The sequence below is a fragment of the Rhopilema esculentum genome, chromosome 5 (assembly GCF_057945365.1).
Source record: "Rhopilema esculentum isolate cy_ngs chromosome 5, ASM5794536v1, whole genome shotgun sequence".
In the NCBI taxonomy this organism is placed as follows: domain Eukaryota; kingdom Metazoa; phylum Cnidaria; class Scyphozoa; order Rhizostomeae; family Rhizostomatidae; genus Rhopilema; species Rhopilema esculentum.
The window spans coordinates 8284926-8357014 of record NC_142819.1 but is presented as its reverse complement, the minus strand read 5'-3'; the positions used below and the strand labels follow the sequence as shown (position 1 = coordinate 8357014).

At 37.2% G+C, this 72089-nt stretch overlaps 3 protein-coding genes across 3 annotated transcripts; 1 reads left to right on the top strand and 2 right to left on the bottom strand.

Moving 5' to 3' along the window:
• Positions 1-18754: 18754 nt before the first annotated feature.
• Positions 18755-30954, top strand: LOC135689681 (uncharacterized). Its single transcript, XM_065206995.2, has 5 exons — positions 18755-18921; positions 26632-26810; positions 28536-28731; positions 30030-30238; positions 30598-30954. The coding sequence occupies exons 1-5, from the start codon at positions 18897-18899 to the stop codon at positions 30790-30792; spliced, it is 804 nt and encodes a 267-aa protein (XP_065063067.1). The 5' UTR covers positions 18755-18896; the 3' UTR covers positions 30793-30954.
• A 1699-nt stretch (positions 30955-32653) lies between these two features.
• On the bottom strand, positions 32654-43083 carry LOC135689679 (galactosylgalactosylxylosylprotein 3-beta-glucuronosyltransferase 3). The gene is made up of 5 exons (XM_065206992.2): positions 42831-43083; positions 40721-40879; positions 39188-39801; positions 37690-37983; positions 32654-34888 (listed from the first exon to the last, which is right to left on the bottom strand). The coding sequence occupies exons 2-5, from the start codon at positions 40869-40871 to the stop codon at positions 34784-34786; spliced, it is 1164 nt and encodes a 387-aa protein (XP_065063064.2). The 5' UTR covers positions 40872-40879; positions 42831-43083; the 3' UTR covers positions 32654-34783.
• A 2662-nt stretch (positions 43084-45745) lies between these two features.
• LOC135689680 (protein Wnt-4) lies at positions 45746-66939 on the bottom strand. The gene is made up of 5 exons (XM_065206994.2): positions 66674-66939; positions 53901-53961; positions 49835-50003; positions 49065-49330; positions 45746-47627 (listed from the first exon to the last, which is right to left on the bottom strand). The coding sequence occupies exons 1-5, from the start codon at positions 66784-66786 to the stop codon at positions 47151-47153; spliced, it is 1086 nt and encodes a 361-aa protein (XP_065063066.1). The 5' UTR covers positions 66787-66939; the 3' UTR covers positions 45746-47150.
• Positions 66940-72089: the final 5150 nt, after the last annotated feature.

Sequence of the window (72089 nt, the reverse complement as noted above, 5' to 3'; positions counted from 1 at the left end):
GGGTTAAGATGAATTTCAAGCTTCTGAATTCAAATGTAGATGCAGTAGAAGTACCAATGCTAGTAACTGAATTCGAACTTGAGCAGCCTATTATTGGGTACAATGTAATCGAAGAACTTATCAAAAGTCAACAACAAGTCCCAGATGAGACTAACCTTATCTCGCTGCTATCAGCAAGTTTCTTTCAGACGTCACAATCAGATTTAAATGCTTTTGTGAGTTTTGTTGACAGCAAGTCAACACCAATATTTTCCACTGTTAGAACAGGCAAGAAAAGCATTATTGTTCCAAAGGGCAGTACAGTGAAGATTTCATGTCGCAGCAAAGTTGGATTAATTAGCCGACCAACACCTATGCTGTTTGAGCCCGATAACGAGTTAAGCTTCCCCTCTGGTTTGGAAGTACACGAGTCTTTGCTCACTTTGAAAAGGGAAAATTGCGACAAGGTGGGAATTTATGTCATTAACACTAGTGCACATGACATCACTTTGAAAGGACGTACAGAAATGGGTTTTCTGCAACCTGTTAGGTCAGTTACACCAGTTGAGTTGAAGTTCAAAGATCACAATGAAATGGATAAAGAAGGAAATCCAAAAGAACTCAAGTCTACAAAGAATGAGCAATACAGGACCAGTCAAAGACAATTAGAGGCTGACGAGAAGCTAGCAACGGACGTGATACCAAAAGTTACTTTAGGAAATCATTTGAGTGAAGAGCAAAAACGGAGTGTACAGCAGATGCTTTATGAAGAACGTGATGCCTTTTGCACAAGTAGCCAAGATGTAGGTTGCGCAGAGGGCCTCAAACATAAGATCATACTAAATGATACAACACCGGTGCAGAAACATTACATTGCTGTCCCAAGACCCTTGTACCCTGAACTCAAGAGATACATCGAGGATCTCCTGAATCGCAAGTTCATCCAGAAATCAAAATCGCCATATAGTAGCTGTTGTGTGATTGTCCGAAAAAAAGATGGCTCAATGAGGCTCTGTATTGACTACAGAGAACTAAATGATAAAACAACAGCAGACCGTCATCCAATACCCAGAATTCAGGACACGTTGGACAGTTTATCCGGAAACAAATGGTTCTCCACTATAGATCAAGGGAAAGCATATCATCAAGGCTTTATGGACCCAGAAAGTCGCCATTTAACGGCTTTTGTGACACCCTGGGGTCTCTATGAATGGATAAGACTTCCCATGGGCCTCAAAAACGCTCCAGCAGAATTTCAACGTTATATGGAGAGCTGTTTAGGGGAATTTAGAGACGAATGTTGTGCACCATATCTTGATGACGTCATTGTATACTCAAAGTCATTCAACGAGCACGTGGAGCATGTAAGAAAGGTTCTACGACGATTGAAAGAAAATGGTATCAAGCTGAAAGCTGAAAAATGTGACATGTTTAAGAAAGAAGTTGTATATTTAGGTCGAATCGTGTCTGAAGATGGTTATCGCATAGATCCAGACAGCACAAAAGCAATTCTCAAGTTACGTGACTACACACCAAAGACTATTGGTGAAGTTCGTCATTTGACAGGTCTACTGGGTTACTACCGTCGATATATAGAAAACTTTTCCAGAGTAGCAAAACCAATTTATGACTTACTCAAGGTGGAACAGCCATGCACTTCCAAAGTAAAGAAAAAAGACACACGTGGGAAAGGAGGCCAAGCATCATCGCGTGCGCCAATTGTCTGGCTAGAGCCGCATCAAAAAGCTCTCAATTATCTTATAAGCTGTCTTACCAACCCACCTATCATGGCCTATCCAGATTTCAGCATCCCATTTGTACTTCATACAGACGCATCACAAGAGGGACTTGGTGCAGTCTTGTACCAAAAACAGCAGGGGAAAATGAGAGTGATAGGGTATGCCTCTCGGACGCTATCTCCAGCTGAAAGAAAGTACCATTTACATTCCGGGAAACTGGAGTTCCTAGCATTAAAGTGGGCTGTAACTGAACAGTTCCGCGACTACTTGTTTTACGCTCCAAAATTCACAATATATACTGATAACAACCCTTTAACATATGTTATGAGTACAGCAAAGTTAAATTCTACAGGGTATAGATGGATAGCTTCATTGGCAGATTTTGAATTCACCATCAAGTACCGACCGGGTAAAGCGAATGTTGATGCAGACTTCTTTTCAAGAATGCCAACAAACATTGAGAAGTTCATGGAAGAATGCACACAAGAAACATCACAGATGGATTTTGCAGCAACTCTCAGTGCAGTTACCACCAGGCATCAAGGTAATGTGTATTGGATCCATGCAGTTTCACTTAACCAAAATACTACCCAACTATTAGATGTAAACAAAATGGAAAAACACACTCCCATGCCTCTGCAGAACATCTTACAAGCGCAGAAGGAGGACCCTGATGTTGCCCGTGTCTTAGCTTATAAAGAACAGCCAGTTAGGCCTTCGTTTCAAGATCGACATGGTGAATCAGCTGAGGTAAAAACACTAATGCATGAATGGAACAAGCTGATACTGGGAAAAGACAGAGCCTTGTACCGAAAGACAGCCAACAGGTTGCAGTTGGTTTTGCCAAAAAGATACCACTCTTTGGTACTCCGCCATCTTCATGATGAGATGGGACACTTGGGTGCTGAAAGAGTGACAGAGCTAGCACGAGATCGTTTCTATTGGCCGCACATGACGAGAGACATCGAACATTACGTAACCAAAGTTTGTAGATGCTTACAACGGAAAAAGCCATCACTACCACCACGTGCCCCTGCTCAAAGCATAGTCACAAGTCAACCGTTTGAGCTTATATCAATTGACTTTGTCCACTTAGAAAGAAGTACAGGGGGGTATGAATACCTTTTAGTTGTTGTGGATCATTTTACCCGTTATGCCCAAGCTTACCCTACCACGAACAAATCTGCGAAAACTGCTGCTGACAAAATATTTAATGACTTTATACTCCGATTTGGTTTCCCTCAACGAATCCACCACGATCAAGGTCGAGAGTTCGAAAATGATCTGTTCCACCACTTGGAACAGTTGACAGGAATTGCTCGTTCAAGAACCACACCCTACCACCCAATGGGTAATGCGCAATGTGAAAGATTCAACCAAACTCTCTTAGCCATGTTGAGATCAATGAGCGAACAAAAGAAAACACGCTGGAAGGATCATGTGAATAAAATGACATTCGCATACAATTGCACACGTCACGATAGTACAGGTTTCTCACCCTTTGAGCTTTTATTTGGTAGAAAGCCACGATTACCTATTGACATTATTTTCGGAAATACTAAAGTAACAGCAGTGAAAGGATATCCAGAATACCTTAAGCAATGGAAGAATGCGATGACAGATGCTTACCGTATTGCTGCAGAGAAAACTGGACAGTGTACAGCACATGGTCGGGAGGAATATAACAGAAAAGCAAGAAGCTCTGACCTAAAGCCTGGGGACCGAGTACTTGTAAAAAACGTAATAGAACGAGGAGGCCCTGGAAAGTTGCGTTCATTTTGGGAGGAAAAGATTTATATCGTTCTAAACAGAAAAGGTCCCAATGCTGCTGTTTATGAGGTGCGTCCAGAAAATCAAGATGGAAGGACAAGGGTTCTGCACAGAAACCTTTTAATGCCTTGCCCCTTCCTTCCCCATGTAGGAACCCCACAGGACACAAGAAAAGGTCACACAAAAAGAAAAGCAAATAATGCTGCAGAGATCGAACACGTGCCATCTAAAAGCCCAGAATCGTCATTCCCCGAGGTCAACATCCAAGACGATGACGAGGAACAATTTCCAACATTTTCACCAAATCAGTTGGAACAAGCGAGCCATTATTTAGAAGAACCATTGAATAGAGAGTTGATAGGGAACAATGAAGGTGATACATCACAGCTCCAGGACGGGGATAGCCACAGGGATGTGGGACAGGGGCCCACCACCATGGCTGAAAGTAATCAGGGCAGACAAGGGAAAGTACCAGACAGTGAAGTGCGGTTACCTGATCAATCAGTTTCTGCTAGTCCACCTCCTGAGCAAGAACGCCCAAGAAGAACTAGAAATCCGCCAACAAAATTGTCGTATTATGGGTTAGGAACACCAGTGGACAATCAAGCAGGAATCTTCTCAATATATCCACTTGCATTAACACCGCAGACTAACTTTGTGCCATTTATGCATCCGTCATTTGCTGGACAGAGGCAACCGCTTGTACCACCACAAAGACAAAATATGTTTCGACCAGTCCAGTGTTTCACACCATGCGGACCTATTGTTTACTATTAGTAAGACTTATACGGTGTTGACTATCGTTTATGATATCAAATTAAAAGTAACTAACACTTAAAAAAAAAAAAAAACAACATCCAAACTACGCAAATAAGAGGGTCTATATGCCTAACATGATTTTTCATAATCGCTACTACTGTTCAATCACAGTGCAAGATAAGTTTCGCTGCGCAGCAAAGAAAAAGTTTATATCCAGTCGAACAATGAGACATTGTTGCTGATCTTGTGGATGTAATCAGGACTCAATTAGGATTCAGCTCAAAGGACATTGATTATGTAATTCAGGGCTCATCGAGACGTCGAATTGTCCTAGTAATCACTATTCTCTGTCAGAGCATAAGAGATTGAACGGTGAACGTTGTTATCAATGTGTCTCCATAAGAACTTTACATCTCGGAGACTGAAATGTCCAGAAGACATTCATTTTGTGGGGGGAGAGTGTGAGGACCTCTCCGAAGACCCCCCTTTTAACCATTATTACAAGAACTGACTTACCCCCGGGAAGAGGACTTTTTAGTTAGTTTAGTTGAGAGGGACTGTTCGAATCAAGTTGAGGAGTTGTAAAGAGTATTTGGTTTTTTATTAAAGGTTTGCGTTGGAAAACTATGTCGTGTTTTGTGTGTTTATTGCTTGAAGCTAATTGATTTGCACTCGAACCGGGCCACAAAATCATCGGCAAAAAGTTGTACTTGTGTTTTCTCTTTTTCGGCAAATCATTGATATAGGTGGAAAGAGGATCGGCCCTAGCACTGAGCCTTGGGAAACACTTGATGTGACATCTACTTCATCAGTTTTTGTACCTCCGATAACTACACTCTATTTAACCAACCTCAGAACTTTCGGATGCCAGCAATTGTTTGCTAGGTACTATATTAAACGGTTTCCGAAAGTCATCGTATGAAGTCCTAGCATTTGATGGCTGATAGTAGTGTTCAAACTCCAGTCTATATCAGGCAGAATAAGGTCCCCACCAATCCAAAATATTGCATTCTTAATTTTCGTAGTCATGGCCACAGCTGATAAACGCAGAATTTGCATGTATGATATATCTGATTATGGTGTATAGAAAACCTACTATGATTGGACTTCTCGATGCACGAGTTACTTTCACCCATATTTCCTCTCCTGCAGCATTGATAGATATCTTTCGGGAGTTTAAATCCTTCTTAAAAGCAAGCAGTTTACCACCATGGCTGTCCTGCCTGTGTTTTCTTTCTACTTCTTAATTTTTGCAGGGGATAATTCATCACTGTGCTTTACATCATTGTTGAGCCAGGTTTCTGTCCCAATTTTGATGTCAGGCTTTCCTGAAATCAACCTGTTCAAAACAGCCTCTTTCTCATTAAAGATACTTTGGAAATTGATGATGATAGCTTTAACACTATCCCTTCGCTGTTCAAAACAGCCTCTTTCTCATTAAAGATACTTTGGAAATTGATGATGATAGCTTCAACACTATCCCTTCGCTGTTCAAAACAGCCTCTTTCTCATTAAAGATACTTTGGAAATTGACGATGATAGCTTTAACACTATCCCTTCGCTGTTCAAAACAGCCTCTTTCTCATTAAAGATACTTTGGAAATTGATGATGATAGCTTCAACACTATCCCTTCGTTGTTTTAACTTATCTCTGTGTGTTTCACAGAGTTTCATATCTGTATAACCTCTTAGGAGTAGATGTTAATGCTGGAGTAGTATCATCAAATGCTACTACTTCATTTGTGCTGAATCAGCGTTTGAATTACGTGATGAAAGTTTGCTAAACCTATTTGATAATTTAGGTGGTATACAGTGGCGTCACCACGGGGTGGACCGGGGTAGACATGTTCACCCCAGTTTTCCCAGCAGTCGACTTTCTAATTTCTCGAAATCCGTTGAAAAACCTTGGGGGGGGGGGAGTTAAGCCGATCAGATCGATTTCGATTTTCACACTGGCAAAAAAGCCACCGTTACGAAAAACACTGCTTGAGAAAGGTGCTTGTTCAAAAATGTCAAGATAGATAGAAATACTTAAAGAAAATTGCTTTTTGCTTTTCCCACCCCCAGTTTTTTCGAACTGGCGACGCCACTGGTGGTATAGTTTCTTCGAAAAGGCAAGATGAAAAGTTTTGCTTGCCACGCTGACTACACATCCTTTCAAGACTAGAAAATGCCAATCAGGGGCGTCGCGACCGGGGGGTGTGAAGGGTGTCACCCCCACATAGTATCTCAATAGGAAGTGTCAGGTAAAACCGCTCGGTGGAAGAAACGTTTTAGTTATTTCAGAGACCTTCATGTCATAAAATCAATAAAGGGTCAAGCAAAGGTAGTTGCTTTGTTGGTTAAATATGATATTCCTTGATATGAATGAAGGTACACAAACTAATGATTTGAAGATTTGAAGATTTCCTGTTGGCACTAAATCCAAGAATCCAGCCCCGCTTTATGTAAAATTGTGCTTTGAGTCAATCTCACCTAAAGTTTTCGGTAGAAGCCTCAACTGCAATTCACAACGAGCTCCAGATTTTTTTAACATTAAAAAGGATTGCTGGGAAAAGGGATCTAAGTTGACAACCAGTGCTGCTTGTTAACTAACTGTAGAAGTAACTTACAACATGGTATTTTTTCAAGACCACGGAGAAATTGTACCAGTTGTTGTCATCTGCTGTCCAATTTGGACGAAAATTGTAGACCAGCCCCCCCCCGCCCCCATTGTTAAACTCTAACAGCTACATCCTTGTTGTTGTCTGTATGAACCATTCTTGTAGTCTGTAGTCTCCTTTGGGCCACTGAAATCCGCCCTAACACCATTTATATTGCATCTAAAAACTTTTTAATTCAGAACGTCATGAGGATATGGTTCCTGTACCTTTAAATGATACAGAAAAATACAAGTAAGTCTTTTAAATCACCTTCTTTAGAAGAACACATTTTAGCGTGTTGAAATGTTGCCCAAATAACACTAAAAGACAGCAGACAAAAAGTGTTTGAATTGGAAAACATGCATGATAAACTGTCCGGGGGGTTCTGTGAGCCTTGCAATCAGTAATTATATGAAGGTAATAGTCAGGAACAAGGCAAAACGACGACGAGATTCCAATGTTATGTAATTGAACTTTGAAAATAAATTAAATTTAACATTTGCTTATATTTCGTCCCCGCATACAGGGCTTTAACAGAATAGCTGACAAAAACCCTGTCTGTAACAAACAGCGTAGTCCTTCCCACCAAGCACCCAACAATTATGACTACTTGGTTAGCGAAATAATTTCTAGAGTCAAATGCTTGAAATTCCCGCCAAACACTCAAATCTGATCAAAGCAACTATGACCTTGTTGAAAATGTAGCCTTAAGCCATTGCTATGGTGCTAAACAACAAACCAGCGCAAACTTTGACCCAGAGTGAGGAGAGTCGCCGGCTCTCTGTAATTCCAGGCGTAAGAATCACGAGGTGTGGTCACATCGAGAGGAAGGACCAGGACACTGCTCGATAAGCATTGCTTCTCAGTGTCCTAAAAACTACCACCGGATGATAGGTAGAAGCCAATACAGAAAATGCAAAAAATACAAAGGCTTGAAAGTAAATTTGCAAATGCTAAAATCCTCACTGGTTTTAGGTAGTTTAAACTTACCTTTGTATTCTGAATTGGAGCCCAAATTTCATGTAGCACCAATACCTCTTAATAGACAATGCTTTGCATTAATTCCAGAAAGTACAAGCTGCTTCTAACTTCTTCAACGATGTCTCAAAACATTTCATTTCCTTGTGCATTTTCAAACTATCTACTCACTCGCAACTGCAAAATTAAAATGAAGCTAACATAACGCGACGCTTGTTTTGGCGCGAAATATAAACAATGGATTCTTAGATGCATCCACAATGCAATCTTGGCCGTGCACGCTTTCACACTTTCGCAAGGGGCTGGCTGCCTTTTGATTGACGATTGGGTAATAGCAACAAATGTTCTCTTTCAAAAAAATGATATTCGCGTGTTCCTGTCGAGAATAAAGCAGCATTAAACTGTGAAAACGAACCTTGGTAAAGAGAAACCACTTTGCTAAGGTGTTGCGAAGCCGAGCAACAGCAAAATATGGAATATCTCGAAATTTGCAATGATTTTGTAGTATTCTCAGGAACTAGCGAGTATTTTAAGGTGTGAAACCTTGGGTCTGAGTTGAAAATAACTTGTTAATTGGTCCTCATAATTCCAATTAATTTTAAAACTAAAACTTACAGACTTAGAAGGAATCATTGTAGTGTATTTGATCAGCTACAACAACTATTGGAGAGAAAAATCTGGGAAACACTCTTAAATTCTACTTATTTTCGAACTAATATGATCATTTTATTTTTGAGACTTCAAAAAAAATTGGATAATTTCAATTGAAATTAGATGAAAGATTTTCACCTGGATGGAGAGTGTTTTCGCCAATGCTGTACAGTAGAACCCCGCATAAAAGAACCTAGGTTTTTTTCTGGCAGCCTGAATAGTTTCTTATTTGACAGGCTGCTATTCTAAATTCCAGTCTAAAAGGTTCTTAACAAGGTTCTTATATACGTACAGGCCTTGCACACATAAACAATGTTTTACACCGCAAAAATTCTAACAGACAAACTTAAACCTGCCATTTTTTTCTCATGTTAAATTTCAAGCCAATCAAATGAATTTGTGTTGTTTGATTGTCCAATTAGAATGTAACATACCATAACCTAATTTACTCTAAGCTGGTTTAATTTGCCAGTGTGAATAGGGTGTAAAAATACCTTTTCAAAAATACATATAAGAACCTTTTTAAATAACAGCCTCTTGGGGGTTCTTAACTATGAGGTTTAAAAGATTAAATTTCAGCCTCAATGTTCTTATAAAAACATCTTTCTTTCATCATCTTTCTCTAAGAAGCCTAACGGATCAAATGGATCTTAGCTGAAACAGTCTGTCTTTACATTTTTCCAAGATGAATTTGCATCCTACTGCAAAATATAAAGGTCCCTTTCTGTGCGAGTAATATCTTTATAAAGACAGACAATATCTCAAGCAAAATAAATATCATCTTTTACTGGCGGAGACTGACACTGGTGGCCAGGGGTGTAACTAGGTAAATAAGTTTTTTGCGAGGGAGGGGGTGGGTGAAGAGGGTTTGTGCCCTGCAAAACTGTGTGGTGCCCTGTCGACCTCGAATCGAAGGTTCGTAGGTAGGTTGCTAATGAAAGCTTTATAAATTTACATTTGACTTTTCCATGGATATATTTATATGCAGTAGAAACAAATTTGAAACTTATTCAGCCCCCCCTCCCTTTTAAGCACTCTTTCTGATTAGTCCCTTGGTATCAAGCAAAAATTCCAAATACACTCCCTCTCTCTCTGTTAAGTCCATCCTCTTTAGCCCCGATGTCAAACACAGAAAGCATACACATTGAGTGGGTCGCTCGATGGGTGTGATGACGATAAGATCGTGTGCATTAAATACGGCCCATGTAAGGATTTACTTGTGCGCCTTAGAAGTCAGTCGAAATTTGTTTAGAAGATGTCCCAGGGCTTATCCATTGATCCTAGTGACCCGAAGAAAATCGAGGACATTATAATTGATTGATTTTAAGAAACTTTTAAAGCTGCTAGCAAAGTTTCTTGAGAACATATTTTGAGAACTACCAACTACCCGAAACATTTTAAGGTTTTTTTCTCAACAGCTCTGTCTAAAATTGCATGTTCATGATAGACACGAGGAAAAAAAATTAAGGCTCAAAATTTCGTCTCATAGTTGTAGACATCTTCACTCAAGAAAACAGTAGTAGACAGTTAAAGACAAGAGACATCTGCACTTAGAAATACAAAAAGATTAAATAGCTTTAAATTTTCACAATTTTTATCTCTTAACATTTTAAACATCTTAACATTTCATATACTAAACTTAAATTGTTATTATGTATTTCTTTCTTTCTTTTGGACAGGACTTGCATTTTCCATTTATATGATTGCAATAGACTTTCCTAATAGCTTTGTCAAATTTGTATATCGGGATGGGCAAAGGATGTAATTACTACCCGAGGCGGCACCATGGTTGCCGCCGAGGGACCAAGAAATTTGCGAATTTTGACTCTCCCTGCAGGGCCTTCGAAACATATTTAAAGGTGGAGGGGTCAAAATATCAAAGTCTTACAAGGGCTTAGGAAAGGCCGCCACCATTGTTAGCGGCAAGAAAAATTTTAGAATTATGGTGTCTTAGGGATACCCTGGGTACCAGACTCTATTTTATTTTATACATAGTGAGTCTGGTACCCAGGGTATCTTAAGGGTGGCCAGAAACTGTATCTAAAATGAAATTCGTCTGACGGTTTCGCATAGCCGCGTCTATTGTGATGTTGACTTGAAATAGAGAAGTTTTGCAAAGTTTTAGAATCATAAAACTCGTAATGAAACCTTTTTTAAATTTTGAAAGTACCCGAAATAAGATGGGGGAGAAAATAAATGAAACACAGATTAATAAAAAACATTAACGTTTAAATATCAACAGGAGAACTATCAACTAAAAATAAAAAGTTAAGCAATTTTGTACAGTTAAAATATAACTTTGTAACATCTGATCTGGACTTTTTGGGAAATTAAGTGCTTTAACAAAAATTTAAAAAGCCTTCAAACTAGTCTTGTCAAAATGAGTTTAAATAGAATTTATAATTGTGTCGATATTTTCTCTTTCTTAGTAGGAATGGAATATCCAAACGATCAATCTCTGAAGTTTTCTTGATGATGCTTTTTAAAAACAAATCTGCCCTTACTTCATTTCTCATATTCTCAAAAAAGTTCTTTCCAGCTGTTTCTTTTCCTTCAACAGCTGATTTCTCTTCTCTTGTAATGTTTCTGAGAAAGTTTTCGTTAACAAATAGACCTTGTGTGCCAAGTTTAGGTAATGGAAAAAACGAAACTCCGTCAATTTGTGCTGGCACCAAGTTATTCTTGACTAGGTTTCTCGATCTATTTGGTAAGTGAAGCTGTTACTCGTTGTAAAACTTAGACAATGACCAATTTTTTCGATCTAATTCCCATATTCAATTTTATGTATGTCTTCTATGGTAAAGACATAATAACCAAGGTAAAGCTAAGGACACATTTAAAAGGATACTAGGCAAAGTTACTTACAGAATCATACTACACTTATTTCCACTTTTGCCTTAAATTTTTCTTTAGCTCTGCAGAAAAGTGACAACTGATTGACTACACCCAGCAATCACATGCTAAGAAATCATAGGGTGTCCATAACAATTTTCTACATGTGTGAACATAAACGAATGATCAAAATGAGCAAGTGTCTACCCGGAAATGCATGTGAATAGTGGTGATCTAATATGTTCAAATACGGCGAGCCTGTGTTTCTTCACAGAAGTAGTTTTGACCAGGCACTGGGACAGTGAGGTTTTTTACCTCAAAGCAAATAGTTACTTTCATTTCATTAAAGGGGATCGCCTGTCAGGCCCCGAAGAGAGGGCAAGGGGGGCAATTGTGCCAGGTTCCTTAAGGAAATTGTCATTGTGGCTTAGTAAAATGCTCTTTTGTGAGCCTGGTTTAACTTAACTTATAGTGTGTTCCGTTATGTAGTGCGTAGCAAGGTGTATTGGAAGTCTTCTACATGTTCAGTTATTTTTGTGTGTTTAAAGGTAAAACTATATCTGGAAAAGTTTACTTACCTTGCATTGCGTTTTCTTCTTCCATGCTTTTCCTCTGTCAATGCCCTACTACGATATCCTCCTTGTGGTAAGGATCCTTTTCAATAAAATACTTACTTATAAAGAATAAAGCACGGATAATTTCTAAGGTTTGATGCTTTCAATTTAAAGAAACACTACTGCCCCAGTGCTTCGTTGAAAACTACTTCTTTGAAATAACACCAGCTTATCATATTTGAAATCATTGTTTGATTTACCTGTGGTTTATCCGTGTCTATCATTTTCCATTGTGTCGATACAAATGTAAAGCATTTTTAGCCTATCTCCTTTTAAGTGCCATCTATTAATCTTAAATTTACCAAGCTATTAAATAATATGTTCTAAATAGATACATTTTAATTACCAGCAGACGCCTTTTTGCTTAAAAAAAATGGTCCTGTGTGAGGTGGCCAGTTTGAGAGAATTTAGTCACTCGTGGTAAAACGTTCGAATATCAAACATGATTCACTCATGTTCTCTCATGCAGGGGCGCCTGCACAAGATTAAGGCAGGAGGGGCAGTGCTGGTACTGAGGGCAAAAATATAATTTGTTCCATTACCATAATTGATTATTTGTAAGGGGTGGAGGGGGGGGGGGGTTGATGCAATATAATGTATTGGCATGGTTCTGTTACACCCATAATTCTGGTACTTTTGCAATCAAAGGCTCTAAATATAGGTGCAATGTTGACAAAATACCCATGCACATGGGTGTTAAATGACCTTGTCATTATTCGAAATTTTTGGTTCAACGAAAATCCTGGCAATTATAAACGGGCTGGCTGTAAGACTTTGATTGTCCGCTTTGTCTCAATACTCCATGGTTGCAGAATCATTGAGAGTGTGAAAAGGAAAATAATAAACACAAGAATCAAAAGTAAATCATATAATTCTTTACTTCAGAGGGTTTTTTATATCAAGGCAGGAACAAGCGCAACACCCTCATTCTAGTGATGGGCAAAATAGTCAGCATCTTATATGACGCCGTTGGCTTTTTGAGTTTATTATCGTCTTTTAAAAAAAATTGTCTTATCAAAGACTGACACAAGAGGGATTTTTCTATTTTTTTGAATTTCTAATGGAAATTAACACAATGAGAGTGGCTAAACTAGACATCATTTATCTACGAAATTCGGTAATATTTTCTGAGGAGTGAATATTATAGGGCACTGCTTGCCCCCTCTGCCCCTCCTTGAAGAAGGCAGGAGGGGCAGCTGCCCCTGCTCTCATGGCACTTAGCTTCTTGTGTTCGGCGAACGAAAACATTTTGCTTGGCATCTGTGGGCACTGTAAAGGAGGGACGTGGTCGCAAATGTTTTACCAGGGAGCTCTATAATTTATCTAAGTTGTTATTTGTCATGTGATCTTGTAATCAGAGCATGACGTGGGTTGATGTTGTTTTCCAATTATTGGTTGAGCGACAAATAGCCTCGTTAAGAGAATGGTATTGCTATTGGCTCTACCTGGACTGAAATTTTGCAACTTTTTATATCTTTAGCATGACAAACATCAAAGTCAAATATCAATGGAAATTTAAAAGCTGCTTATATATCATTACAATATTTTCTTTGACAGGATCTTTACTTTTCCTAAAATCTTTCCTTTGCTAAAATTGACAGGATTTACATTTCTTTGCTAAAGCGAAGGGACTTTAAGGTGCTCCTTCTATCTTGTAAGGAATATTACAACAAGCAGCCATCATTTCACTGTGGTATTTTATGTATCCTTTTTTCCGAACATTCAACTTTCTGTCTATTTGCTTTACTTTGACCAAACATTTTGTCGCTTTCATTCTAGCTTCTCTCCTTGGCACAAACCAACACACAACTAAGACGCCCATGAAATTACAAAAAATTCTTTTTAAGTTATGCATGTCAAATATGACAGTTTCTGTTTCCACTAAATAATGATTTCCAAAATTTGTATCTTCACGACCCAACCCCATCACAAAACACCCTTTTACATTTACTGTTTGACAATAATGTCGGAAACACTCATTTTTTTTATAAGACACTGGCTCTAAGAAACGAGTACTGGACATTTAGAAAAAATTAAGAAACTTCAGTACTCAAAGTAAAAAAATTAAGAAACTATTAAATCGTGATAAAACTGAGAACAACAAAATTTTGTAAAATCCAAGAACAAGATTGCCCTATTGGCCTAGAACTTAAGACACAAGGGATAAAAATATACTTCCAACATCTAAATACAGCATCGGAACGGAAGCGAATCTCTTGAAGCGGAATAAAGGTCACGAACATTTCATAACATCATTCATGACATCATAATTAAGAAACTCTTAAGAAACAATGAGTATGGAAATTTCCAGAACATTAAGAAACTTGAGTACTCAACATCGACCTTTGTTTCTTATAAAAAATGAGAGCAAGCAAGCAACATTGTTCAATTTCGGGTATTCAAGACGAGTATCACACAAAGGCTGTTCCCGTATTACAACAATTTAAGCACACTGTATGTACTGGGTGTCTCGATAAAAAGTACCCCTGTTTCTATAAGGATAATGAACAAGAGATTCGATATCAAATCCTACTGTTGTGTTATAAACTTTAGTACAATTAATATGCGAGGGAAAGCGCAAAATTTGATGTTAAATGCTCACCTAAAAATAAGAAACTTTTAAGAAACTTTTAGTGCTAGAAACTGGTGAAAAATTAAGAAACTTTAAGTATTAGGACCCAAGCTAGGTTTCTTATAAAAAACGTGTAGTTCGAATTAAAATAAGATTACAAACACACATAACTGCGTTGTCTCGCTGTCTGCAGGTTTTCAAATCCTTTAGCGCCCTACACACATCATTTGGTTTTGCAAATAGACACGACTGCCCCTGCTAATTTAGGGCCCATAATCCAACCCCTTCCCCCGGTTATCGAGGCCCCCCATCTAATCAGGATCGAAAAAGACACTGTTTACACGAGACCGGTTCCAAAAAGATCCGTATCCATTTGAGTTCACTTAGGCGTTCTGTTTACCAGGGCATTTTTTAACATACTCAGTGGTGAGGGAATCACCCCACCAGGCCCTACAACTTCCCCCACCACTGAGGAGCAAAATGCTACTTTTACCCCAAATGTCTGGGCCACTGTGGGGCCTTTTCGAAAGAATAAACATAATGCAAATGTGCTGGCGAAAACAGCATGATATCATATTTTCTATCATCATGATGTTTTGGTTAAATGGCTCCACTACTGTAACTGCAAGAAGTCGAACAAGCTATGCCTTCAGTAGGGAGGACTTTCAGATTTTTTCATCGAAAACGATTTAATCAAAGACGTAAGAAGCATTAGGAGCTGATAATAGAGTTCATTGCCCTTCAAAAGACGTAGGGTCCCTTTCAAACGCAATTATTTAACCAAATCATAATCTTGCCAAAAATCATTTGGAGAAGCTGTAGCCAGAGGGGGCAAGTTGTGGTGAAAATTTTCATTTTGAGAGGTAAAGCATCCCCCCCCCCCCTTCGTGCAGCTACGTGGTTGTTTTAGGCCCTTTTACAGTACATCGTTTACAGCCATTTATTGCTCGCTAGGACAGTATGATCTTGTTTTTTGGATATCTTCTTTTAAAAAGCTCGAGGGCAACGTCAAGGTCAATCACTTCGACCCGCTTCGACAGTGAAAATGGCTACGCATTTAATAGTTAACTCCCTGAGAGCGAAGCGAGCGGGAAACTTTTGTGACCACGCCCTTTGGTTAAGCTTAAAAACAGTCCAGAATATTTCTTGGAGCCTTTTTCTACCAATCGTTACAAATGTTTTACTTTTCTTGAGCATACTTTTGTCATGTGATTATTCCCATTCTTGAAAATTGAATTCATTACTTTATAAGGGCACATGGCGCCTTAAAGCTCGTGGGAAACTTGCCCCTTTCCCCCCTCTCTTGGGCCCTTGTTATTTGACACCTCTCAGATTCCTTATAAATCATGAAGTTGGGTGACAGTTTTTAACAAAACAAATTTTTTTATAAGAACAATTCTATAAGAACACGACCCTCCAAATTGATTACTTTTAATTGATTTGAATTGGTCAAGAAATAAAAACAAATTAAGAACAAACTGAGGCTGAGGTACTTTAAACTGTAACTCTGAACAACAGTGTGAAACTTCCTAAAACCATTTCCTTTCAAGCGAGAAGTTTGAGCGTGTCTTGCAAGTTTAGTGCAATTACTTCTTTGAATGCTAGTTTGCAGTGTTCATTTTGCTTTTTAAAGCAAACAATTCTTTGAGGCTTTTTTAAGGTCGAACTTCCATTCCTATAATATGGCGCATGAAAATAGGAACGTTTAACTCGATTGCATTCGACTCATTTGATTGAGTACAGCAGAATGTAGTTGGCGCGACTGACCCCTTTCACATTGGAGCTGTCTAGTTTCCATACTGCTCGACCTGATGCCGTAATTAGTTTACCCTAAACCTAATCCTAATTAGTTTACCCTAAACCTAAACTTAACCCTTATCCTAACCTTAACCCTTTACTTGAAAAAATTAATCATGCTAATTTATGACTATTAATCATGCTTATTTATGACTATCAGGTCGAGCAGTATGGAAACCAGACAATTCCTTTCACATTATGCAGCTCTGGAACAACCTCAAATTACACCAATACAACTTGCGGCCTCATTTTGAAAAATTCTTCAAATTCTTTTGTACAAAATTTTAACCTCAGATTTGGATTGAGAGCAAGGATTTTAGTCTACTAGAAAGTTTTCATTATGGTATTGCTCACGATATTGATTTAATGACAACATAAAGATAAAAAATTTATAAAGGATATGACCTTGATTGGAGACAAGGAGGGGTAGGTAAAGTTTCCCCCGGGGTGATTTTTGCGCTCAAATACCTTACAAGTTTTCAAACTTCATTTCTCCGTAAAATCTAAAATAAAAGCACAAACAATATGGAAAATTGTGACCAGCATAAAATTATGGTGACAAAACCAAATTTGAGCCTAAAAAAGTCGTATAAAGAAGTTTGGAGAAATTTCCAAAGCGAGGCCGTTAGCTGAAATGGGGTATTAAAAATTGCATTTTGATGCTCCGAGCTCAATGCATAAATTGCGAATAGGTAATAGTAATTTATTTTGGCTTAAACAAGGAAATGCATGAGCAGGAATGATTTCCAATTGACAATTACCAAGATACGATCGACGAGGTAAAATACGACATGTTAGGAGCGGCGTCTAACTCCTTGTCACTCCACAGTTGCGCTACAGTCGCATCTAACTGTATAGCGGCGTTAAACTTAGGCCTAAGATGAGGTGTAATAAATACATTGTATGTATTGAAAAGGACACTCTTGGGTTTGTTTTGTCTCGGTTTAGTTAGGGTGCCTAGACTTTTAAACTATGAATATAAGAAATTTGTTTCTAGATATTTGATGCTTCTAGCATCGCGAAAGTTATGGTTTTTGTCTCTAAGTTAATGCTTTTAGGTAGTTTCTTCTGGTTTAACTATCAGAATCTATCATAACTCTTGATGTGTCCAGCGTCAAACGATTTGCAATTAGCCTGTGAGAAATTTCGATTCAGAGTAAACAACCTTCTCTAGCATTTCGATATTTTCTTTTTCTTTTGAATGGAAAAGACTGGTATCACCTGCAATCAATTAAAAATTCATGATGCTTGATGCATTTTGTAGATCATTTATGCATAAGGGAAATAGAAGCGGTCCAAGAACACTCCCCTGTGGCACGCCATGTTGAACAGGCATCTTGCCAGAAAGTTCACCACCTACAGAGACGCATGAAGCTCTGTCGTTAAGATAAGATTGAAACCAATTCAAGGGGGTGTGTAAAAGGACAGAATTTCGTCAAGGAAACTGTTGCTTGTTTGCTGTTTGAATTTCATTTGCGTGATTGACTTTCGTTAGCACCTTGGCCAATTTCCATGTAACAGCCTGTCTTGTGATCAGCTCCTTTGTTCTGTTTTGTATAACTGTCCCAATTATCTTAATTGTTGTTGAGTAAGGTATTTGTTGGCTTTTTGAGTAATTCAGTTGTTGAATGTAGTCGCTAGAGTTTAGACGTGATTTCAGATGTTCGGATAGCCGTTTTTATTTCGAGAAATTTGAAGCATACCAGTTTTGCCGAAGTGACCCGTTTAGTCATTGTTGAATTGGATGAAACTATAAGAACCGTCGAGCCAAGAAATCAGAACACGCTTAATGAGATTTGTACTTTCTTTTACTGCCGAATCTGCGAACACAAGCCTGTAAAACCCTCGTAAACTCCGTGGTTGTACAGGTGCCTCTAATTCTACAGTATTCCAGTTTTCTAAGTAGTAAGGATCAGTTTAGACGTCGGATTTGTGTCGTGTCAAATCTAATTATCAAGAATGCGACACAAAGGCGACGCAAATTCGACACAAGTACGTCGGATTTTGTGTCACATTTCAATGAAATTGAATAGAATAAGACTAGATACGTTATACATGGAGTTCGCAAAGCCCAAAAAGGTAAAGCATGATATTTTTTTCTTTTCGGCATTTATTAGATTTGTGCATAGATCAAGTATAGCAAGGGAAGGGAAATTGATTTATTCTTTTGGAACCAGAATTGATGAAGTTAAAAGATTTTATCTTTAACGATGAATTGAAACAGCCTAAAGAACTCAAGCAAAAGGTCTTCGACAAGGGATTTTTCTATCGACTAGGTTAATACGATTGACCATTTAAGGGCATTGCCATTGTCGACACCATAGAAAATGATCGACACTGATTTACCACAGGGAAATCAAACAATAATTTTACATGCGGTGAACCTGTGTTTTTTTCAAAGAAGTAGTTTTCAACGATTGAAGTTGCTCGGCCGTGACACTTGAAAGCATCCAGCCTTAAAGAAATTATCCATTGTTTTAATTCTTTTATAAGCGTGTATTTTATTGAAAAGGACCTTTACCACAAGGAGGATAACGAGGAAGGGCACTGACAGAAGAAAAGCATGCAAGAAGAACTCGTAATGGAAGGTACTTTAACTTTTCCGTGTATTTATTTAAACTACGCCGTAGGCCATTAGGATGACTGAATGGTAGCAAAACTCACTGCACATGATAATAGAAAATGAAACTCAATGGAGACAAATGCAAGGTTGTAAAGATTTCAGCCGAGGCAAACCTGTTGAAAATATAGCATTTATGTAAACGGGCAAACGAAGATGACAAAGTGACATATACTCCAGAGCCACAACATATAAAATGAAGGCTTACCAAAAACTAACATACAAACAATAGTTGATTGTGTTATAATCCCCTTAGTTTATAGTCTAGAACTCCCAGTTATGGCAACATCAGTAAAAGGTGTTTAGTAACTACAAAAGTAAAATTTAAATCAAGAACAATGGTAACCTGCGAATTGGTTGCTAGCCGCTTTACGAGCCGCTTTCAACAATCCAACATTTCAACATTTGTACAATGCATTGTTTTAATGTCCTGAAGTCCAAATATTCCTCCGCCAGGTTGCAGTATTTATTTTACAAGACCTTTTGTGATTAGAATAATAGGCCTAACCAGACCTTCAAACCCTTTAGATCTGCATGTGAGTGGGATCGTAGCTATTGGGGGATGTAGAAGGGTGGGACAAGCCCAATTCTACGTGAGTTTGTCGGTAATACACCAATTCGACTCACGGCCTCATTTTGTGATTTAGCGGGGAAATACTTTCGTGGATTGGGTGAATTGTAAAACTTTGCAATATCTTCGAATCATCTTCGATACATATACTTGCTGTGGCATCTGGACCAGTTCCCCCCGCAAAGAAACGTAAAAAAAAGATAACACTGCCTCCTCAAACAAATCCAAAGTTATTGGCCAAAGCCAGGAATTCGAACATTGCTAATCAGTGTATAATCAGTGTAAAGAAAAGCAAGACTGAAGAAAAGACCCAAAATAATCGATATCATATTTCACAATGGTTCCGTATCTATTCCACCGAGGGAACTCCCATACTTGACAGGTTGTGCTGTGGATCAGGGTAGGGTATACTTTTTCGATTAAAATTATGGGACCGGGTATTATAAATTGCATATTATAATGATTGACATCATAATGAAAGTTGCAGCGAACAATAATTTCTAAATTTTTTTTCTTGTGTAGCAAATTATCTCGCAGAAAACATACTGGCCGGGTCTTTGAAGTTAACTTTTTGCGAAAATGAAAATTTGTGATTTTTAAATTCAGAGACTTGCAGGAAAAAATGTCGCAAACTTTATATTTTATGCGAAAGTTTCTTCTCTTAAAGTAGCAAGTTTTGCGTCCATCATTTAAAACCATCTCTACATGGGTTGACTGGCCTGTGTTCCGAGTGTGCGGAGGAGAAAAAACAGAAGGGGAGAATTTTCTCCTCCGTAGAATCTGTACGCAGGCTATGTTTTGTGGGCGCGGCTCAATCGAGGGCAGCCCGGTAATGTCGATCATTTCATCAATAGTTCCGCATAGCTTGTTTGCATTAACTAAGCATGACAGGTAGAAGCTGCCATTTCTGAAGCGAACAGTTTTTCTAAATAAAGATTATGCATGTTATTCAATGGCATAGCAGTATATTCAATCTAACCTTTAACAAAGTAAACAAAAAAATAATCAAATAAAGCATCTATTTGCATCCATCGATAATCAAGAATAATTAAATCGTTAATCACAAAGTAGACAATGGCACTATACTTCCGCATACCGCTTCTAGGTCCTATTTCTGCTTAGTCATCAATTTGCATCATAGAAAACCTCTTTCTGACAGAGCTCCTTGTGCATATTTCCTGCTAGAAAACCCTTGCGTTCATAAAACCCTTTTTAATGTAGCTAAGAGAGTTCGAGTTCGCGTTGTGTCCGAACTCGTTGTTTCCTGGAGATTTTGCTTTCTTTACTTGCTTTTAAGTAGGCAACATACAACACTTGGTAGCTATATTGATATTGAAATCTAATTAAAACCGACTAATTTTATTAACAAATCAAACATCATATGAAAGTAAATATACTAAAATGCGTGCGGTAAAATATGATTAATTTAAATAAGGATCAATGTAAGTAAATTGTACCAGGAAAATTTATTTTTAATAATTAACGACGTTTCGAGCATAGCCCGTTATCAAGACAATTACGGGCTATGCTCGAAACGTCGTTAATTATTTTAAATAAATTTTCCTGGTACAATTTACTTACATTGATCGTTATCATATGAAAGTGACAGTAATAAACGAGAATAACTGACTGCATAAATGATTTGCAAATTCAGCATGAGCAACGAATTACTGAAAGAATTTTAACATTCGCTTTAAAAATGTTGATATTTGTATGAGAGGTGATTTCTATAGGAAACGACTCTGTGCAATTGATTGACACTTCCGCATAAACATTCAGCTTAGCCACCTGTGTTTCTTTTGTTTTTCTATAGAATATTTGTCTAATCCACATCCTATTGTGCTTGGCTGGTGATTCAATTATGCTAAAAATGTCTCCCATTAAACTTAGGTTTTCATGATGAATATATAGTCTGTAAATTTTGCAAGATGCTTTTAATTCCTTGTACTGTATGGAAGGTTGTGTTGTCCTTAATTGTTCAAAACTAGTTGAAAAATAATTATAGGCTACAGCAATGCTCTTTTATTAATGTTGTTAATACCTTTTTTTGTTTTCCTGGTGAAATACATCCAAAATACGGGGCAATAATTGAAGAACATCAAACAAATTTTGTCATTAAAAGTTTTCGATTATCTTCGTTTAAATAACATGCTATTCCTGCAAGTGCGTTAATTCTTTTTCCTGCCTCTTTACACAAATTTTTGGTATCGTCATCAAATTTTAATTGGTTGTCTATTCTTACGCTCAACAATTTCACGTTGTCTCCTTCTTTTACTATTTCCCTGTTTGCATAAATGCTACACTTTTCAACATTGTTTGGTTTTGCTGACATCATCATAAGTTTGCATTTTTCTCCATTGAGCTGCATAGCAGTCTATAAGCATTGGTTTATGGTATTCATTTCATGTTCTAGTTTAGCTGATATGTCTTCCTTGTCAGTACCTTCAATCATATGGTATTGCCATCAGCATGGCTGCACAATTTTCTTTGATCTAGGTTTATGAATATGTCATTACTGAAAATGTTGAAAAGAAAAGGACCTAGGGCAGAACCTTGGGGAACCTCTTTTTTTTATTTCTTTCTATTCGCTAAATAAGAATTCATTTTTACTCGCTAGAATCGCCCTCGCAGGTAGTCTTGAACTAATAATAATGCATCTCTACTAAGCCCATAAGCTTCTAATTTCGCTAGTAAGAGTTCATTTGAGATACAATCAAATGTTTGGAGACATCCATAAGGCAATGCCCCTCAATCTTCTTTCCATCTAAGCAGTTTTTGAGATCTTCAATATATCTAATAAGAGCATGTTGTGTTCCTACGAAAGCCACAAAGGAGCGAAGACAGCATATAGTAAAAACAGCCGTCGTTGACTATTGTGCTCGAGTGGATGAGGCATCTTTTTTTGCCGACAAGTCTGAAATTCTCTCTCACCTCCTCTCCGCATCGAGGCTCACTGTGCTAGCACAGGTTAATTCATTCTAATTGGAGATAGCTCCTGATTGGCTGTCTCTAGGCGCCTCCAATTTTCATTTCCCCATCAAAGCACCCCTTTATAGCAAAAGTTCCTCATTTCTACAACAATATCCAAGGGCATCCTTTATTTGCCGACAAGTCTGAAATTCCCCATCGAAGCAACCCTTTATAGCACCATTCTCATTTTTGCAACAATACCCAAGTGTCACACACCACCACTCCACCCCACCCCACATATAATTGGTTGAAAATGATTCTCAAAAAGATTTTGTGGAAGCAAGCCGGGTACTGTCAGGTCTAAAGCTTTTCTTGCTGATGGCGAGTCTTTCTTATCTATAGGTGTGGTATCTGCTTTCTTTCGATTGGATTGGAACCTTTATTATTCTAAGCTGTCATTGAATATATTTGTAAGTTGCTGCTCAATTAATGATATTGCTAACCTGAGTTTTTGGCTGTTTCTTGGTTATTGAATATATTTGTACATGGCTGCTTAATTTCTGATATTGCCAACTCGAGTATTTTTGCTTGTACTTGGTCTAGTCCTCAGTAGATTTCCTAGTATCTAAGGATTTAATTTCAGCTCGTTTCGTTTACTGAAACATGCTTAAAGTTAAATGTGGTTATATTCTCTGATTTTTGTTCAGTTGTAACTATACTTGATTAATATTTAAAACTGTTGATTATTTCATATAAAAGGGTTGTATCATTTGCCATGTCTCTAATAGATGTATCCGACTATTTACCTTTAATTTCTGGAATGTGCAATGATTTGGTTATATTAAAAAAGTAGTTTGTTGCTTGAGATTATACTTTCATATTCTACTAATATCATTTTGTTTTGTGCTTTGATTTTTCTGTTAGTGCTTGTATTGTTTTGCAATAGCACTAGTCATCAGAGAAAAAATTAAAGTTTATGTTGATGCTTTTGAAATAATTTCTTGTAGCTTTCATTATAAGTTTGACATAGCTGTGATTAAGCCTATTGTCGTTGTTGTGGTGTTTAACATTTATTAAATTTGGCCTTGGCAGTTGATCTCGGGCACCGCATTGATCTGATGGACTTATTCAACTGCGCTCGCCGTAAATATTTGTTTTTGTTTTTTTTCTATCGCAAAGGTAATATTAACTACAAGAATAAATTGAGATCTCCTGTGACTGCCATAGATGAAAAGGATATCTTGTCGGAGAGTTCCATCTACGACAGCCACTTACAATAATTATACAATATAACTTCAACGAAGAAAAACTAAACAAGCAAAATAAAAAGAAAAAAGAACGAATTTCAAGCAGGAGTCTCAAAAGAGACTCCCACACCTTATAGCATCTGTAAAGCAGACGCTAGATCTAAAGAAATGACTCCTTTTGAGACACCTCATTGAGTTATCACAAATAGAGAAATGAAAAAATGGGAATAACACAAAAATTGCCACTGCTACTGCTCAATTATTATTAGAAAACCTTTTTGTATTTTTGATAAAAGAAATCGTTGCTTCAAGGATTTTTCGATTACTAACAACATTGAGCTATAGGTCTCCAAAAAGAAGCCATTCACACAAATATTTATCGTCTAAATGTAGTGTTAAGTCAGGAATATGAGGGAGCTGACCAAAGAGATTCTGAGGCATCAAATGAAACTGGGGGCAGTGCAGGAAAAAGTGCTTATTGTCTCTCTTCGCTTATTGTGCCTATTTTAATAATTTGCACTTAAACTGAGAAAGGGATGCTGAATTTTTTTTATTTCCACCCCTAACAAAGTCCGCTCGTACAAAGTATTATAAGAATATGTGTTCGAAAAACGATTGGCACTAGGTACCTCGTAATCGCTGACATTCCTAAGACTGTAACCAATCTGACGTTCAGGGGGAATTCCATCAAACAAGTATCCCGGTGATCGAGCTAGCAATAATTTGAAGAAATGACACAGCCTCCTATACCATCTCCTGTGATATAAACTTTCCCGGCCTAATTCCTCAAAAGCCTCCACCTGTTTGTACCCCTCCAAGCCCCAGTAACAGCCAAAGCCTTTGCGTCAATGATAAACACATTTTGGATCATATTTGTGGTAAATGATATCACCATAGTCTAAATGTGGTCTAACATACAATTTGTAGACTTGGTCAAGTACATCCCTAGAAACATACCTTGACAGGTATCTTATCATCCCAATCCCCCTTCTTGCCTTACCTATAGCTTCTTTGATATGGCTTTGAAAATTCAGTTCAGAGTCTAATTGCATGCCAAGGTGCTTATGTTGTGATTTCTTTTCAATTATATCATTGCCTAGTACAGCTTGAGAATTGCATGGTTTTTCTTTTTTACAAGAGAAGACAACTTCCTCAGTTTTATTTGCATTAAACTGCATCTTTCATTGCCATGCCCATAATTGAACTTAGTCAAGATCTGCATCGAGTTCATGAGCAGATCTTCCCATATCTTCAACAACTTTGAAGAGAGATGTGTCATCCGCAGACATCTTAACATCACATTTCAGGTTAACAATCAAGTAATTTATATAGATAAGGAAGAACAGTGGACCTAGGACAGAGTCTTGAGGTACACCAGCCCAGATCGGTACCCATTTCGAGCATTCACCATTCAGGACAACCCGCTAATTGCGATCAGCCAAAAAACTCTCAATCAAAGTAAAGAGACTCCCAACGATCAACGAAACAATCAAAGCAGTAAATATTATTGTCCACAAACTTTACGGAGTAAGGAAGTTTTCGTCCCAAAAGTTCAATCACTTTTGTAGCCACGAATTAACCCTAAAATGTCCATAAAATACCTCTAAGTTGTCTATGAATTAAGCAGTGATGCCAAAAAAATGTTGTGTGTTTTTATGGATTTGGTCCCTAATTCACCCATAAAATGTATGGACGTTTTGTGACAGTCACTGGTTTAAATATAGCTTCATATTGTTCACAATGCTTAACTATGGGAAATTGTCTCTAAATTATAGAGATTGAGCAATTTAGGCACAGGGAAATATCTATTTATTGTTAAGCTGAAACCTGTTGTTTTATTTGGATTGCACGAATTCGGTGATATTGTCCCTAAATTGTAAGGATTAAATAATAGAATATAGGTGCTGGAGAAAATGATTTAAAAATAAAACCTAAAACCTCATAGCAAATCATTTTGATTAGTTTTCCAGAATTTAGAAACAATAACATTCGGAGACTGATAACTGAATAGTTACGGGAGAATCAGTGGTGCCATGACCCGTTGGGTTATTTACACCCAAAAGTTCATCACGGTTAAACTGCACGCTAAAAGACAATCTTTTAAAATACTATATAAAGCTGTAACATATCTCAAGCCCTTTTGTCTGACATCTCTAATCATTAGAAGCACGAAATTGATAGTGTCAAAGCAGGAGCCCGTTCAAACTCCTAACTCAAAGAACATTAAAACATTCAGAGCAAAAAATAAATCACGTCACCAATTTGGAATTTACATTTTACAGTTGTATGGTAAAACGAAACATACCAACAACTTTATTGGAGGCAATTTAACATTTACTTCCCTAGTTGATGTGCAATAGCTATTTATACTTTGCTTTATCGTTATTAGTTTCGTCCGTCTAATTGGCATAACTCAAAAAAGACGACACTAAAGTTTTGTAACCATTGTATATTACATCGCTATTAAATGTCGCTCCACAAACACAATTTTGTTTTTTAAGATTCTATTTAGTTGAGTTTAGTTTCTTGCTATGCAATATATTCAAGAACTCACGATGGTTGTCATATGCTCAAAAAGTTGGTTTTCTATTGTAATGTACTTTCTATTGTAATGTACTTTAAAATGTTGCTTCCAAGTTGAGTTAGATACAACTTGCTTTTCCTCTAAATTGATATTACAGTATAAATCTGTTTGGAAAGATCTTCTTTAAAATTGGCCTAAATTATATCACCGATAGGCATGACAATTAAACATGCATATTAACAATATCCCAGATTAAGAATGTCTCCCAGTAACTAATGGTGTTCTGCGGCACTTATTCGTTGCTTTATCTTTGAACAATTTGTTGTTTATTTTTCAGTTACACCCTCCTCCACTTGTAATTTATTTTTTAGAATTCTTTCTCTTTGTTTTGCAACTATAATTTCAATTCTTATTCATAATTTCCAGCACCCGTCGTTAGAATGGAACCGATGGGTTTCAGTGTGGCCCATCTGGACCCGCCTTCGCAGATGTTATACAACAGCTTAAATTTCAAGCATATGTCAGCAGAGAAACTATCAGAATCATTTCATTCGGCAGGACAACACCTATTGCAAAATGTCAAAGGAAGGTTTTTCTCCAATAAGGTGCGTATTGCCTTTGTGTTTCCTTAAATTTATTACTGGTTTTGTCAGTTTAATCAGAAACAGAAAACTTTTCAATTTTTTGTAACAAAAATGGTTTTTCTTATCACTGAACGTGCGCATGAATCATTTCATAGTGCAATAGATTGATTAATCAAAAAGCAAAAATCTTAATACCGAATGAGAGTCAACGATAAGACACTTCATTGCAATAGCTTAATAATTTTCATTTTATCGCAATTAGTTTTATGCAAACTGTACATCCCACTCTCGTTCGGAAAATAAAATCTTTTTCTGAATCTCTAGTTGTCCGAAATCCACAATTGTCCGAAAACTGATCCCTACGAAGTATTCATAGGCACAGACCTCGGGGCTTGAGCTTCTCCTGACAAAGAGATGGGTTTTTACTATCACTTCAAAATCATTTTTTTTCACGAATGCCTAATTGATCTGGAATAGGGGCTTAGCTATAATATTTACACTCTAATTAGTGAGAATATCTACACTCGGAATATTAAAGTTTGTTAGAATGCAGATGGAAAAGTACAAATGGAGATCAAATTGGGGTAGATGCTACCTTTGGGAGAAGCATTCAGTTTAAAATCACTGTGATAGGTAATGTACGGTAGATGCCTTCGATCATTCAACATAGCAACAATTTATAAGGATTTGCGATAATTCTGGAAATTATAACAAACATTCTTGAGCCAAAATTTCCTGCAGAGCTTTATTCATGAAAAATTTTCTGCGACCGCCCGGTCACATTGTTGGGTGGGATTTCATGCCCTGCTCAGCTCACCCCTTCCCCCCAGAAATAGATAAGTTGACTATCAATTTTTTAGAATAATTTTTCATATGCTTGGTTTCACACATAAAAATCATCTCAAGATATTTAATAACGATAAATGATAAAGATGATGAAAAATGTACAAGAAAATCATCTTAGAACCCTCAGCTAAGCCTCTTTCTACCCTTTCCGTCGGCCTCCATAATTAGCAATTGCCAAGAGCACCCCGCCCCCCCCACCCCTCCACCTGAACAAATTGTGAGTCATAGCCTGTGGAGTATTACTTGTGGTCCTTCACCGTCAACAATCACTAGCCAATACAGAGACGGGTTTACCGGGGAGACACCACCAAATATTTGTGTGTCCTTTTGTAAATTCTGCTTATACTCTTTGAAAAGCATTTTTTGTGGTTAGTAGTAACAAAATCATGAAAAAAACTTACTTTATCTTCTAATCTTCTTTAACTACAAATTAAAAGCAGAAATTTTAAAATGGACGTTTCAATCGTTTTCCAGTAACATGAAGGGTGTGGCACCAAAATTCTAATCATTATTTAACACAAGGCCCTCCCGATCCTTGTCGCTTAAATCAGACCCATCATTCTTATAGTCGACTTCTTGGTCATGGCTGCTATGACTTTCTCAAATGCTTCTTTTTCTGTGCTAGGATTATGTAGAACTTTTTTATTCTACTTATGAGTACTAGACTTGCCACGTGAACATGTCTTCTTGTTTGTTAGATTGAAATCTACGGTCTTGTGAATAGTTTTTGTGGACCTTTTTCAAAAAGTTATTTAGAATTGACAGCGTGCTTTAAAAATGGACATGGGAACAATTTTTTATTTGCGTTTGTTGTTAAATAGAAGATAGCATTAGTGTTCTGGATATGAAGTCTCCAGCAAACTTCCCAAATGGAATAATGCCACCTTCTGTGATTTACAGGGCAACATGACGTACACTGAGCTACTACAAGGGCTTATTCACAGGGACGAAGTGATTTTGACAAGAGACCCGCATCTGCAATTCACGACTCTTGTAATCTCAAACAGGGAAGGGAGTGAGATTACAACAAAAATTGGAGGAAGGGCACTCATCACAGATAAGCGAATGCTGTTCTTATCGTCACAGTTTGCTGAGAGTGAGTTGCCATCTGCTTGTTGTTGTTGTTTATTAAATCCATATAGGCAATGCCTACATTGAAGCTCCTCATTACAAAACATTGATTAAAGATATAATCAACGAGAAGGGTCTAAGCATGAACCTTACCCTACGCGCCATGTGGAGCACATTAACCCTGCAATATTACTTACAAGCGCAAACGTGAAACTGTAAGCAAGTTATAACAGTAAGTAAAAACAAATTCTAACAATCCAAAACTAAGACACTTGATAGTATTAAACCTCCTTTTTATATGTATTGATACTAATCATAAACGTATATTTGTCGTCAACCTATCATAACAAATGGTGATGATATTCATTAGTGTAAAGATAGAGAGAAGGAAAAGGGAGCTTTCCTCCAAATTCTCAGAAAGTTATTCTCCGAGAAAAGCGCAAATTTGCAATAAAATAAGTATTTCTTTTGGGCAGATTTGTTGATATTTAAACAAAAACCGAAGTTGCTTTAATATATGTAGAATATTGTTTCTGGAATAGTATATTCTTAAAAAATATGTCAAAATTGTTGTCAAGGATTTTACAAATTTTGCTAAGATAACGGGCCTGGTGTGAAGTATATACCACCGTTTATATTCAATAAGAAACTTTGATCAGCAGTAATTACTCAAAGTTTCTTCATTCGGCGTCCATTTTTTGGTGTTTTAGTACTAAAATTTTCTTAATTGGTTTCTTATTTCGGGACCTAAAATTGCTTAATTGTTTTGAAGTTGAGCATTTTTGGAAGAATATAAAAACGGGGAGCGCCACGAAAAAAGCACAAGCAGATCAAGATCCAAAGTATGCTATCTTTTCGGGAGAAAATCAACAAAATACAAAAAATTTTGAAATTTTGTTTAAAAATGGAAATTTTACAGTTTCTTAATTTTTCTCAAGCCTAGTGCTAAAGTTTCTTAAATCTCTTTGGGTATTTTAGTACTAGTTTCTTATAAACCAGTTTCTTATAAATAACAAAATGCGTTTGATTGCTAAGTGCTTTGAAAAAAAGTTTTTTTAAACCGATAGCGCTTTCTTACTTGATACGATACAGAAACTAAAGCGTAAGAAGTAATTTAAATTTTACTTTTAATGTCACGTAGAAATTACATAGCTTGTTTCAAATATGTTTTCAAAAAATGGGCGTTTTCTTGCATTGTGAAAGGCATGATCTAGTTGTAGTGTTCAAATTCCTTTTGTTTTCACTTCTTTTGTTCTGGCCGTTGGCTGTGTGACATGTAATGTGTTAAATGTAAGAAACTCACGATAATTATTCTCACTACAGCTTGCTCGCTAGCGCAGTTTGGTGATCCTAAAAAGCTGCCAGGGGGCTACACGTTGGAAATGTCTTGTAAAGATGCCACATATTATTTTCCCATTTCACTGGAAAATTTCAAAAGTGTAGAGTTAGATGGGCGAAGTGGTATTTCAGGCACCATATCCATTCATGCATCTAAACCCCCTTGTGCTGGATGCTGCGGTATGTTTGGTGGGGTGAGTATGACTTCATATTTTTTCAAAAAGCCTTGCTCAAGGCCTTGTTCTTTAAGTCCTTTTTTCTAGGACCACTTTTGATCAAGTCGACCATTCCCCATTCTCCTTCTGGTCTATAAGCCTCTCGGCTGGATCTGCTATTAAGAAGCAGATATGTTGCTTATACTTAGAAATGTCATGTTGATTCATTCTATCAATTTCGAAGAAAAGTATGATATAAATTAATATGTCAGACAAACAGAAAACCAACATAATTGACGATTTACCATTTTTTAATATTAGCATGTAATTATGTGTAATTGGATAGATTATTTCTTGTGACTGGCTAACTTTATAATGTCTCTTCTTCTCTGTTACAGTCCTGTCTGAAGAGCTGGCTACCCCTGCCTCTTGTGTACAGTGAGTATAACGAGTTGTCTGTCAAACTTGGTGTACTTCTGCCTCCGTGGAACGAGCCTTCTTACATCACTCTCCATCTTGGTGCTAATGCACCTGTTCCATACATACGAGACATCATCTCAATCTTGCAGCAAAACGCACCGGCCCTCAAGTGATCTAGCACACGCTGGCATAGACCAGGCTCGTTGATGCAAAAAAATATTTGCAGATCAACAACACGCTGTATCTAGCTTCAAATGTAGTTGAACCTTTTTTACATAACCTAAGCCTGAGTAGGTAGAGCAATAACATTTATAAAATATTGCAGCAAATGTCAATATGCGTTTTTCTTAATGAATTTGAAGCTCTTCCTTTTGCCTACCCACGATTTTTTTTTCGAAATATGTTTTAAAGGCTTTATTGTCACCGCGTTACTTGTTTTTTTCATTTCCTTCATAACATCTTCTCCCTGGCTCAGCCTCTTTTCCCTCTCTACTTTTCGTTTCTTCAATCCGGTTCAATTCACGTTCCTCCGTTTCTTCTTAATTGATTTTCATTTCTCTAATTCCCTGTGATACAGTCTGTTTATGTGCTTACATTTGACCTGGTCTTCGTGCTTTGCCTAAGCCATTCGTACTACAAACCTTTTTGCGATGGCATGAAAACACAGAAACATTCAACGGAGTACTTGCGTACCTATCGCTTTACACACAGAAAACAAGCAAACAAGCAAAGATCTTTTTTCCCTTTATGGCAAACTTTGAAGCAGGGTGTCAAAAATCAAGTTTTCACGAGAAAGACATTTGCCCGATTTTAACATTTCCCTACCCCTCCACTCTCTTTGTGCCCTTTCTACCTTCCTTGCTTCTTTTGTTCTTTTTTCTAATTATCATTTTTCAATATTCTTCCAGCTTCTTTTCTTCCCCCTTTTTCTTTCCCATTTTTTACTTCTTATCTTTCTTGCTTAATACCATTCAATCCTTGAGGTATCAATTTATTGTTTTGTTGGTTCGATAAATTTCTCATTTGTCTTAATGATTTCTAGATTGTGCAACGTTTTTTGGGAATTAGTAAGCAAGAAAATTTTTCATCAACCTCTCTGATAGGACAAATAAAATCGATCTAAGTAAAAGAAAACGGAGATCCAACTAGTATTTTAAACATCATGCTACGATAGTGATCATCTTCAGCATACTATCTATTAAAAATTTCACTTAAATAGGTGTTGGTAAGCTACAGAGTCGTGAAACAAATTTGTTGGAAAAATTAAGAAACGCTTTGTGCAATAGCTTGCTAGCTCGACGTTTGAGTCACATACACAATAAGAAGGTCAGTCATTCTCGTGTCAGTATTGGGAGATTTCTGCAACATCTAGCAAAATTTCGAAATTACATTTTTGACATTTTTGAAAATGACTATAATGAATATCAAAATTGTGACAATGGTAGGTTGAATTTTAATAAAAATCATTTTATTGATTAAAAAGGATTGATTTAAAAAGGAATGAAGTTCCTAAAAATGTGGTTTTTCTAGATGCGGATTATTTTTGTATTTGACTCGGAATAACTTTCTTTTTGGAATAAACGAATTGCCCCATTCATGTTCGAATTATTTTTTATGCACTTTTGTAACAACTAACATCAATTAAATCGTGCAATACAATATAATGCAACACAACAGAATACGAAATCCCTCGATTTGAGGTACCCGTGTTGACGTACGATTTCGAAGTAGGTGTTCTAGTTATTGTTCGAATAGATTCCTTTTCAACGCACAATGTGATTAAACAAAGGGAGAGCATTTCCAGTTAGCAGGAAGACGTCAAAAGAATTTTATCCAAGGAAGGTTGAAATGCTTAGAATCAGAAAAATCTTCATCTATGCGACTCGAAACGTTTGTTGACATTATGGGTATAAATGTGGTGCAGGTTATAGAGCGAATACAGCAGCCAGGCCTTACAATAAACCAGCCACCCTGTCCAGACGAATTCTTGAATCCAGACTGGCCTGGTGTATATAACAACGGTGTATATAAACGTTGTCAAGGTGTTCACAGTGAACAGATTTATTGTGTTCCTCAAAGTGAACGGTATTCCTTCGAAAAGACAAATGGCATAACAGCTAGAGCAGCAAATGAAGAAGCCTCAGTGAATGATTCCAATTCAATCAGAGGTATCAAGTTAAATGAAGAAAATAGTTCAGAACAAACTTTAAGTCTACCAACAATAGGTGCAACAGATTGCTCTGTATTTCGTCGACCAAATAAGTTACGCTTGATATCTGGCAAAGATTTTCTTAAAGACTCCGTCAAGTCTTTTTCTGATGCTGTCAGAACTGTACACAATGGTAGCGTGAATATTGTAAAGTTTGAAAGAACAGGTTCCTTATACGAGAGAGAAGAAAGCGTGGATAATCTTCTGGTAGAGCTACTACCGCTACATGTATCATTTTATAACAAATTTATCGATCAAACAGCGTATTGTCAGGTAGAGTGCACAAGGTAGATTATCATAGGATTTTGAATAATTTCTTATTTGTCGAAAACATTTTGTAAGAGGTACCCTCATATTAAAGGTAAATTGGTAATTCTAGAGTGAAGCGTGCTTTGCTACTATTTGAAGCGACAGAAGAGATTTATTAGGGAGACAAACGGGTGAAAATCGCCAGATTCGTGAAGCAGCCTTTCTTCCAGTCGTCAATGTGCATGCGCAATAACCGTTTTGTTACAGGGGCCTGCTCGTTGACGACAGGACTGAGGGTTGTCCCGCTCACCAAATACTTTTTCTTGCCTTGTAATGTTAGAATCTCGGGTTGCAAACATTTTAAATCCTAGATTTCTGTGCACCATCTTGACAAAAAATGAGCATTGCTAGCAGGATTAACTGGGTGTGATCAGAATGATTAATCATTGTTGATTAATCACGATGATGATTCAACATTGGTTTATTAGAACACGATTGTCATGTTGATCCATGAAAGAGGACGTATTCAAGATGGCAGCCCTAGAGTGGGATTTGCTATGAAAATGAATGCGTCAGTTTGAGTAAGGGGATTCTAATGAAGAAATGCTGGGTCAAAAGAGAGGCCCTTTCATTGCTTAAGATTACAAGAACAATAAACAAATGTGAATTTCATAATGTCGATATCAAAAATGCTTACAGAAAGCATATGTACTATACTTTTAAGACACAGATAAAAAGATGTCAAAAAATTAAATTGAATTACAATGTTCTACGTTACAGCAAGGAAGTTTCCATCAACTATATCACTATTGTTTATAACTGCCGATTAATATTCCTAATAACTGCCAAAAGGACGGGCGACTAACAGAACATCTTAACTGAATATTGTATGTTGGACACACGATATGGTTCAATTCAATACACGACTCAATTCAATTGCAGAGCGGAGAACTAAAGCCGAATAGTACTTACAACAAAATTACAACATTTCTTTCAACTGTCAATCAGGGAACCAAAACTTTTCTGCAAAAGTCTAGTTTTTCTGCAAAAATCTAGTTTTTCTGCAAAAATCTAGTTTTTCTGCAAAAATCTAGTTTTCTCTAACTTGTAACTACTTTTGGCTAATTAAAATTTCAAGATAATTTATCTAAGGCTAAAAATTAAAAGTTTGAAGAAAAATGTTGCTCTAAATGAAAATATAGTTCCAGATGATTACTTTACTTTGTAAAAAATGCATACCCTGGAAGACACCCCTGCTCCTGTCAAAACTACCCTGTTCCTGTCGAAATTGATACAAAGTAGCCCTCAAGTTTGGCATAGAGCTAGATAAATATCTCGCAAAATTTTTGTCAAAGGTTTAAGAATACCAACACATACAATTTTCCACTCTCGTATTTCCTCGTTATTTTCCTCTCTCTTTTCCTTAAATGAGGTTGTGGCAGAGTATTTTAGCGTGACTTGAATGATTGTTACCTAAACAATCAAATTGTTAATTGAGAAAGGAGTGTCAGTGATAGCATTCGGGAACAGAATAAAGACCCTCGATGGCCCAATAATTTGATCGAAATTGTAATATAAAAGCAATTGTGTTCAAGATCAAATCAGCGTACTGGTTTCAAAGAATCTTAATTTCGTGCATGCCACTTACAGGGCAATATTTGACAATATTTCCTTTGACAAAAACAAACTGAAATTACAACAACTATTCAAGTTTCTATTGTCAAATCAGAAGGCTTTCCCAATTTTATTAACTGCCGCTCTCCTCGTATACTCTCCTTAGCAACTTCTGTCCTGGTGTGCCAAACAAGTACCTATAGGAAATTTAATTTATACAGTTAGAAATTTAATTACAGTAATGTTGCTTTCAAGTAAACATATTTTTCAAGTTTAGAAAATTTATGTGATAGATAAAGAGACAAAAATTCTATATCCTTATGCAAAAATACACAATTTTGACGAACAGCAGCAAAAAACCAGCTTCTTGTTAACGCAAAACTTGCTCAGGGTATTATAGTCAAAGATATGGAAAAATAGTCAAAGATACGGAAAAATACACCGATGCAATTTATGGTCTCGTAAACTTTATTGTTCCACGTTAATGAGATCAGGTTAGGATCAACCACTAAAATTTTGGTCTTCAGACAATTTTTAATGCTGTTTGTCTTTGTTTTTAAGACTGTATGATGATAAACCTTTTTTTAAACTTGCAATCCATTTTAACACAAAAATCGTTCTGGGTAAAACTTTTCACTCTTATGAAACCTTTTTGTAGCTTATCAATGGAAAAATTTTACTTTTTGTTGTCAAGATCAAAAGTTCTAATAACACGAAAATGTACATGTAGACTCAGGTTCTTAACACTGATTTAAAAAAATACTTGAACGAGCTTCTATTGTGGCAAGAGTGTTACCATCCGAGAACTGGGCCCCATAACAGCCCATGCGAGGAGAAGGCCTTCACTATCACTCCTTAACCACGTTTTCATCGGCAATTGCAATGGGGTTTGAAGTACTTTCAAAACGAGGCCACAAACGAAATTGGTGTTTTATATAGATGTCGACAAATTAAAAAGCTCTTCAAGCCGGTGAAAATCTCAGGTTAACATTCTCATTGTATATAGTGATGGGAACGGACTTTATCCAAAAATCTCAGTTCAGAATCCGGTTGGAGAAGAGGCTGCAGTCCCTCGAATTTGTGTATTCTAGTTTAACACTTAAATTTTATTCGAAACTATATACCAGTTAAGTTCTACGTTTTATGATTAATTCTTTTCTGATTAAACCAGAAATTTTAAACGATGAAATGGATTGAGAAATTATTCCATATATCACAATCTTGATATTTGCAGTTTTTAATGTTGAGTCAAATAATAAATTTAAAGTGGATCTATTAAGACTTATTCATTCTTCATATATTTCTTTTAAGCAGCGGATATAAGAAAAGGACAACCTTTCTTTCGCATTATCAACCCCACCCAATCGGAAGATTCTCAGCAATCACTAGTTTAGCCACCTAAACATTTGAAAGACAAATTTCTATGAATCAATTTTCGCTTAGATAGACTTTAAACCTTTAGAAGTGGCTGTGTTTGCGACTGTTATATCTTCTGATTGATGCTTGTTGGAACCTTATATTCTTTTGATTAGTCTCGAGCAATGCATCCTTTGTATCGAACTTTTGTAAACAAATTTACTTACTTGTTGGTGTTAGGAATACAATGTCAAAGCAAAGTCATGGGCTAATATACTGGAAGTAGCAGTGGTGTAGTTATGTCAAAATAACAAGGTTGGCCTCTTGCGCAAAATTTTGCGAAAAATAATGGCAAAAGTAGAAATTTGCCCAAATATCAACAAGGGGGGTTCAGCCCCCTCAGCCCCCTCAGCCCCCTAGCTCTAGACCCTGTGTAATATACTTGAAAACTGAGTGGTCATAGATAAACACAATATCATACAATAGACGGAGATTTTTGGGCTTCAATATTTATCAAAATCTAAGCATCGTCTATATCAAAGATATTGAAAGAAACAAGGAAGGAGAAAATAAGTAAAATGACAGTGAAATACTTATGTAGGAGATGGAATTTACTCCAGCCCCGATTTTATCAATGTCAAGTTTCAAAACCAGCTTCACAATTGTTCAATGCAGTTATGTGTTATTTAGCTTTTTTAATGGATAGAGGTTCTATAACGGCCTTTATAACATTTTATAACAGCTGTTGTCATGTTGTGCCTGTTTCTGAGATTTTAAAACTACCATCTTCCCCTTGCCTTAAATATCTTAAAGAAACAACACTATACTCGATCATTCTCCCTCCTATATAACTATTTAAATACTTTTCCAACAGTCAAAAATGGGAAGCGATATTTAACCTCTTAGTCTGAAAGCACCCGCTTCATTCTCAAGATCTGGCAAAACCCACTCAACATTTCGCTGATCAATGCTCAATATTGTTGGATTTTGTTTATGTGTTCTGGCCAATCGGTTCCAGCATTTTATTGAATATTTTGATAAAAGTTGGCATGTAACCAAGTATATATACGCTTCATAATTACAATTTTCCGTAGCGCTCGGCCACCCCCGCGTTTCCTTTTACGGCATCGATCCCTCTCGCACTCTACGAACTCATGAGATTGCGTTGATGTGGCGAAGGTGAAGAATCCCGTTCGGATAATCCGACTAACCTCGTGTCATACTCGTCGAGGAATGTTTTGACGGCATCAACGACTCACAGGACGCCTAGGGTCAGGGAACGCTCTCCAAAAAATATGACATCTAGCAAAACATGGTACCTCTCCGAATTGTTCATGTCCGCCCGTTGATGTCTTTTGATGAAGAATGTCAGCGCCTAAAATCTCCAGTTCGAGACTGCAAGTCTCTTTTCATAGCTATCTTCACAAACGTAAAACCAAGAAGCGCATTTACAGTCCAACGTTATCAAGCGCAAAAACAGTGTAAGTGCGCATGCGTGCAATGAAAATTTCTAGCAAGGGTGGCGAAACAATCGGAAAAACGTCCCGTCGAGATAATGACTACTGAATATTATTAACAAAGATCATGACATAGGTTTACTAAACAAATATCAAAAATATTAATGGATTTATGAACGGCTTACCTTGGTACAATTGTCGGCTAATGGCTCGAGTTCATCCTTGGTTGTTAGCTGCTCCAAGAACGATGGTTCCAAATACCCACGCCTTGCAGTTGCATTGAAGTTAACCCATGGCTTGTCTTTGATTAGCACCTTCAAATTGACAGAAAATCCAGCCATATCAATAGGAAATGTGCGGTTTGGGGCCCAGTTCGTATGAAAATCAACCACTTTCCCATTCTTTACGACTGGTCCAGCAAATCTTGCGGCGCCGGATAGACCAACTGGCCACACCGATACCCTTTTTGTCCATCGCATCTAAAAACATTGTCAGTTAATGTATCAGTTTGTTGACGAGATTAATTCCAAATGTTCAAAAAGGAATCATCTATATATCCTATAGGAGAAATCCTTTTAGTTGACAAAGGTCGCTGCAACATGTCACACACATGCTTTATTTAAGAAATATTTCTGTAAAAACACTAGAGACATAGCCCTTGTTTGGAGCAGTTCACTATTCCTAGTACCAAATATGTATAAAGTTCCTTTTTAATGTTCGTTGATCAAAGTACATAATTCGTATTTGTTTCTACAATGGATCAGAATGTACTTCTTAAGACTCTAGGAAGCTATTTTCATCGAACAGCGTCCTGGTCCTTTCTTTTGATGTGTACATGCCTCTTGATTCTTGTGCCTAGCTAACGACTCTCCCTACCTTTTAATGTGTTAATATTTATACAAGGTGGCTCTTCAGATATAATGTCTGTTTCGTAGTGGTCGATGTTAAAAAATCACAATAACAAAATTTAATTATGGTTGCTAAATTATATTACCAAAATAACAAATGTTAATTACTGATCCCTAAAGCAAAAAATACCAACACAAAGTGTCCGTCAATAAACTCAGTATATGTTGGGTCATGGCCTTGATTTTGATGTGCCAAATGTTAAAGTCTACATAAAACTGGTTGACAGCACTAGCTGAATAGCCCTTCTCTCACTCATACTCACATACAGGCACGTAAATTCTGGGGGTGTTGGGGTGTAACCCCTCCCCCCCATTTTAAAACTCTTTGAACTAGTCGGAAATTTGAGAATAGTCAGAAATTTTAAGTCGCAATTCAAATGCTTATTTACGAGTTACCACACGTCCGAAAATAATATAACATAATATTACTGCCGAGACTTTTCTCAATTGAACGAACTGTATAAGATGAGGTTCTGTAACTAAAGACTTATTACAATTTTTGAAACAAAATTTCCATCAGCTTACTGTCCGTAGGAAATCTCGCATATTTCACCCTCCTAAATTATTGGTCAAGTTAGTCCCTGCTCGCACACTGATTACAAGCTTTGGGCGGAGCATAGTATAATCCATCGAATGCTGATGAAACGAGCCTCGCTTCTCTCCGATAGAAATTTGAGCTAAAATAGATTTGATGATCCAGCTAGAGGACCTCGTTTAAAGGTGCCTCTATCGATTTTGCTCAAAATTTGTACACAAGAATCAATCAATATCTTACCTCATCAAAGATTCTTGTATGATACGTGTTGTCGTCATCCATGAAGTAAACGGCACCTGGTGTTTTATCCGCGTCGATGTTGTCTCTTAACCACTGCAGCGCGATATTCCTTTGGCCGACACCTCGATGATGCTTTCTTCTTGGCTCTCCCTTTTTCCGTTGCATATCCATAGGCGTGCGATAATTCAAGTGAGTAAAACTAAGTCCTGTCTCATGCAACAATCTGCTTACTAAGTCTGTCCTAAATGTATGATCCTCTACCAGTATCCAGTGGAGATTAGTAACATGAAGTAACGTGCTCGATAAACGAACCAGATCAGCCTTTTGCGTGAATCTCGCGTATGTTGGTGTAATAGCAAATACCCATGGTATGTTAGGGTCCAATTTTGGCAATGTACCACTTTCTTTCCCTTTTATTTTAGATGCAAGTCTCCTTGCAAGGCTTTTTAACTGCTTCTCTTTTCTTTTCAACATATCGACCTCTTTTTTGAGTTTCTCAATTTTACGTTTGTATTGATTTTCCAATGAAGCTGTTATTGGCATCACTGCTGGTTTCGGCAGCGTTCTTGTAGTTGCATCTTGCTTCTCGGCAGTGACTGTTGGCATTTGATGCGCTTCAATAAAAAAGAAAGCGTTCAATTCTGAATTCTAAGGTTTCAACGCTATTAAGTGGTAACTCTATAGCAAGGTTTAATGTTATTTAAAGGCATTTGACATGCATAAGTACAGCGAATCCAAAAATTACTTAGGCCAAGTTGATCAGAGTACGCGCATAAGAAAGGTATTGAAAACCGCTCACGTGAAACCACTGCGCGCTGCTCTAGGATTTCACCGATTTGCAGAAAGACGGAAATTGTTCACGTGTTTTTCTCTGTGTGCAATTTGACTGGTCAACCGCTCGTGGTCGAGTGGCTGTAAGCGACTTTTACCTGTGTCAAATGCCTTTAAGCAGCAAGGATATCAGAGCCTAGCGTATATAAGTAGTTTCTTTCAGCCCAATGAAGAAACAAAACTAGTTTTACTTTGACAAGCATCTCATTGATTCCAGTTCTCATTCGATGTCCCTAATTCTGTCTGATGAGAAAAGTTGAATGAAGTCTCAATTAATGTCCCTCAAAGTTAGTAACAGAACAAGAGTATGTGGGGCAGGGAGTAATTTACATTACAACTAGCAACAGTCCTTTTCACATTCATCAACAATTGAGAAGGACAAAGCTACTTTGCTGACATTTTAAATGTCCTTAAAGGTAATGTGTCCAGCTATAGCAAAGACTCTGCGGGGGTTTTTAGAAACATGTGATTTTTCATGTCAACGCCCCAGTCTTTACGGTCGCTCTGTTTATCTATCCTGCTGCGAGGTCAGCTTTTCATGTGAGCAGTTTTGCATCGCAAGAATACTATCCAATCGTAAACCGTTATTTTGATGGGTGGCTTGACAAGTTGGGTATACGCAGTCCTTTTATATGGACACATTACCTTTAACGATTGATTTGATTGAGTGCGTTAGACATTACTGCACCAAAAAAGTTTTACCTGTCACTGTGGAGTAGACGACCTCCCTTTCATGTTTGCTTACCAGCTCCGAGAACTGCTTGTCATCTTGTTTACGCATTAAAAATACGTGCAGAAGGAACAACACAATTGCAGAGAACCATAGTATGCTGGTTAACAGGTTGCGTCTCATCTAATAACCTGCAATTAGAAGAAAAGATTCATCCGTTTACAATTAAAGTTATTGTTTTGCAAAACCTGTATGGTATCACTATATTTTTTACAACATTTCTGCAGATATCAAGACCATTTTAGTACTTAATGCTTCGCAAAACTGACATTTTAGTCATCTTTTCAGTAGAATGTAGTTCCCAGTGAATGCTGTCTATTGATCAATATAAATCTATTAGCGCTTAGTAAGGATATCAGAGAAGGGGAAGATTTTAAGGCATTCTTAAGTTCTTTGCCTGACAATCTTCAGAGTATCACAACATTCGCTTTATCTTACAGTGTTTTTTCTACAATACTATGCTATATATTCAGGTTGTATTCTAGCCTTGAAAATTCTTGTCCAAACATGCAATATCGATCAATGATAAAAACCTACTTTTCAGTTCATATTTTCATCAGTATTAGCGTTATGGACATTGAATTTTAAATGAAGTTCAGAGACAAGAATTTCCAGTTCAGACCTAGTCTATTACATAAAAAATAATGCGTAGTATAGAATGGGCCACATTAATTTGATTTCTTTCCCAATATCTCCCTTGTTCTAAAATACAACAGCTTCATTTTAAATTCATCTACAAAGATAAGATCTTTGATTTCAATTTTTCAAATCTTTCAAGCCTAATTGGCAAGTTTAACATATCATTCTTTAGATTTCATGTAATTTCCTTAATTCTCGTTAAAACAAATGGATCCATGCTGGCTAAATAATCAGAAGTGGACCAAAAACGAACTGTTCTGGAACAAACCATCTATGACAGCAGGAGGAAATTTGGTGTGTCTTTAGGCAACAAAACAAGCAAACAACGAGACAATAGATTTCAGAGTCGATGAAGAAAGTCTAAAAATTTCCACAGTTTTTCTACCCGTGCTATCATGGCGCATTTTCACTTTTTTTTGCATTTGTTTGGCATATCTATACATTATTAATGTTACCTTTTGAGAGGGAAACCGAAATTTTTGAAAAGGACAGGTAAGCAATCATAATCTACCAAAAATTATGCAGGTACTGTAGAGATTTTCAAATAGGGTACTTTCATTTTTTAACTCTAGCTTGGAAACTTCGTACCAGAATTTATTCCGTGTACGCAGTTGAAAATCTGTGTGCAAATTCACGAACTCGGGTGCGATTTGTGCAAAGATTCATTAGTTTTATTACCTTTATTTAGTTTTTTACACGTTAACCCTTTTCATTTGATTAGCCTCAACAATATTTCAAATATAAATGTATCCGAAACGTTTAGCAAACCTGTGAGCCGGAGGAACAATTCAACAACAACAACTCGCAGTTTTGAAAACTAGCTGTGCCAAATTTTTCTGCTTATGTGCACATATTTCTGTACTAAAAACATATTCCGTGCGCAGAAAACAGTTTCAAACTCGGTTTGAAGCTTTACATCTTGTGATTATTGTTTTAGAGCAATGTGGTGAAGGGCCAATTGTTTTCTTTTAAAATGTATTTGGGGAAAAGTAGTTAGAATTAATTTTTTGTCCGCCATCAACTTATTTTGCCACGGTAATATAAATTATTTGAATCTTGTTCTGGTAAATGTAAGTTTGATTATGATACTGGTTTTTGTGTATGGGAATGCAAAGAATGAAATAAAGTGAACTGTTTTTAAAGATTTCTGCAAAGCGCTACATATTTTGATCAGCTTTATCGCCTTTAAAACAACCTTTGACATCAAAAGCTTTTAGGGAATACACTGAACAGCCGAATTGCGATAGGCATAAGGGTAAATAGATAAGATTTGACAGCACAACTTGACACAAACTTTGTTCAATTTATTCGGCAAGCATTGAAGCTTGGTATTATGGTGAAACGACTTTGATGTTTTACAGCCTATCTTCAATTTCTGAAAGTAATATTCCTTTAATGTGGGTTTCCTAACAAGAAATGCTTTAGAAAAAGGGTTGCACATACCTCAGTGAAGGGCATTCGCTTGACCAAGTTCGTCTGCCACCAGCTTTCATAACGGGTTACTTAGGCCACATTACCAACTTCTTTATGTTAAAGAAATGCAGTCAACCTCTCTGAAACTGCTAGTTGAATTTCTTTCAAAATTGTCAGTCGCAAAAGCATTAGGCGGATTCCACAATAAAATGCAAGACAATATCGTTGTGAAACTTTCACGGCCCGTGCCTCCTTTCGTGCAATATGGGTGTCAAATGTATTAAATATTCATGAACCCATCAGGTAGAGTCGAACTAGTCGCCTTTCGATTGGCCAAAAAACAATTGTGTCACCTTTATGCCAATCCTCGAGGGATCAAAAAGCCACTCAAATATAAATCGATGAGCTATGTTGAAAAAGACAGTTTTTTCTTCTGCCAGAGCTGTTTTGGTCTCACATGAATGGTTAGATCTGTTTACAATGATCATAAGTTTTTAAAATGCGCTTGCATGAATCTTATAAGAGTCCGGACCCGCGTGCCTGATTTCCTCCAATAAATGCATAGTCTTAAATAAACGCTCTTCTTTCAACTATAAAATTTGAATAAACGGCCCGCATGTTTTACGCAGACCTTTATTAAACGCCCGTCGCACATATAAGAGCAACAATCAGGGACGGATTTAGCGGGGGTTGTAGGGGGTGTGACACACCTCCCCAATAGCTCTGTGTCTTTCGATAAACATTGTTTCATTCGGTAAAGATCATTTGTTGGTAGTCAGTAGTAACAAAGTAGTGCCATAATTTTACTTTATTTATTTTTCCTTATCAGCATTTATCTTCGAAAAAATTTTCTGCTCGCTTCATTCGCAGGAGACCTTCCTCTAGATCTCTACACGATGTTCAACATTTTCCCTTCCTTTTTTGTATAAAGAAAAGTCCTTCACGTTCTTGAGACATTTCCAATAAAATAGAAAATAAAATGCTAAAGCAATCCAATAAAAAAACTGGATTCTGAAATGCTTCTCGTGGGTTTTACTCCAAGAAGAACGGACTTGGTTTAAAACTTTCGAACACTGTTTACTGTTTTTATATATTTGATAACAACTTCGGAAAATCACTTTTTACACGTAGTTCTTTCTCGCCTTACACAAATCAGGATATAAACGTTAGTGGAATGGTAAAGAAAATAGACAGTTATATAATATGGTCAGCCACAAAACGCTACATATGACATTGTATAAAGGGAAATTGCCACGTAAAATGCCATAGCTTTTCCAAATGCATTTCCAAGATGGCTGTTTTCCCCAATTCTTAGGGGTCTGGTCAGCAAAAATTTTCTCCTCTTTGCCCCATCAATCTTCCAGCCCTGGCTACGCCACTGCTTTTTATCATCTTTACCTTAAAGTTGAAACCAAATTTTGAAAATGGGATTTTCAATCATTTACCAGCGACCTGAAGGGTGTGGCACCAAAATTAGTGTCTAACACCCCCCCCCCCAATGATTGTTGCTTAAATCCGCCCCTGGCAACAATGATCAAATTTCCTTTCCAACTTCTTATCTATCTTATCTTTTCAGAAAACAGAACAGCAGTGTTAACCTAATCAGCTAGTTTTACTGTTATGAAAGATCAGAACACTGGGCTCGTAAACCTTTTTCGTTATTTGCAACTAGATAGATCATATTGTTCTCATCAATATTTAACTTTGTGATATCTATCAATATTTCTTCGGTTGAAATCTATTCGAAAAGTTGTAAATATGTTGCTAAATTACATAAATTTGAATTTGGTCGCAGTTTTGGATGATCCATCCTGGAAAGAAATTCGATTCGAATCAATTCATTCTGGGAAATGTATTCACATTAATTTCCAGATTCGACGGAAGCACAGTGCTCTATTTTTGATTGTTACTAGCTGCTATGTTGAAGCCATTACCAATAAATAAGTAAACTATAAAATTAATAGGAGGTAATACTGCCAACGTTAGTAATTTAAGGTCGGATCCGGTAGCCGGTGTCCCAGATCCCTACTTTCAAGCTAGGGGTCTGGAGCACAGGCTAAGGATCCGGACACATTGGATCTGATCCGACCTACCTGGGTGCCAGAGCCTCAGAGAGTCAAAGGATAAAGAACGGGGATCATTAAAAATTTTCACCAAGCTACTGGAATAGTGACGACTTAACAAGAGATACTGGATTGGTGAAATGCTTTTGTAAACTCGGGCAGTTTTATACGTCGAGCTGTTCAGTGCCGAACAAAGTTAATTCTTGTTGGTTCGGTACGGCCAAGTCCGACTTATAAAACAAAGTGTCGTGCCGTAACGTGCTTTACCGTGTCGTGCCTTACCGAACGTATAAAACGGTCTTAGCGCTCACGAATATCAGTATGATTTAGGTCCCGTTTACACAAGCCCGGGTAGATTCTGCTCCCGGTCGAGTCAAGACGCTGTAGTAAAAAGTAACGCTTACGCAAGCCCAGATCAGATGGTTCCTTTTTAGAGTTTCAGCAAAAAACAATAAAATATTTTAAAAATTGAACAGGGAAACTAGGCTACCCCGCGACTCAGTAAATGGGGTTTAGTGAGACAAGAGACCCCTTGTGGCGAAATTTTCGTCTAACTTTTAATATTTTATAAAATGCCCGAATGTTTAAAATCTTGTAATATTTGTTTTGTACTGCATGTATCAACGTAGTATCTCGCTTCTTGAAATAAAAAATCGCGATTATACAAGAGGTTAGCTAAGCCTCCTATGAATTTTGTCATATTTTAAAGGAATGGGTGAAGGGCATCCTTGGTCGAGGAGTAGCCACGCCCTTCCCTCTACTTTTCACTTTCACGGTAAAATTACCCTCCCTTGCAGAATAGCAAAGTTTCTTCGTGTTACTGAAACTAGAACCTGTATTTGTTAATCAATAAGTCACTCACAGCAAAATAAATATCGATGATTGAAATATAAACACTGTCATTCTTCTACACAATGATTACAAAGGTCGGCGCATTAATGAAATTACTGTTGCTTTTAATAATATACACTAGAATAAATAACTCTGATATCTAATTTTAATGTCAATCACATCAATTAAAAATAATTGTTTAACGGGCGCAGTAGAGCTAAAACTTAAGTTGAAACATTTCAATATTTGATTATGAATTCTGAGCATCCACAAATACTTTCACATTATATTGACATAGTCGAGCTGGGAATCTATAACATACTTTAGTTGTTAAACGAATTGAACATCGCGATCTAAATATATAGAGAGCTTTACTATATTTCAAATGCCGTAATCGAGAAGTATGTTAATCGTAAGTAGAATTTTTTCGTGTACTCTCATGCTTTTACTTTGACACTTCCCTTGCTGGGAACGCAGCAAAAGCCCCGACAGGTCATAATTGGGTCCAAAAGACCATTTCCCTCCTAAAATTCTGTATGAGTGTTTTCATATACCTGTTCGACGAAGGGGGGTTCGGACTTCAGACTGAAAAATTACTTGTAAAAAATTATATGCCAAAGAAAAAATCCAAAAAAGTATGAGGTGGATGCAAACAAGGGGTATATAAAAATATATAAACCATCGAAGTACCATATCTACTCACTTTGAGAAACGAGATAAATTCTGTTGGGTAAATGGCCGGAATTTTCCCTGTCATTTTATATAGGGGAGCAGTCTAACAAACAATTATCATTTCAAAAATATTACTGAAAGAAAAACATCGCAGCTTGTAATTAGCAAGGCATACAATTCGTATTTCAACTAAGACCACAATATTCTTAAAAAACAAAAGATTTAGAATGGACTGGATATTTACAACTACTTAAGTCTTATTATCATTCTTATTCTACAAAGTTTTCTGGAAGATCTTAATAAATTATTCATTGCAAAACTTGTTAGAATACTGAAATTTCAATCAACGGTTCGCTGGAAGCATCGACATTGCTAAAGAGTCGTCAGATGGTTAAAACAAGTTGATAATTCGACAGTGGCAACTAACAACAAAATTGACAGCAATTGGAAATATACAGCAGTATCAAATTAATGATAACAGGGTCAAATAAAGCTTTTTATTTAATGGTGAAAAATTGCGTGGCTATTACCAAGGCAACATTCGCTTTTTGGCGGGTATTGTTGTTGTTGTTCTTTCAACTTCTTGACAACATAGGGTCCTTTCTGCTCCTCCAGGCAAGCTTGCTATGTGACAGGTGGCTTTATGATTTGCACCTTAAGACAATTTAACCTGCGGCCGTAAGAGATATCGCAAAAATATTTGTCTTCATGTGGTCTTATGAGCTTTAGGTGCCTCGATCGCATATACCTCTCTTATAACAACTACTGCAGCCAAGACCCGTGTTTACGCCGGACGAAGCCTGCACTGGGCCTTTGTGACATGGCATTTCCCGCAAAAGACAGAACAACACCATTCAAAATGTTTACGGCATTTATTGCAGTTCTTTTCGTACACAACTCGTTTGACAGTTCGGTAGCCACATCCCTCGCATAAATGTTCACAGGTTTTGGGATTATCCGGATCACAATGACGCAAAAGAGTACCTTTATGCCCTGTAAGCAAGGGATGACAGTAATTTGGAGAAGGTTCCAAGAATACCATTTCGGTATTTCGCAGAGAAATGCCTTGCTTATGTGGCACTGTTCGGACCAGCGATCGTTTCTCAGTGTCGTAATGCACTTCCACTGCATCGTCGTACAACTTGCGCAGTTTTTCACTCACTTTCACAATGTTAGGCATCGACTTCCAACAAAGCTTTTTCGAACATGTCCCAGATAGGCCATAACAATGACATACTTCGGGGAGCTCCTTTTGGATCGTCTGCAATGAAATGAAAGATTCTCATGGCTTCGTTTCACGGATACTAGTGTCATTTAAATTTATCATATTTATCATGAATATAAGTAGGACGTGCACCTGCGCTTTGTATTAAGAGTTCTAAAAATACTGGCATCAACTAAACTTGTTTTCATTGATAACATTAGCTATCATTGACCATCCCAATTATAATCAGAAACCTTCCCCAGCTCGGGGGGGGGGGGGTACCTTAACATGTTTGAAGGTACGGGGACGTGCCATTATTTACGGGTGCCTTTTTTCTGAAAAGTGCGGAGTTATTGGTATAAGTTTTTGAAATATTTGCGGAACCATGGATAACATTTGAAGAAACATGCAGAATTATGGGTACCATTTTGGGAAAATATTGCAAAATTGTTAGGAGGGAGATTTAGCATTAACAAAATGAATGTCCAGTAAGAAATAAAAGTATGAAATATGTTTAATATTGAGATTTTGGGGCATAGGACATGCAAAATTTGGTTGATGATTTTTTATGGGCTTTTAAAAATTTTTTTTGCTCTGCAGAATTATGGGTATAGTTTTCATCATGTTTGCGGAATTATGGGTCATATTTTTTCAGACATTGGCGGAATTATGGGTCCAAAATTTTAACCAAAATGGCACGTCCCCGTCAAAAAATAGGCTTAGTTTACCCCCCCCCCCCCCCGACCTCTACAGCTTTGAAAGGTGAATAAAATCTTTGAAAGGAGAGGAATGCAACTGTAGACTGTGTAGACCTTTCGCGGCTCAGGTTGGGTTCTTGAACGGATAAATGTGTTGTAATGTAAATGCCAAAAAATGCTGTACAACATTCCAAAATCTGTATACATGTATTTATACTTGATCATTTCTTATGTTAGATAAATGTGTATTTTTTTATTTTCAAACAATTTTGCTATGTAGTTGGCTTGAATTAGCTTTTATTTGTAGCTATTTTTATACGCCTACTTTGAATAAATAGATAATAATAATAATGATAACAGAATACATATATTAAAAGTCGATTTTGCCCAAACTCTAGACTACAAATAAACTTCTTCATGATTTCTATCCATATGAACTAATTTGAAGACTTAAAACTGCTAAATATAAAATTTGCATTTAAGAAATGCAAAGCTAGTGGATGAATCGATTTCAAGTTTGCTTTAGAAAGAACACTCAGTTTTCAGTTCCTCTCTAGACAACTGTTTTTGAACAGACAAATAGAAAAGCAAAATGTTGATTATGTTGCTTTTTGAGTGATGGGATTTTTACTAGTTTATCGTTTTAGAGCATTATTACTAAATGGCGAACTTCCGTATGAAAACTTCTGTGAAAATTGTTTTAGATTTGTGTAGAATAATTGAAAAAATACCATGCAGAAGGGTTTAACTTGAAAAAAAGCAGCTCCTTGAACGCTAAGAGCTCAGTAAAACCAACCTTAATGCCTGTTTTGAAATTTTTGATGTTGAACTGCCTCCGCTCAATTTTAGGTACCTCTTTGACCTCCATTTGCTTCATCACTCGCTTCGCTCTCTTGAAAGCATAGGCCAGGTTCTCTTTACATGTTCGTTGCGTTCTGTTGCTGCGCATGTTTTCGACAACACAGGGGCATCTATTGTTCCTCCCCTCCGAACAACTTTTCATCAAGCTGTAAGTTATGCCAGCAGCTACCATCGAGTACATATAGGCAGTTTCTCTGTTTGCTGTAAAAAGACACAAAGTTCAATATGCTGTTCAAATAGACCTAATTTCATAAAATTGTTGGTTGGATCAGTACCTAAAGCTACAAGGGCTGTGCTTTGATAGTTACTGCTGGTCGAATTGAGGGATTTGTTTGACCTGAACCGATAATGACCTTGCTTGACCTGAACCGTTGTTCTTTTTCTCTATGGGTGGTTTTTACAGGTTACCTGCTCTATCATCGCTCAAAGGTATTGTGAAAGAACTATAGGGGATTTGTAACTGAGACAAGTTTCTCTAGTTCAGCTTAGGGCCGAATTTGTCTGAACCGTCCTAGTCTCACTAGCTGAGAAAATTTAATAGGGTCTTGATGAAAAAGAAAAGAAAAGGAAAATGATATGTAAAAGGCAGAGCATAAACGATCGAGCACGAAAAGCTTGTTTATGCTTTATCTAAAAAAAATTGAACTCCTAAAAACAATAAACTTTTTGTAAGAATCTGTCGTTACCACACTGGGTACAACATACCATGTGGCATACTCTTGGTCAAAGAGATAGGCCTTGTTGCAGTCAAAAGTGCCTTTGGCAGGGTACAGTTCCATCTGTTCCACTTGAACCGCGACTGGCATTCTTCGATTGCAATGTGGTATCCAATGACAACAGCATTAGTTTCTTGCTTTAGCTTTGGTTCAAGAAACTAAAAAATACAAAGAAATGATACTTAGATAGACCTAAAATAAAGTCAAAATCAAGATAAACCCAAAACCTGCTTTTAAATCAACTTATATCCATGTACTAGAGAAGCCTTTTGTGGTAATTGAGATTCTTATGCTACATTGCTACATTGAAGGTGTAGCTGTTAGATAAAGTGCTATCGTTCTGCCCCATTTTTTTTTACAAGAAAGTTCATGACAGTACGAAGCTATCCATCTGTTTCACTGTTCAGTGTGGTTCAATCACACTCTCTGTTGCAGTTGCCATGAAAATGACAATTTCCGCTATTCGTACTGGGTTGGTGTTTTTGATAGTGAATTTCTTTAACCCCAAGCAGGATAAAACAGTTTACATTGCATTACGTGCACATTGTCTTTGGGATCATTTGATAAGACGATGTCTTAGATAGGGTTGTAAAGCTAGGAATACTTGTTGCCAAAAACAATTGTTCAATTGACTTCTACTTGTTGTTATTGTGACATGGTTATGTGTGTCCGCTCCCCTTGTTCTTTTCAAAGCACTGCACCACTGGTCTTAAAGGCTTTTGCGCAACCGACATGCTCCGCGGCAGCTTTCTTGAGAAGTTGATAATCAATGATGACCCGAAGAAGAGTTATGCACAAAACGTCGCACCAAATATTCATTTCTTGTCCACAGTCGTTATTTTATTGTATCAAGCCTTGCGAAATTGACTGTATTTTGTACTTTCATGAAGTAGGATACAAGGCCGGTTCTTTGAATTACAGTCGCAAAGCGTGTCGGTTGCGCAAGCCAAATATAGCCAAATCTGAACTTAACAGCCACATACTGCATACACTTAGCCTTCCCCAAAAGTATTCAAAAGCGGCATGGGTAGCAATAAATAAAGTAATTCTTAAATAATCGAAGCAGTGGGATGTGTTGAATTTTCAATGCGGGCGTAGGATTTTGGTTTCGATCTATAAATAAATATTTACAAAATGCTAAGCCGTAAAAGAGCGGATAAAGTAGATTGTAGCGAAATCTTAAGATAGCATTCATCTCGAACTCAAATTATTTCAGCAACTTAAAAACAGATAATTGAATTACTTGATAATGCTAGGTTTAACAAAATAACACTGAAAACAAGGGATAACTCAGGTCTGCAAATCAGGGGCCTAAGCAATTTGATAGTAAGTACGTGACATGATGGCAAAATCTCATCCAACCTCAGAATAATGATCTGACATGATGAAGTATGACACGATGAATAATGACATGATGAAGTAACAAATCATTTTTACCGGTTTTCAAAACAATGCTATGAAACCAGTAACTGTTTGTTATTTCATGTTTTGTTGAAGCTCGTAAAAGTTTCATAACAAAATCCTTTTTAATATCCATATTTGTCATGTCTTAACTGGATCTGTCATTGGTCAGGACTGGTCTTTATAATATGTAATAATTCGACTCGTCACTAATATTACAATGTCATAATTGGTTTTGTAGCCAATTTATAGTGAAACGTACTAATTGTCACTAACATACCATGCTTCTCATCTTATGTTTACATTTTCCTTTATCTATGTTCGCAAGTCCCTATTTCTTATTCTTACAAGTTCCTATTTTCTGTGTTCACATGTTTCGAATCCTATGTTCATATGTTCCTATCCCTGTTTAATATGTTCCTAATGTTATTTTCACATGTTCCTCATCCAATGGTCACATGTTTCTATCCCTGTTTCACATGTTTCTCATCCTATGATCACATGTTTCTATCCCTGTTTCACATGTTTCTCATCCTATGATCACATGTTTCTATTCCTGATTCACATGTTCCTCATCCTATGATCACATGTTTCTATCTCGGCTTCACATGTTCCTCGTCCTATGATCACATGTTTTTATCCCGGCTTCAAATGTTTCTCATCTTATGATCACATGTTTCTATCCCGGCTTCACATATTTCTTATCCTATGATCACATGTTTCTATTCCTGTTTCTCATGTTCCTCATCCTATGATCACATGTTTCTATCTCTGTTTCAAATGTTCTTAATCCTATTTTCACATGTTTCTATCCCTGTTTCACGTGCTCCTATTCATATTTTCACGTGCCCCTATCCATTTTCGCATAATCCATTTTCCTATATTTACTTGCTTTTAATTTTCTCTTCACATGTCCCATTTTCTTACTGAAAATCGCTTTTTAACAGTGAACAAATATTTTGCGAATGAAAAGTAATTTTCAACATCTTTTCCGTCTATGAGTATGAACATCTGTATAAACTTAAACTTGAAAGATATTTCAGAGAAGAGAATCCAACAAACGACGAGATAATGGTCAAATTTTCGTAAAAACTTTCATCTTTATTCACAAGGGTTGAAGAAGACTTTAAACCATCATGTTTGGGATCATATTCAGCAGATATTCGTATATTAAAAATGTGTTCGAAACACTCGGCGGCATACCAGTTTGCGCCTTGAAAAGCACCTCAGCAATAGAAGTCTATAGAGACATTGGGGAATTGAGCCCAAGGGTATCGATTTTTTTCTGGTCTTGGAACGTAATTATCGAAAAAAGGTTCTTTGGGTAAGGTTTTCTGCTCAAACTCTGAAACCGAGAAAATAGAGTATTTCTAGTAGCTGGTGATTAGCGCAAGCAGATGAGGATAATCGAGGGAAGCTTACGTCAAAGAGGAAAACATGCTGTTAGCCTAGCAAGAATGAAACTAATAGAAAGATTTTCGGTAGCGTTTGAAGCGTTGTTCGTATGTGAGCACCGAAACTGATCCCAGCCGCGTGCTCAAATGAAAACAGTCAGCTAAGCGTTTCATATTTTGCCATTTCCACAAAACTCGAACAACTACTCAGTTGATCTCTTGCAACCAAGGCCATCCGATAATAAGCCTTGCTTTGATTTGGGAGCATGTTTTGTTTAACTAATTGTCTGGGCAAGGGCAGTGGCCTATGCTGATCGAGGATTTCGATGCAAAACTTAGGCGATTATGTTGAAAAGCTCTATTTGCTGCGTTGAGAACGCGGTTGTTAGATAAGGCTAACCCTATTCAAAATCTTAACGGTCGTCCTTAGTAGCAAAAGTAAAAGATGTCTGCTTTAACATAAACAACCTTTCGGCAAGGATTTATCGATTGGGCCGCTTAGTAAGCTGCAGTTAGGTTTTGAATGAATACGACTGTGAATCAACGCAAATCAGGGAGAGAATTTGCAAAATGGTAAAATCAAACTGCACGTAGATCCGTTTTTTCTGTTGAAAATGAAAAACACCCTTTTCAGGCATAGAATTTGTTTCAATACCTTTTTCCGTTTAAAGGAAGTCTAGTGTTTTTATAATATTCATCTGACAACAAAATGCAAATGAATGGCAATTTAAGGTGATAGGGCGAGAGTTAAATAACTGATTTTTAGGCATGATAAGCTGAAGACATCAATGCAAACTTTGAAGATATGAATGCATACACCAGGCAGTGCCATGAATATATGTTCTATGATAATTAGACCATAGATATATTACCATAGGTGAAAATTTTAAAAATCAAGTGTTGTTGAAATAAACGAAGAAATCTTATGCTGAGATTTTAAACTCGTCGCAAATAGGATATCGAAAGAACAGTATCATCGAATGACCACAGAATGTTTTGATGCCAAGTGGAAATTCTATTTTGTCATATTTTATAGATGTATGAAAAAGCCGATGAAAACAATGATAATTTGTAGGTAATAACTTAAGCAGACTGCCTTGCTTATTATAATTGGGGACAAATTGAGAACGAACATTCCAAAAATTTCTCAAATTACCCCCAAACTTCTGCAAAAGCAAGGGCTAAATTGTATTTCAATGCATCAGGTATGACACGCAGGTAAAAAAAATATAAGTTGGATAATCTTCCAAAAGGTGATACCTGTTCAAATGGTTTCTTCAGATTTAGTGGTCCTCTGTGTAATCTATTAGAAGACGCTAACCTGAAAGGAGAACGACTGAGATTTATTTTTGATACAAAGAAAAAGCAAAATGTTTAGATAAAAATGACAGCCAGGGGACAATTATTATCATGCCAAATAAGTTAAACATTATGGAACGATTTTTGTCTAAAATGCCGTTTTCTGTCACTAGGACCTTTCAGTGACGCGCGTGGTTGAAGGGTGCTGATTGGACAGAATCATCTATGAATAAAAAAGGATATTTTCATTCCTATTGGTCAACCTCGATCCACAGGATCCTGGATGAAAACAGAAAACACCTTTCGAATGGACAGGGGCCACGCCACTGGTCCTAAGCTAGAGGAGCTACTAATGTCAAGAAAATTTCCTTGTACCCCTCTAGCCCCAATGGTGGCAAACATTTTGATGATGCAGTTTTACTTGTGTACTTCGGTTGAATGTACTTGTATAATCTAAAGGTTTATCTTTATACATAATTTAATCTGATTTCATTGTTTTATCTATCGAAAAAGTGAGAGGCCATGGCCACGAACCCCCTACGATAAGACAGTAGCCATTTCATTTCATTGCGAACTGAAACCAAATCGTCAGAGAACATGAAATCAATAGTTTGTTACTATTGCTATTAGGTTATTTTTCATATTTGAGTTGACAAGATAACTAATGTGTGTGGTCAAAAAAGTTCGACTCGGCAATGCTTTCATCATGATCGATTTGAATGCTGTGCAGTCAATCAAAGGGTTCTTGAATAGCAACCATCATAGGCTATATGCATAACAACTCATTTTCACTCTTTATCTTTTGTTTCAGTTACCTAGTTTACTTTACGAGCTGCTAGCCAAAGCCAGGAAGACAGTCTATCATAAACTTGCTATGGATCACTGATCCAGAGGTTGGATTGTTAACTATAAACCGCTACATTGTTTATAATACTCGCATTGTCCTAAATCAGATATTGTCATCGCCAGTTACTTAATTACTTACCAATAACTAAGATTTTCCGAAGACAAAGTGAATAATGATCAAAGACTGCCATTGATGAGCCCTGGGACAGCGGCAATAACATCTAATGCATTAGTTTTCTAAAGACTTCTCATGGTAACAGACTAAACTATTTCTCATAAGTGGACAAAATTTTTGAATTTTAACGTCCAGGGTAATTGGATTGCTACCGTTACGGGACACTGCGGGGGCAGCACATTGAATTGATCACATCACTGATTGAAAGAAAAGTATTTGCAGAATGGTTGTTCTGAGTATGATTGGAAGAGGCCATGGTATTTCATAACACCAATATCGCTTTTCATAGGTCATTTCGGGCTTTTGGAATTAATTACTTCTCGTCTTAAATATCACATTTCTGTCATCTTCTAAGTACGTGATCTAAGGTCAAGACTTTACTGTCCGTGTACATACATCAACGTTTCTCGTTCCACAGATCTCTTACTTCATTCATATTTTTACAGCCATTCATTTTTTGGCTGAACAAACATACACAGCGTTCACTTTGATCATATGACAAAGGGTAATGAGAGTTGATCATATGACAAAGGGTAATGAGAGTTGATCTAATACTCTATAACATGTTTAAAAAGTGCAATATTGATAGACTGCCATAAAGCATTTGTCAGTTCTACTACATGTGCGGGGGTGCAGTTGCTGGGGGAGGGAGAGCTTTAGAGCCTCTGATGTACGAGCATTTCAGGAAAATTTCGAAACTGTCCTAATTTGACGGAATTTGTTCGAAAGTATTGCATTTAGCCCGTTTCCCCCACCCCACTACGCTACTGTGCACAAGGCTACGACCTCGAGTCATCAAATGAATGAATGAAAACATGCAAAATGGTCTTTCTTGAGTAACACTGAAAAATGACCTCGAGTATTAACAGATAGTTAAGAGCTACTGTAAGAGTAAGAGTTACTTTCATCAGTACTGGACGCAAGTAATGAGAAGCTCCCTTAACGTGTTAAAACTGTCTATGACTTAGGAACCTGAAACATTTTGTCTTCAGAATCCTTAACTATTTAGTCAATATGTAGTTTTTCAATTTATCAAACAAATGTATCATTCTTTAAGGACATCCATATTTTTGATGGAAAGCAGACTTTCAAGAACATTAAGCATATAGACATAGTTGGAAAAAAGTCAATCATCAACTAGGTCTTTAGGCCAGCAAAGTCAACGTAGCAGCTTTGAAGCCTTTTCTGGACAACCCAAATACAACGCACTTGCAGCGAACGTTACGTTTGTGTGTCCTTTCCATGTTGTGCCCCTTCCATGTTGTGACCTTGAATATTCTACGTTGATATTCGTCAAAAAAAAAATGGAGGGAGGGGGTGTTGCAAAGATTGTATGTTTGTACTAGAGAGAAAATGGGGGAGAACCTTGTTTCCCCTTTCAGCTATCAGTTCATAACTTCGGAGAGAGCAACGCAATGGTGATGTGAGGGACATTAGAACCCAAGAGATGAAAAGATCTTTAAAAGGTCGCTTCGATTTAGTTTTTGGCGCGTGGTATTAAAATTTCCCTGCTACTTACTACCTGGTTGTTAGGTTTTACTTTCAAAGGGGTCATAAGTCGGTGATGGTAGAGGTACGTGTCCAAATATTGAAGCTTGGCTTGAATTTCCAATACACACATTTTTCAATGTCTTTCATATTCAAGAATGAAGCCAACATCCATCGAGAAAATAAAGGCCATGTAATACCAGCATGTTGTTGAAACGTCGAGTAACATTATTTCCAAGCTGTGGACAAATTAAGTCTAGTTCAAATGCGCTATAATGTTATCTTGCCAGGAAACGCCAAAATTCCCTTTAAATTCTAAATTAATAAAATGCCTTTTAATGGCCTTGAGCTTATCTGTATCAATTTAAATTAACAAAGTTTTAAATCCAAATCTCATTTGGATTTGCTCATTTTCCTGAAGTTAATCTGTATTTAGCGTTTTTCATTGCCACAGCTTCGATAAACATGGAATTAACGGTTCCGTAGAGCAGCAAGATTCAAGGGAACAACCCACAAACAAAGTAGCAATGCTGAAGATTCCCATAAAAAGGCACCAAAACAGAAAATGTACCAAAAAACAGCAAATGCACAAGGTACAGCGCGCAATAGAAACACCAAGACTGTTAAAACCTCTTTCGGAGGCGATTTTCCTTTTAAAAGTGGTTATGTACGTACATAGGTTCAGAAACATGACAAAGCGTAACAGCCCCTACGCATTCGCTATTCAATTGGATGCCTTATTCCTTGGAGATATGACGTTTTCTGAGAATTACCAGAAAGTGTCAGACAGCTTACTCTTTGGAAGTTACACGACTCTTATTTGATCAACTTCATAAAAGAGGCAAGCAGAAATAATATCATTTTCGCAAATCAAGGAAAAACTCGACATCTCTCAAGCCCTTCCCTATTATTCTAACACATTTAAAGGTATCAGTCCAACGAAAATGGTTACCTAGAAAAGCCGTCCCAACATTTCCTAGATACTGGAAAACAGAAACGGAGTTAACGGGAAACACTTCTCCTCGTTAAACGCTTGGGTTAAAAGACCTGGCAGCTAACTGTAGTTTCGTCCTAAATATTGGTTGACATCAGTTGGATTCTTGTTGACTGGCTTAGTAGCTTCATGTAGAAACAGGTCAGCATATTGGATATCGAAGATAAGAAAAAACGGATTTCGAATAATCAAAGGATGGTAAGATGCACGCGAGAAGCGATAGAACAGAGCTGCAGGTGCCGCATGGTTTTCCGCTTAGTAATGATGGCTATCAAGAAATGATGGTCAGCGTCGATCAAGGAGGCCCTCGTCCATGCTGGAAGTCAAGCATATTTTCAAGAGAGAAAAGAAGTCTAATATTTTCACAAGCAGAGACAAATCTCCAACAGTTAAAATTCCATTGAATGAGCCCTCCTTGCTTTAGAATGTGATATTGGTGTACTGAGGAGATGACACAGGGAATTTTATAATATTGCAAAGCCTTCGTTAGTCTCACTGTGCTGTGATTGGAATGTTTTAATGAAGGTGGTTCCGTTTTTTTAACAGATTGCCCAATTTTGCCTACATGTGCTGGCTACTTACATAATGTTTCCTTCATCCATGACGATCGCATAACTCATCAAATACGATAAAGATAAAAATTCGGATGTTATTTCCGTGCAAACAGTTTTTCACAGAAGGTTGCCCCACCTTCGTCGGATCGCAAAGCACTAAGGACGTCAAAGTTGAAGATGACGTCATCGGTAATAGGATTTAGAGAACCTTGAAAGCTCATTGGGTATCGGTACAAGCTAAAGAAAAGAAAATGAGCTTTATTGAGCAAGGAGACAAAAGTATAAAGTAAATTCAACATTCAGGGAATTTGAAAGGAGATTTAGGAATCGTTCCGCCGCTGGAATCCTTCCCTGTGCTTAGAGTTCAACGTGATGACGTCACAAAAATCTATTTATATAATTTTGGAATTTGGATCCCATATCTTAAAAGAGCACCATTAAATACCTCTAAATATCTAAATTCAGTCAAATGTGTTTCAAATTGGCTGAGATATGGCCACATCTGCACTGGCTCTGGCCCCATCAAACCTCTGTAATTTTGTCGCTGCCCATAACTTTAAGAACAGAGCAAAAATAACAGTGATTCGTTAGCAAACTCAAAATCTTTAATTGGCCATGACTAACCCGATATTAAACATATTGGACTGATTTTGGAAATTTGGAAGTATTTCATGGTGATCTTTTATGTTTTGTGGATGAAATTTTTAAAAATAGCTTTTTGTGACGTATCATATATGTAGTTTATTGAGGTGTGGCAACTTGTGATGGGAGGTGGAGCAAGGAGGAGATAGAGACGCGGTAGTATTTAGAAAAGAAATATTGCAGCCACGTATACAGTTTAATCTTTTGAGCCTTAAAGTAGAAAATTTCGTTGACTCTCTCTATGTCTGAGAAACATTCTACGAGTTTGAGGTTTAGAAATAGGAATGGATTACAACAAACAATTGTTTAAAAACATTGACAGGATAGAACTGCAGAGCCTTTAACTGAATGGGCGTAACTTATGAGTAAACTGTCAGACATTACCCTTTCCACATCATGTCAGTGCAAATTGCCATATACTATAACAATGTTCGTTTCTCCAGCCAAATCTTAAAAATGTAACCTATCCCTTCCTAGTACACTTTTAGGTGGACTATGTTTGAAAGTGAGGGGGTTACTGCCCCTGCCCCTTGACTTGCACAGAAAGAGACTATTTTAAGAAATTTTTGAAGAGAGGAGCCACAGTTTTTGGGTATTTATAATCAAACACCGAAAACTATTCCTACCCCGCCATCATCGTCTGAGTAACAGCACTGCATACTTTCAGCAAACTGTATAACCAAATTGTCCATTTCATGGCTCTTTTGCAAGCCATTTCTGGACTAAAGAGAATTAACAAATCGCAAAAGTTGATAGTGGCAGACAAAGCAGGATTTGAAGTCAAGGCGACAGAATCAAATCACGACTGATTGAGTACACTACAAAAGTTCCGCTTGGATTGCCAGAACCACATTCGACTTTGAAATGCGTCTCAAGGAATGGCAATGTAAACTATGAATACGAGACGCATATAGATAAGAGGCGCGAACGAGTCGATATCGTGTTCAATGCTCGTGGTAATCTTCAATGATTAGTACAAACCAAAATTATCACAACACAGTCTCCTGCTCGCCACCAGAAAAATTGACCCACCGAAGCTGCGATCAACAAAATCAGAGATGGAGCTTACTGTAATCAAAGACTTTGCTGAAATGTGAACAGCCTTTGCAGGGCCCATGCCATGAATTTGAAAGTGCATGGGGGGGGGGCAAGGCTAGCAAAAGTAGGGGGCAAGGCCTCTTCCCCAATTTACTGCAGCCTAAAAACTATTTGCTTCGCAAAAAAATGGGAAGGGTCATGGCCAACCCGGCTCCCTAATGGGGTGGGCCCTGCTTTGCTAACCAATTGGTGTCAGGACATGGGGTAGAGCCAAAAAAGTTTGCCAGCTGCGAAATGAGCCTGACCAAAAGTTGCGTTGGATGGAGAAGGAAGGATTTTGGAAGTCAATCTCAGTATATTTGATCACTTGAATAATTTCCCTGGAAGTTTATATGTGCAATAGTCCCTTAATAGTTACCGATTTTCTGAGAAAGAGAACTGAATAGGGGGTGTGGTCAAGGGACAAAAGCCCAGCCCCTTCTTTTGGAGTGGTACCTCTTGTTTTAACACTTAATGTATGTCGTTTTTTATTCCCAATGTATGATAAAAAAGTAAAAATTTCAGTTCTTATGCTCAACGAAAGGGTTTTGTAGATATGCAAAGATCTTCGTCCATTTTATAGCCGTCAATCCCAACTCTATCCCTTTTCCAAGAGATGTTGGGACAAGGGGTTTTGGATAGCCGAAATATAAAGATGCCACGGCGCGTAACCTCTATGTCGCTTTACTTTTGTTGTTTACCAGCAAAACATCGCAACAAGTGCTGGTGGAAAAGCTAGGAAAGCAGAAAATGGAGTCAGTACACGCAAAAGCATCTGGCAAACAGACAGACTAATGCATCAGTCACAGTCAATAAGATAAGAAGCCTCGCTTTTTCCTGTTTTCGACTTAGTTGTCCTCAAAAGGAAAAAGAACAGCGGATCAAGTTAATAATTAATCATTGTGGTACATTGAATAGAATACCAACAAATCACTAACTAATGTTCATAAAAAGTGAAATTCTCAAAGGTAGAAGTCTTGCAAAACAACTGTTATTTACTATAAAATTATTTTATAGTGCAAGAACCTACTTTTTTGCTTTCCTGTAAAAACCCATTTAGGGCAACAGGCTAGGACTTGACAAAATTTAAAGATCGTTGAATTGTTCAATGCCCCATGAATGAAAAACCCATAGAAAAGTACTTTGTTCCGATTGGAAACAGTAAAAAGTCAACAATATATAATGAGAGTAAAGAAGTTTGTCTTTTGCCGGACAATATAACAATATAGTAAGTTCTGATAGATTTCTGCAAAGTAAACAATGAAAACAAGCCAGAAAATTGAAAGTGGTTCTTTCTTATGTTATCGATGCCTTTTCCTCACGGTAAAGTGAAGACGTAAATGAAACTCTGTATCGTTTGATTTTATCCTCCAATAAATCTAAATGTAGATATATTCAATTAAACCATGAACATAACTTGTTAGCCCATCGTAGAACTTCAAGTGTATCCTTGCCATAACATCATTACTTCACTAAAAAGCAACCTTACAATATAGAGCGTGAATATAACACGTAAGAAGACTGGGACGAGCATGTACGAAGACAGCAAATTACAGAAGTTTGATGGGGCCAGAGCTTGTGCTTATCTGGTCATATCTCAGCCAATTCGTAATAACTGTAACTGATTTTGCAGATTTAGAGGTATTTCATGATGCTCTTTCGGGCTATGGGAACTAATTTCAGAAATTTTGAAAATATATTTATGTGACGTCATCACTTGACAATTCTATGGCGAGCGCCATGTTTCCAAGGCTTAATTTGAACATCACTCCTAAAAGTCAATGCTCTTATAAAAAGTGTATTGGCATAAGTATACATTGTCAACTAAGAAAAGGGCAAGATAATTTGACGACTTTCACTGCTTTTTCAACATAGAATAAGGACTCAGCTATGTAAACTTATTTGTCAATTATAGTGCTACAGTTTTCTTTAAGATTTTCTTAATACAAAAGTGCTAAAGAGCAACTTTTCCATAACACAAAAATACAACAACATAACAACAACTGAACACTTAATCGGTTACAAGATGTTTCTCTTTCTATTATCTGTGTCAATTGAACCACAATTAGTTGTCTAACAGAATAAATTAAATCTATCTTTCATAGAATCGACAATTTGGAGCAGTTTCCTCTGGTAGAGGTCATCAGCACCACTGTTTCTTAATTTTTGTCACCTTTGAAGTCGGTCTCTTATAGCCGGTTTTTTTAAAAAAAAGTGCTAGTAACATGAATATATTGTTCGAGACATGGATCTTTTTGAAACCCTAAACCTTTATTGCGATATTTGGTCACTTGACCTTTACAGCTCATTAGGTCTTCCTCGTTTGAAGTCACAAAATTGAGTATTCAAGAAAATGCTTATGGAACCCGTCATCAACACCGTTAAGATTGAATGTCCCTCTAGCGAGAGACACACTTTGATCACCAAATTACTCAGATGGCGCCCGAAGAACTTTTCAATGCTGCTCTCTCTTATCCACCCTACTTATTTTCTCTCTAGTTCGCAACAAATCCACAAAGATTTACAGCAAATCGCGTAGTCGACCACCCATTTCGCCAAGAGACTCGAAACAGAAGTAGTGATTTCACTTCGACCCAGCTTTTCACAACCCACAACCATCTGAACATACTATACAACATTCAATTTTTGATAGATATTGACAAATTTCGCCCTTAATTTTTTGGTTCAGCGTTGCTTAAGAATGATCAAGTGGCGTAACAGACTAAAGTTACCTTTAGTTTGAAAATTAAAGGCACTAAGCAAAAATTAAAGGCACTAAGCAATTAGTTTGTATCTATACTGTATACCATAGGGACCCTATTGTGAGTGGATATGAAACGCAAATTATAGCTACCCACTTGACCGGAAAGTCAGGGTGACCGTGGCCAAAGGACAGCTAGGATAATGGCCATCGCCACAAATAAAGCATCAGTACTATTCGGCCTTAACTTTTCTCAGTTATACTTAACCTACAACCCGGTGCATCCCTCCCAATGAAACAGATTAGTTTAGACATTGAAGGACTACACTCTTTTTTTAAAAACCAGTAAATTTAAGTTCTGGCTGACTGTTCTTAACTTTTTCGAAAACCCAAGGCTGGATTGTTCTTAATTCGTTCTTAAATTAATCGGGTTTAAGCAGTGCGATTGCTAGCTTTTTCGCGATAGAGAGGTGTCCAGGCCTCATTGCCAACAAAATGAGTGAGACAAATTTCATATGCCTAATGTTTGAAAATTTAGCAAAAAGCACCCACACATGGCAAAACATTTTCGTTATTGAGATGAAAAGTTGCTTAAAATTGCATTTTACAGTAACTCAGCCTCAGCTTGTTCTTAATTTGTCCTCAACTTTAGACCAATTTTGAGGTTCGTGTTCTTATAAAATTGTTCTTATAAAAAGGAGTGTTGTAGAAACTGAAACTTTTATCCCTTTCAGCAAAGAAAATAGTGGTCTTACTGAGAGTTAGAAGAGATTTTGAGTCACAAATCCGCGAAACCACGCAAAAGAAGCACGAATCATAAACAAAAGAACATTGCTCACTTTGTAAAGGACAAAGTTGGCGCAAACAAGCCCTAACAACAAACATGGCAAAGAGCAACCATGAGAAAAACAGGCAATTTAAAATTTGATTGCAATGAAAATTTTTGCGAATTATTTCAAATATAAAATGAGAGAAGGAAAGGCAAAAACAGCCTTCAGCCCAAAAAACTGGAGTTCAATTGCGGGAGAGGACGGGAGAGCAACACACATACTTATTATTTAACAGTTAAAGCCGAAGTTAACACCAGATTATATAACGAGACATCATAGTACAGTTCTTCCTAGATTATTTGAACGCCTCGTACACACCGATCTGAATACAGTTCGGAAGATCCAAAATACCGGTTTGTCAGATATTTTGGGAACACCAATTTTATCCTTGCAGCGCAAACTTAATGACGCAAAGTTATACTTTTATGGTTTGTGAGGCGTACTAGCATAAAACCCCAATTTGTAGAATAGAAATAGATGGAATTTGTAAGTGGATTGGATAAAGGCACGAAACAATGAAAATTCGACGGTTCTTAGACATTGCTAGTGTTCTCGTGAGCGAAAATGCACAGAATGATGGCACGGGAACACACCTATGTCATAATATTTCGTCCTGATCAATGTGGTTAGCCATAAAACACCACTGTAGATTGGCTGATCAGCTGATATCAAAGTAAACTCGAGCTAAAAACACCCCGGATTATGTTGGGCTTTGTCAGGTCTCAGCACTTCTTAGAGGCTACAACAAATTTTGTTTTTGAGAAAACTAAAAATAACTAGACCCTACAACAAGCTTGATAACTTAGTCAATGCATGTAAACTCTTAAAGGCTTTGGTTGTATTCAACAAAAATGAACAAAACTTTAACCTTTAAATAGGATTTCGATAGAAATCAAGTTGATGACTTAGCAAACAAATGTATATTGAAAATCAAATTTGTTGAGAAAAATCATAGAAATAACGTTACAAAAAAACACAACAAAAATGTGACTATGTTTCTACTCGTTATTATAAAAATCCTTGCACTGAAGCATGTTGCCTTTGTAGTCGGCGTTCCTTGCAGAGTTTTTAAAGAAATCAAAGCCTGACAGTTCTTTTTTCGTAGAAATGCACTGGAAGCATCGACTGCTCCATCCCCACGTTAGGGAAATTAGAATCATGGGTTCTTACCCAATATGGGTTCTTACCAAGATTACTTAGATTTCACAGTTGAGGAGACAAGGAGACAATTGCTAAAAAAGTGAAAGTTGTTGGCAACAACAAATAATTGCTTATTTAAAGCTACTTTATCCCCGGTTCCTTAAAATAAAGCTTTGATAATTTACGAGGATTTATAGTGATTTTTAAAAAGATTCTTGTGGAATATCATACATAAAAATTTTCGAAATTCTAAGGAGAAAGTGACAATAATCTCTTGAAAATAAAACTCAGTAGATTAGAGCAACGTCAGATTTGAATTTTCTCAAACAAAGCGACCACATTTGTGAAATGCAGACTGCATGCTACTTTATTGTAGCAGATAGGAGCAACGTAGAAAAAAATACGATGTAGCCTCAATAAGAAGGAATAGTGCCTGTGAATCGATATCAGGCATGTCCGTGCCATATAATGGCAGGGTGGAGCAGTGCCGTTATCGACGCAAACTCCAATACGACAGGTTGTAAACTTATTTAATAATGCCCATTCAACCTTGAAATGCTCTCGAAATGACAGCCGTTCATAGATTAGGTTAACGACCATAAAGGTTAATGTTAGAAGTCATCGAAGTGAATCAGGAAGAACATGAAGAGACAGCCTTGATAACCATCAGTGCATCTAATAAAACGCCCGTGCCTTTAATTAGTTCATTATTACTCTAGAGGAATTTGCAACGAATAATTGAATCTCTAATTGATTTCCTCAATGGAATTTCTTAATGGATCCGGCTTGATTGTCGGAACAGTCCGACCACAGGCGGAACAAAGAGTAGATAGTACTGAGTATGATGCATACGTTTGATTGAGATATACCAATGCGTTCGGAATTCGATATGGGTAAATTTAATGTGCTGCAGAAATTATTTCATGACAGTCCAGTCTTGAACCCCTCTAAAATTCTTGCCCTGTCCTACTGGTGTTGCAGAAGTAGAGAGAATATTGAGATATCTTTAAAGGTATTGTAATGAAGCCCGCAACAATAATGAACTGGGTTTGTACATTTATACGCAAGTACACCCGTTGTTACCAAAAACTCTGGCAAGACATAACCCAAACCAGTTCCCTAATCATTAATGTAAAAAAGCAAATATCGAGATTTCCAGTCTCCAAATGAGTCCGAACTCAGTGAAACTGCCAAATCACCTTTACACGAGTGTTTATTTTGAAGTTAAAATTCGTCAGACAAAAAGAAATAGTAGTGAAAGCGAAGAATATTATCGAGGTTTAGCACATGGCGGTGAATGGACGAAAGGCATTCTTTAGAATACGGCAAGATGAAAGCTCTCTCATTGTCTTACAGATGATTTGATAATTTTAGAGCCGATGTGTCACAAATGGCCCTTTTGAAATTGGAGGTACAATTATTAACCTTTGGGACATTGGCGATGCAATGGTCAATTATATGAGTAATTGGCGAAGTTTATACGTTTTTCAAGCAGTTTGTTTGTGTGTTCCGCCCCCGTTCCACAAACGAATCGCCGGCCCTTGCAAACCCTTTTCGTATAAAATCCCGTGTCAATTCGACTCATAAGCGTAGATGCAACAACTTTTCGCTGCGGAATTTTACAAACGAACGATAAACAACACGAGTGAATTTTAATATGTTCTCGGTTTAGTATTTGCAAACAGCAAGCAAATGTCCTCAATTTTAAAGTGGTTGAAATTAAAGCAACGGAACTGAATTTCTTTGATCATTTCCAAAGTCAATTGAAATTACCGCAAAATGACCCTTGCGATGTTTGAAATTTTCGTAAGTCTCAGAAAAGAGAGAAAAGCACATATAATTCACAAATTTCAGAGTGCATATTAAGAATGTTCCCAGTGGGAAATATTCCCTAAACAATTTATAAAGCCCTGAATTCTTATGGTGGATGAACAAACGAAATATATGGTCGAATTTTACGTTTATCAAAAGCAATATAAAAACTGTGAGAAGACATGGTGTCTTGGAAGAATTCTGCAACCGCTTGTTAATTCATTTCCGTTTGAATAAATATCGTGATAAATTATCTTGGCGAAGGAACCGAAATAGGGCTAAATTGAAAAAGGCTGGATTTCAATCGTGCTTTATCGTGGTAACATAAAGACACAAATCTGTGCTTTGACAAAAACTATCACCAAAAAGTCTCCAAATATCAGGATTTGAAGACAGTTCACAGAGATTATGCACCATCAACAAATATTCACTGGAAAAGTCGTTGAATAAATTGCCTAAAAAATGCAAAACTCACCTTGAATTCAATAATATATTGCCGAGGAAAATCGATACTAAAATATGGAAAATGACTTCGTATCGCCAAAAATAACTAATATTTGACCATATCTTCATAGCCATTGTCGACATAAAACCGGCGAAGGCTTCGCTTAACCAACCCAAGCTCCAATATATTTGAGTAAAGCCAGAATAGAGCGATGAAATTGAGTGACGATGGTCCTTCAAGTGCTCTCAAACTACAAACGCATTCCTTAAATATACTTGACCCTGGCTGATAACGATTGATCAATTGACTCCCTATCCCATTGCCGCAGTCACAAGCGCGTTTCCGATTGGCTGGTTCGACGTGTAGCAATCAATCACAGGGTGTCAGATAAAATCTCTTGCGCATAATGTACAGTCATGGACAAAAGCAGTCGAGATTTTCTAAATATATTTGTTCTGAAATCTAAGTTGAAACATACTGCTTTTCATTCCATTTCGTCCCTTATTTAATAAAGCGAAGGGAGTATGGGAAGTGAAAAGGGGGCTGGAGTAGAATGGTGAGTTAAGAATCGACGGCCAAACCGAAGGGATGAACATCATCGACGAAGGAACCAAAGAGGCACAGGGGCCACGTGCACCCCGCCATCCACTTTCCATTAACAGTTGTAAAATACCTCTTTGCAGCTAAAAGAGGTGCCCCTATCTCACTATATGTGCCCCCTTTTTGAAATGCTTCCCGCGTTTATGACGAACATTGAAAAAAAGATGAGAAGGGGGTTGTAGAGAAATGAAGCAAAGTGGCAAGGGGGCTGCATCTTTTACGAGTTTTCCAACATTCAGAGCTTCAAAATTGCTACGAACAGAGATTATGTATTCATGCCCCCTTCCCCTCCAAGTGAAAAATGAGCGGAGTTATGAGGACCGTTCATGCAAGACAATGTCCACTTCATTCCTGTTATATTAAACATGCTTCGTCCTTTTGCAAAATTAATATAATTTTGTTTTTATTATCGTAATTAAAAACTTGGCTAAGATTTTATAATTGGCTAAAGGATGATTGCTCTTTGAAAAAATATAACACTGTGCGGGAAACCTAAAATTATTAAGGATTCATTAATAAAATGAACCTAATTGACTTGATCAACTGCTGCTCAACTTTTTAATGAATTTTTATTCATGATAATTCATTCAAAAGAATTATGTTATTTCTCCATCAAGAAATCAACGATGACGTATTTTGTTTTGATAACTGCAGACTAATGAATTTCGCGACAAGCAAAAAGGTATGAAAATCCCCCTATCCGATTATTACAGTCAGCGATAACAAGTCCATCATCAGCTTGAAACTTTCTGCCGGATAACACTCAAAAGGACCCATACGAAGCTTTTTCTCAAAGCAGAGGACAAATATGAATCGATTGTTGACACAATCGTTGTCTCACGGCCATACATACACTTTGTCTAGCATTCATCCGTTTTCAAAACTTGAGTTTCTAAGCAAGATGTATGAAATTAGTAAACTTGAATATGGGTTGCAATAACCAACCGTTTTTGTTTTCTCTTAAAGATCAATCGAAATTGGTTTGTCTCTAGGCGGGTTTAACTTGCAAAAGAGTCAAACGGAAGATAATTATTAGAAATGTTCATCAAAATGGCCGAGTATGTGAAATGTTGTTCTTTTTCGGAGATAAATGCTATACGCTACATGCCTGCAATAATTCAACAACCGAGATCAAAGCTGTACACACAAAGCGCTGAGTTCGATTCAAATCAGCGAAGATGAACCAAAAAAATGCAGAATATCCTGATAACTCGAACTCCCCACAACAAATGCCCCACGATAACTCAAACACCCGATATCTGGAACCCCTAAATAATATAATTGCTCCTCTTGCCTTTCCTTTGACCCTTTCCCAAAACGCTTAAGCCCCCGATAACTCGTTGCTCCATTGGAGGTTCGAGATATCGGGATTAAAGCAAAATTCAGAAGTGCCCTTCAAACTTTATATCGTCATTAAATCTACAATAAAGGCACAAACAATATGAACAATTGTCATCAGACAAAACAGATGGTGATAAATCCTAATCTCAACTCAACAATGTACTTCAGTGAAGTATGGAGAAATTTTCAAAACGAGGCCATATTTTGAAATTAAGTGTTGGGAAGAGTCGGGAGAATAGGAGCAAAGTAAGGTTCGTTAAATCGCGATTAACTGTGATTTTGATGAACCCCTTGTGTCGTAGTGGGCAGCCCCTGAGAAAAGTCTGTCTAGCAGGGCCCGCGCAACATGAAAACATGCTCCAATTTTTCACCAAAAGGGAACAAAGTCCAATAATAAAACCGCGTCAGCAACAGCGACTAGGGAAGATAAGAAGACAGTTTCTTCACATTCCTGACCTCCCTCTCCCCCCCCCCCAATGTAGAATTGGTAGCTGGGGCCTGTCAAGAACCCTAGCTACAAAATCTTTCTGCTGACTAAGTAGCAAAATTTCTTTAAAAGCTTCCTGAATTATAAAGATATAAAAAATGTAGAATTGTAGAAATAATGAATAATAGCAAAATTAACTATGCGAGAAAGATAACAACTAACAACCATGAAAGGGCAATAACAGGAAAAGCCAGGACAAAAACCAAAAACGGAAGGTTAGTTGGTTAAGGGAAGAGTGGTTAAAAGCTTATTTTACACGCTGTAGGATAAGTCTACCTATTGACTTACCAATCTTCTTAAGCAGCTAAAATGAGCAGAGATTACAAGACTAACTCCTATACAAGGGAAAGAGTGGGCTTTTACTCGATAAGAAAATAAAGCATCAAAGTGGAAATAACAATAAAACTGAGGTGTTGACCGTGATTTGCAAGTGTAAACATTATATTTACCTAAGAATTCTGAACAGCAACCCTTTCATATTTGAGAGACTGATATTAAAAGAGTATTAAAAGGGTATTAAAAGGGTAGGTGAATACATGATAGTTTACTAATGAGTTGGTGACCTCCGATCTTAGAGGCCAATAGCATGCACAGTAATGGTTGAGTTCGATGCGCATGCTCTCTGCGTGCAAGGACAGAGAGCTCATTCAACGGAAGATTTTTGTCTCTCCAACATACTAAATTAATCGAGAATTCCTTCCCAAGTTTCTTGGCCAGTTGAAAGTTTCATTTTCAATTACTAAAATAGAAGTCAACTCTCTACGCCCAAACAAAACCAAGAAAAGATAAAAGATACAGTGGAAATCTTTTAAAACCATGTAAAATATCGGCACTTTCTTTGCCATCTAAAAATAAGTCTAAATCTTTCGCAGCCTATGAAATTCAAACAAAAGTTATAAATAGCAAATTTACAGAGAGGGTCTGTTTTCTAATGTTTTTAAAATGACGCATGTGAGCTGTGATTAAGATTGTAATTAAAATCTTTCATCTTCGGAAAACGCCCTTCCTTGCAAAACATTTTAAGAATTCAAAGAGTTCTGGATCTTTTTTGAGCCATCCCCTGCCCTTCGCAATTCCAACTGGGGCAATAAGCAAGATACCAATGAGCGGGGCAGCCCCCTTCCTGGGTCAAAAAGCACTAGCTTTTTCGCCTCCTAAAACGTACGGATGTAATAGATTTGGACATAATTTGGACAAAGAGCAACTTTATTTGCAGAAAGGCTGCGAAACACGGTTGTCTTGTGTTGACTCCCCATCAAAACCAACACGTGAGTCTAGACAACCACACTTTAACCTTCACCCAGCTTTGAATATATTTACTCCTGATTTCAGGCTGAAATGCACCATACATACAAATAATTGATATAAAGATTAAATAAAATTTGATGAAGTTGGGAATTCGAAGATTGTTCGTAGTAAAGAGATTATGATTAATGGGAACAAGAAAGCATGCCTCAACGGCCTAGAGACCTAAAAATAGGATAAAATGATTATCTAATACAATTTAGGAAGCATGAATTGGAATTGTTGAGAGTTACAGTCTTCAGAGTTCTATTTATACTTCCGAATTATAAAGAAAGTAACGGCCTTAAGCACATGAAAACAAATGAGTTTCAATGCGTGCTGAAGCTGATAAAAATCGAATATACATTTGCTCAAACTATACTGTGGCAGGCCTACCGTGACCCAGGCAATATCAGCTAGAAGTATCAACAAGCCCCTTATGCAAAGATTGCTTAATATCAGCGATAAGCATGTTTGAGAACAGAACTGTAATATTTGACAGTGTCTTGGTTTAACAACAGTGAAGATGTTTCAATTGCTAGCCCACAGTATTCGAGCCTACATTTAACGAGGCTCGTATTTAGTAACTCGGTGGAAACGAGGCTACCATCAAAGGTTCCGTTTTCTCCCCTTTTAATAATCGACAGGGTTCTTGGTTCAAGAACAATTCAAGCAGCACCAAAAGCCTCTCGTAATTCCTTATCAAAACAATTAAGGAGCAATCTGACGACAACCAATCCAACATATTTGTAGAAGTTTGAAAAAGTAAATTGAAACATTCCAGTGCTTACCCACACCATTTGAAATTCAATTCTTTAAATATTAGCAATTTAAAGTCTTTGTGAATGTACAGCAAACTACCCAAAATTCAAACTCCCAATGACTCAAACATTCGCTAAGTCGAACTAACATAAATTTTATTGTATTGGTTATTTTTTAGAACGCCCCAGTTAAATTTTTATAAAAAAATCCATATGCATATATATGCATCATACAATGTCAGGGAAAAATTTTCTTTTTCCTCTCAAAGGGGCTGTCCCATTCCACCAAAAGCAAAATACAAGGGGCATATCACAAAATGAAATCTTGTAAACGTTTAACATGAATCGTTTGTTTTCGAGAACAATCGCATCGTTCTAGAAACTCACGTATACTGTTTAGAACCATTGATACACCCCTCGATAAAATACATAGATTTCTTCATGGTTAGATCACTATTTCAGGAACCGTGGAGAAGGGGTTTGGGAGCCTAAGCCCCCACCTTTTTGCCAAAAACGCAATGAAATAAGAAATGGACCAACCAATTTTCCGAGTAAAGCAACTTTGTATTTGGCTTTAGCTGCCGCATTTCTCTCAATGCTCCACAGTGGCTTTATTTAACAACCGAATTCACTCTTTACTAAGTAGAACCGTTAGAAATAGCTTAGGGGTTAAGGGAAACTTCCTTTTCATAGAAATATTGAAAAATTATTCAGCATATCTTGACTTTAGATGCTATCTAGATGTCACTATTGCTGTTTTAAAATAGTGAAATCTTTGTTATCATTAACGTCCCAATCAATCCCTGAGTAAAGGCGTGAAAAAGAGGTTTGCCACATGCCCTTGAGCGTGAAACACATGGCCTGGTAAAGAAACATACTTTTTCCAGCACGTCGTTAAAATACCAAATATTATACAATGTTTGTCTCTGGACAGGCTTCTTAAACCAGGACATTATAATTGAGAAATGAGGAA

Bases quoted from the DNA above. Each gene is read 5' to 3' on its own strand.
- LOC135689679 (XM_065206992.2), bottom strand. From the start codon at position 40,871: ATGAGACGCAACCTGTTAACCAGCATACTATGGTTCTCTGCAATTGTG. The intron at 39,802-40,720 runs GTAAAACTTTTT...TTTTTATTGAAG, and splicing joins CGTCTACTCCACAGTGACAG to CGCATCAAATGCCAACAGTC. The intron at 34,889-37,689 runs GTAAGCCGTTCA...AATTTCCTATAG, and splicing joins TAGCCGACAATTGTACCAAG to GTACTTGTTTGGCACACCAG.
- LOC135689680 (XM_065206994.2), bottom strand. From the start codon at position 66,786: ATGTCGACAATGGCTATGAAGATATGGTCAAATATTAGTTATTTTTGG. The intron at 50,004-53,900 runs GTATCACCTTTT...TGTATTTTTTAG, and splicing joins TGAAGAAACCATTTGAACAG to TTTCTTGAACCAAAGCTAAA. The intron at 49,331-49,834 runs GTATGTTGTACC...GTCTTTTTACAG, and splicing joins GACCAAGAGTATGCCACATG to CAAACAGAGAAACTGCCTAT.
- LOC135689681 (XM_065206995.2), top strand. From the start codon at position 18,897: ATGCAAGAAGAACTCGTAATGGAAG. The intron at 18,922-26,631 runs GTACTTTAACTT...CATAATTTCCAG, and splicing joins AGAAGAACTCGTAATGGAAG to CACCCGTCGTTAGAATGGAA. The intron at 28,732-30,029 runs GTGAGTTGCCAT...TTCTCACTACAG, and splicing joins ATCGTCACAGTTTGCTGAGA to CTTGCTCGCTAGCGCAGTTT.